Consider the following 72089-nt stretch of genomic DNA (forward strand, 5'->3'; position numbering starts at 1 on the left):
CAATTTCTACAAGAGATTGTTTGATATGTACTTCGCGAGGACAAGAAAGCAGAGATGCTCGTACTTAATACATTTGAAGAGGGTAAACACCTTTTCAACCCTTTTCTTTTTTATTTTGTAACTATTATCAAGATCGAGTTACTGTTACTCCTATCCTATTGCATTAATCACAACGCTATATAGTCCACAAACTGGTCACGGTCGTCAGAAATAAATACACGCTCCTTGTTTTTTATTATCATTTATATTATTTTTGAATTTGGCATCTTTATCAAAGGTTTCTTTTGATCAAATACACTGTTTTGCATATTACGTATTAAAAGTGTGGTAAAAAGAAAATAATTAGTTAAACATTTATTCGTGCTTGTGATATTGGATGGTGTACGATTACAGATAAACAAAGTCCGTTGGCATTGCAGCTTGTTAGGAATTGATCATTGTATGGCGAATAAAATCGTTATACAGCAACACCAACAGGTGGGATGAACACGGTAAGAAAAGAAGATGCGAGCCAAAACCTTTAGTCAGATTAGTCCTACAATGTTAGCTATTGATATGGACTAAAAGTAAGACTAAAAGTAAGACTAAAATTAAAACTAAAACCTTACGTCAGATTAGTTCTACAATATTAGCTATTGAAATGGAGTAACGCTAAGACTAAAACGTTACGTCAGATTAGTCCTACAATGTTAGCTTTAGTGAAATGGACTAAAACTAAGACTAAAACTAATACCATTTTTCACCCTGATGTGGCAGTGAGGTCAACGTGTTGGTGAGCAGCCGCTCACCAACGCGCATCTATGCGGCGTCTTTAAGCGCGTGCGTGTGTACACCAGCGCTTTGAACGAACGCTAGCGATTTGCAGATGCGCCCAATGAAATGCGCACTGACGTCACTGCCACATCAGGGTGAAAAATGATATAGTAGTCTAGTCGAATAAAAAGTAGTAGAAGTAGCAGTAGTTGCAGAAATATAGTTGTAGCATAAAAATACAAAAGTACAAGATATTATGTGTGTGTATAAGCTTATAAACCAAATTATCTTCAGAAAGTGCTCAACTTTAATAAGTAAAGGAGCAATGTACATTCAAAATACAAATGGATTACAAAAAGTTCATTTTCACTAAATTTGTATTCCAAAAAATGTGATTCGAGGAGTGTGTGTATATATTACATATATCGAAAAAATAGCACGTTTTATTTGGCTTTATGATTGGCGAAACTGCATTTTTGTGAAGAAAGAAAGACAAAGAAAGATGAAAAAAAAAATGAAAAAGTGCTCCTAACAACATGACAGGTTTGACAAGATTGATGATCCTTATCTTTTGGAGTATGTAGTTAACTTTCCTAATCCAAATTATAATATTATTTTTGCTTTGTTAAAAAGTAGTGAAGTGACCGCCTTCGTGGTTTTGCAGCCATAGATCTTAGGTAAAGATAAATACTTACCTTTTAAGTTGTTTGATTTCTTCTCATCACGATATTTAAGTGTTTTGGTAACGTCAATGTTTACTTACTTAATGCATGTTATATTTTATAAATATATTGTATATATTATTTATTCTTGTATATTCAAAGTAATCGTGTTAAACTAAAACAAAAAAAAGTCGATTTTCTTTATCTGAATCAATATATTATTGAAAAATACCACTTTGGTGTTTTGCAAAAGTTCATTCTACAAATCATATACTTTGAAAACTTGCTTAATTTATTGTTGTTAATGAGTTATGTACGTTTTACAAAAGGTGTTGTTGTTTCAGCCCTCTTTACAACATAATTCAAGAACCACAGGACCTGCAAAAGTATATCTGTGATATTTGAATTCTTCTACCCGCTCGCTATGAATTGAGCAATGCAATTTTTGCTAAAGCTCACTACCATTCGCAAGATGCTGTGAACTACTTTTTTTCCTGTTGCTTCGACCAACAATACATCGTATAACCTTAATAACCTAATCTTAATTTAATACTTGAATATTTGGCATTATAAGCAAATCTTGATTTATTATGTCGTAGGATGAAAAGGAAAAAAGGAGAGATCAATCAATCAATCAATCAGATTTATTTTATTTCCATCAAAAATTACAACAAAATACAATAATTATAAAAAGTACAACACGATGGAGGAGGTACAACGATAAGCGAAGCCTGTAAATGCTGCATCCCCTGTATAATTAAATTACACTAATTAAAACAGAACAAAAACAAAACGAGGATCTGTAGCCAAAAATTTTTAAACACAAATATAATGAATCAATCAATTTAAATATAATATTGTACTATAATCATGAGTATTTAACATTAACATATGAAGAGCTTTGTTGCAAAACCCCTTACATCCACTTTTGACTTTTTGAGAAAAACAGCTTTTTTTAATTGTGCAAGTATTACTTGTTCGATTTGATCCAATTTGGGTTTGGATAAAGTGTTGATGAATAGAAACTAAAAGAATAGGTTTGGTACAATTTTCAAGCCTTCCCATTTATTTTATTATTTATTTTATATTGCACCTTTTGTGGATGTAAGGGGTTTTGCAACAAAATAAAATTACCCCTTTTCTAGAAACCACCTTTGCAATCAAATTTGAGCCCATTTGTTTGCACTACTTTATGTAACTTGACTAATGCTTTCAAAATCAAAAGAAAAAAATTGAAATATCTCATTTACTTTTTAATTGTGAATTTTAACTAAATTCGGGAAAATAGCATTTTTGGGGTATTTCCGAAGCTACACCTTTTGTTAATTAAAATGATTTTTTCAAACATAGTGACCCCCAAAACAGTTCCTTTTGGTTTTAATAGGTAAAGAACATTCCAGGCTACTATTATACCTCAAAAAATTAAAACAAAACAATTCTATATTCATTTTAAGTTCAGATTTCCGGAAATTCCCTAAGATTTCCCAAACGGGAAATATACGATATTTCCGGAAGGGAAGGTGGCATGAAGGTCAAACAACCACCAAAATGTGTATTTTTACCCACACTATAATGTCATGTCAATAACTCATTTCGGCCAAAAGTGGATGTAAGGGGTTTTGAAACAAAGCTCTTCATATAGTAAATTACAAACACTGATATAAAGCATAAAAGCAATGATAAACAACTTTGAGATGACATATTAAGTGGAGGCAATGATTTAATAGAATGATTAACAGAGACCATTCAAAAACATGAGTATTAGGGGTATTTTTTCTGCAATAACAATTGTTTACACTCATTATAAAAAAATAACAGCTAACATGTAGTTTCCTGTCATTGCGTCTACAGTACAACAACTCTACTTCCAAAAGGTTATTGTGCACTCACCATACATCAGGAAACTTTACCAATTGAACCAAGTAACATTCTTAACTCGTAAAAAGTGGTATTTTTGAGTTAGAACACGTACTTAGTTTTTTGCTTCTCTCTTTCAATCATGTAATTTAAGATGATCACGTTCAAAAAAACCTTGGTTAACTCAAATGTCCAAGAGCTTGAAGTATCAAAATCCTTGTTCTCATGTGATCTGTTACACTCTATCTAAAGATACCTGTCTCGTTACCGCATACAAATTTGGTCATCGATAGATAAGTGTTATAAAAAATGACAAACCAATGTATTAAGGGATCTAAAATGAGCGTTTATTGCGTTTCGACAGTATTTTTGTGGGACATGAGAGCACCTCAGACCTATCGAATTGCATTCTGAATACGAAGCATGTCTTTCTGATATCAAATAATTTTCATTTTTGAAAATCACAATATAATACAAATTTTATGACAAATTATAAAATTTGATATTTTTCAAATTTTTGATATATAACAGTCCTCGAAGTAAATTATATAAATCTAATGATATATTCTTAAAGTGTATGTAGCAGGAAGGAAAAGCCGACGGTCAATTGAAAATTTTGACCTTTCATATTGAAGATATGGATTTTTTCCCAAAAAGACCTAATTTTTTTTTGGTGTTTTGGGAAAAAAATCCATATCTTCAATACGAAAGGTCAAAATTTTCAATTGATCGTCGGCTTTTCATCCCACCTACATACACTTTAATTATAAATCATCAGATTTATAAAGTTTACTTCAAGTACTGTTAAATATCAAAAATATCAATTTTTAATGATTTGCCATAAAATGTGTAGTATTAAATTGCGAATTTCAAAAAATCAAAATTATTTGATATCAGAAGGGCATTCTTCGTATTCAGAATGCAATTCGATATGTCTGATGTGCTCTAATGTCCCACAATAAATACTGTCCAAACGTTCATACCCCAGCCCTTAAGCAACAAGTCTTGTCATTCAGTAGTTCAAATAGTTCTACTTTATACTTATATCAACAACACATTCGAAATTGAAATAGAATAGCGTACTTAATGTGTAGCGATTAATGCATTGGATAAAGAGCAAAGCAAGTCCAGTACGGGTTAACACGCGTGGTAACACACGCAAATCACACTCACGTTGTATACGCTGGCGAAGTGACGTAATAACTCGGATTAACTACCATAGCAATAGGTGAAAACTATATAATTTGAATATACCGCGCTTCACTACAAGCAGATTGCACTCATGTGCATGTCTGCCATCATAGATTGAATACAATAGAGGTTATCCACTTCACTCATGTGTGACTTCGAACAAAAGGCGCTGATTCCCGTAGTATTCCTCATTCACACCAATTCAATGCACGACCTCGGAGTTACCTGCATGACTTTGGCGGGCTATTTTGAAACAGTGATGATTGCACATGCAGGGACTTCTTTTGAAAGTCCTAAACAAGGTATAGCAGTCGTTGATAGGATATGCAGCTTATAGATACTAATCTTACAGGTGCGAGTAATCAGCATCAATGCAGAGGTACCGCGTGAACGAACCAGTGCAGCGGCGATGTATATTCAAAATAATTTTCACCTATTGCCATGATTGCTATGGTAGTTAATCCGATTATTACATCACTTCGACAGCTTATAAAGGTATGTATATCTATGGATCAATAAGAGGATCAAAACATACGTCTAATATAATTTGGGCGTCCTAGATGCAATCTTGACGTGCTAGATGCAAACTTTGATGTCCAAGTATTAGACTCAGACCAGAAATTATAAACAGCCAACCACCTTAAGGGAACGGATAGCAACGTTTGCACAGTACATTTTAGGTCTTTGGGGGAAAAATTCTGTATCTTCAATACGAAAGGTTCAAATTTTTTCAATTGATGAGCGGCTTTTCCTCACAGCTACATACACATATGTTAGGATTACCCGGAGTGTCTTGGAATACAAGTTTGTACCTGTTAAGTTTATATTCAAGATGCTGAGAAGTAACTTTGATGTGTTGGTAGATTCAAACCAACTCAATGGATAATGCTGCCCCCAATTGATTGCGCTTCAGCAAAACAAGTATTTTGACTTCTTTGTCTTATATTGTTTACAGAATTATGACGTGTAATACACTTTCATATAGTGTTCTGCAAATCATCCCGATAATGGACAAACACTTATATACAGCAAATACTGAATAGAAATGTAGATATTATATAGAAAACGATTAACGGACACTTTCAATAAAAATCTTATCAATTATTTTGTCAATAAAATATCTAGTATTATCCTTGCCCTGATGTTTGTGCTAAAACAATAACCCACGCTAAAAAACATCCATTATAGACAAGAATATTGACCAAGATATTATGTTTAATATTGATAAAGATATTGTATTTAATCTTTAAATTTGTTAAGTAGAGTCAAAATAAAACAATAAAATAATCAGTCTTAATGGATAAAAATAATTATAATCATTTTGTCCTGTTAAACACTTAATAATGTGTTTATTGTTTGCTTTGGATCAAGCGAAGCCATTATCTGTGACAGGTGTGCACTAACAATTGCTACATTAACGTAAAATATATGATTACTCATATCATTTCAAGCACCTCTTTTGAAAAAAGCCTACCTTAATAGTCTAAAAACAAACATGTCGCAAAATAATAAGATTTAAACCAGATATATTAATAACGTGACCTACGGAACAATAAGTAAATAAGCCCAATCGGCATTGGAAGTTTGTAATGCATTGTGGGACAGTTTTTGCAGTTTTAGGACACTTTGTCCTTTGACCTTTCAGAAATATTGGGTTTTTCTACGTTCAAAATATACTCTAAAATGTTTTACAATACTTAAAACAAATATAAAAAATATAAATGTTTTAAAATTAATTATTTGGTATTTTTAATGATCAAAATTGTGACAATAATAAGAAAATTAATAATAATTACGTAAATTTTCCCGATATGTCAGAGGTCAAAGTGTCCTAAAACTGCTCTCAAAAACCGGAAGTTAGAATAGCGATTGGGCTTATTGATCAAGCCATAATTTGACAACTTTAACGACTTCAATTCAAATGATGACTTCATTATCTGACGTCGCTAAGGCGTATCTAAAAGCCACGCCAACTCTGTTTTTCATCTTAAAAAAAGTACATTTCGGTTTAGTCCAGAATTATTTAATAAAAGGAAAGAGTGATAGCGAAGACCTCGATAAGAGTTTATATTTATTTCGGAAATCATCTCCACCAAACATGGCGTAAACCCATATCACTAATAACATCGCGGGAAATGAAAGGATACAGCATTCCGTAATATTGTTTACCCCTGGATTATATCAAACTAACTAGGTCTGCAGCATCAAAACTCGGACAGCTTTTTTATTAGTGACAAAAGAAAGCAAAAGTCAGTTGATGTAATAAAGCGTGGGTGAAATAAGCGCTGAGGTGCCTTATTTTTCAAAAGTTTACAGTCATTCTCAAATTTCTCAGAGCATGATGGAATGTTGTTTCTTACTTCGGTGACTATGTACTTGTTGAAATATTTTTCAGAGTTAGTTGTAACCTTTAACTAAGTACTGTAAATATAATTAAGACATTTTAAAAGTTATAGGTAAAAAATTAATTTCAGTATTGATTCACATTTTATTACCATGATGACCAAAATTAATCCGGATCTGTTAACATGGGGTAAACCAAACCTGCCTGGTTATCAAATTAATCAGTGAATGTTATCTCTGAATTTGACAGTGGCTAATTGATACAATAAAACATCAATTAGCACCTATCAAATTCAGAGATAACCTTGTAACAATAACCAGACCCCCAGAAGAACTGCTCTGGCGGGGCTTCCTCTTTAAGGGCCGGGGTATGAACGTTTGGACAGTATTTATTTTGGGACATTAGAGCACATCAGACATATCGAATTGCATTCTGAATACGAAGAATGTCATTCTGATATCAAATAATTTTGATTTTTTGAAATTCGCAATTTAATACACATTTTATGGCAAATCATTAAAATTGATATTTTTGATATTTAACAGTACTTGAAGTAAACTTTATAAATCTGATGATTTATACTTAAAGTGTATGTGGATGAAAAGCCGACGATCAATTGAAAAATTTGACCGTTCGTATAGAAGATATGGATTTTTTCCCCAAAACACCAAAAAAATTAGGTCTTTTTGGGAAAAAAATTCATAACTTCAATATGAAAGGTAAAAATTTTCAATTGACCGTCGGCTTTTCCTCCCTGCTACATACATTTTAAGAATATATCATTAGATTTATATAATTTACTTCGAGGACTGTTATATATCAATTTGTCATAAAATTTGTATTATATTATGATTTTCAAAAAATGAAAATTATTTGATATCAGAAAGACATGCTTCGTATTCAGAATGCAATTCGATAGGTCTGAGGTGCTCTCATGTCCCACAAAAAATACTGTCGAAAAGCAATAAACGCTCATTTTAGATCCCTTAAGTAGAGTTCATATAAACTATACGCAGTCAAAATTAAACCATAATGAAGTTACACAACATCGTTTCATAATAAAACACAAACATATCCAATACGCTACACCTAACCACTCGTCATTCCTCTCATCGCCCTCTTTATACATTCACCTTCCTCCTTTCTTCTTTTTATATCCCTACCTCTTTTTCCCACCCATTCACATTGAAATTCGATGGTACAATTGAAGAGTGATTAGTCACAGGAGCAACCAGTACACTGGGGTATACGCTTGGTGTTAACTTTGACTGAAACTAGAGAAAGCACAATGTTATTGGATAGTTAGTGCCAGCAAATTGAGAGAAACATGCGTTCTACTCCTCTAAATCGTTGTTTACTATCTACGGTAGACGGGCTTTTTTTAACACACATGTCATACACTATGACATGCCACTTTAACACTTGGTTTACTCGGGTACTTGAACACAAAATGTTACCACAATTGTAGTGGTGACTTCAAATTCACTGTCAAAGGAAACCACTTTAATGTTATGCCATAATTGCTGGTTCTATGTTGCTTATTTTGGTAGAAAAAAGTAGTATCATTATTAGAAATAGCGCAAAGTTGAAATTAAACTTCTGCGTTTAACTTCAATTGGTATGAAGAACTCGATTTCGCTATCGCATGATAAGTACTGAAGTAAGTAATATAATGTTTTGAAACAAGGTGACAAAAAGTAGGCTACAACACAACTCTTTATGATAGTTGTATTGTCAAAATAAAGAATGACCACAGGTAAACCAACAAAAGGTGTTTCTATCCGCCAATTACTCTTTCTTCTTCTCTACCTATTGACTTGGGAATGGTAGCAGAGTGTGTGCGTGATGTAAGTGTTAAGCTACCGTGAAATTGGTGTCAAATCGTAACGAAATTCGATAGCTTAAGAAAAACCTTGCAGTAAATTTCTTGAAATGAATACTCGATCAAGCAATTCATACACACACAACTAAAATTCAACCTTGTTTGATAAACGCAGTTGCAATTTTGATTTTGCCTATACCATTCTGCAGACGGCATCTCCTTAAGATATTATAACATTATTCTTCAACATACTTAATGAAATGAAACACAAACAATAAATTAGTGACTTAAATTAACTATCGACCACATTATTTACGAGAGATCGGAGATTAATTTGTAACTCTAACTCTAACTCTAAAATGCAACTCTAACTCTAAAATGTAACTCTAACTCTAAATCGAACTCTAAAATGCAACTCTAACTCGAACTCGAACTCATAAAAAGTAAACACTCTATTTACGATTGATTTCATTGTTATTTTGTTAATCTTCATCACCATATTCACCCCAGCTATTGCCAACCACCACCACACCACCTCTCTATCCTCCTCTTCCACCACCACCACCCCACCATTTCCACATCATCATTACAATCACCAACGACATCATCATCATCTCATTATCAATATTAATTCAATTTTCTTTTGTCTTTCGGATAAGTAGTTCACGTGGAAGCCTGTTGTATCTTACATTGTGTATGTAAATGTAAGCTTGCTTACCTGGTAACGGAACAAAATGTTTCTTGAAAAACAAATTCCATTTACACGTGGAAGAAAATATATCGTACATAAAGTCGATTATACTGAATCAGGGTTACATAATTTTAAATCAAACACCATTTTTGATTTTTAATGCCTAGAATATGATGAATTATGTGTTCAAATTTGTGCAGACTTTCCTATGTAGTGATAAACAATTGACAAGAGCCTGTCTCTTCTTGTAAGGGATTATTTTCTCAGCGCGCGAAGGCTGCTGAAATTTGAGAAGTTCGATGGCGGAACAAAATATCCTGGCAGCGCTTTTGCGACTGTCTATTTGAAGACAACGTATAGTGGTACATCGGATTTTGCATGTTGATTTATGTTTTCATTTCATAAAGAGGAGTGATCTAGTTTTCTTCAAATTGTGACAGCGGAGTTTACATTTTAAATAATTTCTGTTTTTCCTCTGCAGACAATTTCAACACCATTTATTTCTCTTGCCAAAAGTGCGCATGGTTAAAAACCATCGCATTTAAGTAATGAAAAATGTAGGTGCAGTCTCAAGCGAACATTTCCCCATGTAGTTCATGAACATGATAAAATTTCTTTTTGATATTTACGTGAAATCTTAATAAGGAATGATGCTGTATCGAGAAAACAAATAGATACATTATGCATATACTGTTGTATCAATTTCTATAGAAATATGAATTTACATAATTCCAATTATTCCTTACTCTATCGAATATCATTAAAGATGATATATATTTTAAAAGTGTAAAAATTCAAAACCACTTGTTTCAGGCTGGGGAAAAGACATTTCGCACAAAGGTAAAATAGGTACGATGACCTCTTATCTGTAAATGAAGTTATAATTAAACTGATTTATGAGATTGCATTGATATGATAAATATCAAATAGAATTTGAAAACACAATTATTGTAAGCTATTAATGGCCTTGCCATTCTGCGCGACTATTAAGACTCATGAAATTTGAGATGAAATATCGAGGAACAAAAATAAGCTGGTATAGGCGAGCTGCGCTTAGCGCTTTACAAACGGAAGTATCTCTTCTTCGTGTGTAGTTGAATACACAGCAATTCTCAACCCATAAATACATAACGTTTTGCATAATAATTCGAATCATGATAAGGCATATTAGTGCTTATATATTAGAATATTATCATTAATTTTGATACTTTGGTAATTGGGTTGTGGCAGTTTGTTTTGGTAAATAAGTCAACAAAGTTAACTTTTTGCGCGCGTAAATTGTTAAATGGCGGGAAAACATTTGATGACGAACGAACGAACGCAAACTGATTCACGCGAAAGTAGTTGGCTTGTATGCTCGCTGTTGTCGCTTAGGACATGTTAATATGTTTAAGCTTCTATTTTGCATTTAGGCAATATAAAGATTAAATGCAATTTAATTCGTTTATTTTGTCATTATGATTATTTCCCGACGTCAATATATGCGCAGATGAGAGGTCAGTAAGACGATATGTTTAATCATCAATGCCCATGATTTAGTTAATGGATTGATTTGGAACAATAAGTTGCACACGATAATCATATGATATACAGGGAAAATATATCTATGTTTGTATAGCCCACATATGTCATTTTGTATTTATTTACTTCAAATAATAAACAATTGGGAGATTTAAGTATCACTATGGACTACAATGGCCTCATCCCAATGACATAGTTCAATAACTTCAATTTAACACTCATAGTGCAAACTTTGACCTCAAGTTGCAGAGTATGAGGTTTTGTACCCAAAATGTCTATGGTCATTCAATGAATGTACACATGTATTGGGGTTAAAGAACTGTGCCCTGATAGATGAACATGTTGTGGATCCTAGTGTATGAATTTAATCATTATCATAAAACAATATGAAACAACATAACTCATCATTACAGCTGGACAGGCAATTTTTCTTTTCTCTTATCAAATCCTTAGTTTAAACCATCTTGTAGGAAAGCCCATTTGTCCAGCAGCAGCACGGGACACAAAACTAGCATACAGGCCGTAAGGAAATAAAACAAAGAAATGTATAGGGATTGGCAATATACCATCGAAGCGATGAATTCACGTGGACTATATGAGTTACCGACACCATACTTGGAACATGCGTCTGGAGGACATCAGGAAATAAGCCTAGCCAGGAAAATGGGTTCACAACATGACCACGTAGGGGATGATGGGAAGAGAAAGCCCACAAGTGAGGAGGAGGTGGAAACTGGTGAAGAGCTCTCCGCTCCATGAGGGAAGAGGAACAAGCGGTAGAGGAAGGTAGAATCAGCCGATGACTCACATATTTCATTGAACTTTTGTTCTTACTACAAAACCGTGTCAAGGGAATTATGGGAACTTTTTAGTATTTTTGCTGGTTGAAACTTAAATTGTGACTTTTTTCATTATTTACTTCATAATAAACTCGATAAAATCGATTCAAGATAATGAGTTCTTATACAAAATTATGTTTTTAGTTTTCCACGGGTTCCTTCGAAACATTCTATATTACAATCTTGTGGCTGGTTTCATTTCTATTGAGACTAAAAAAAATTACGACAAAAGTGTATTGTTTGAAATATTTTGTACCAATTCGAGGGCAAATATCTGTTAACCAATCTGCAAATCACAAGCCTAATGTATATTTTATGTATTTCATCCAGAATGAATTAACATACATTTCAAACCGCTCTTACAATACGTATATTGAGTTGATATTAATTTACACACACCGAAGCATAGTGACATGCTTTCAAATTGAATGATAACGAAATCCATTGTTGTGTTAATGTTCTTAACCTCATGCCATTGTACAAGTTAGGTATGTGGTATTTGTAAAATAACCTTCCATTCAATTGTCATCATATTATTGTCCCGGATTATTGTATACACACCCATCTATAAAATAAAATTGGGGTGGCATGCAAATATTGAATTGCACCAGGTTGTGAATCGATGATTCTATGCCATTAATAACATTATCATGGCAATGAGCAATGACTGTATGTTTTAAGGCAGGTGAAATATGAGATGGAATATCGCAGAACAAAAATAACCCAATAGGCAACGCGAGGTGTTTTGCTCCAGTCGTCACAACTCTATGTAACACGAGTACCGCATAGCAATATTTTTTGAACGGAGATGATTGTGTGAGCGAGTTGAAGAAAGACAGTTTCTCAACCAAATTAGATGCTGTGTATTTTTATTGGTGTCGTACATGTGAACTGGCATTTCCAATCATGAATCATAATGTTTTGACATATACAGCATTATTTGTACAATTTTTGTTAATTCTACTAGAAAAAAAGACGAATTAAAGAAATGACAATCCTGATTTTGTTTGGTGATTATTTTGTTTGTTCTTAAAAGAGGCTTTGCCATAGATTTTATACGGTGGTTTGTCTCTTTTTGTGCGCTTTAATATTTGAAATAAAGAAAAACACAATAACAATAATGATATAATAAACTATACAATTCAATAATTAAAACATTTATTCTTTGTATTTATGTTTAAAGATTTTGTAATTTTGCAATGATCCAATGTTCCACCATGTAAAATTGAATGTACGACAAATTGTATACAAGAGTACAATTGCCACTGCAATTATCGTATAAGTAGCCCCTCTAAGGTGGGCCATCCTTAAAACTCTATGTTTGAGTTTCTTCGGCCTCACCACCTACATATTTTCCCATCTCACTATCATTTCCCCTAAAGTACTTAAGGGCTGGGGTATGAACGTTTGGACAGTATTTATTTTGGGACATCAGAGCACATCAGACATATCGAATTGCATTCTGAATACGAAGAATGTCATTCTGATATCAAATAATTTTGATTTTTGAAATTCGCAATTTAATACACATTTTATGGCAAATCATTAAAATTGATATTTTTGATATTTAACAGTACTTGAAGTAAACTTTATAAATCTGATGATTTATACTTAAAGTGTATGTAGGTGGGATGAAAAGCCGACGATCAATTGAAAATTTTGACCTTTCGTATTGAAGATATGGATTTTTTTCCCAAAACACCAAAAAAATTAGGTCTTTTTGGGAAAAAATCCATATCTTCAATATGAAAGGTCAAAATTTTCAATTGACCGTCAACTTTTCCTCCTGCTGCATACACTTTAAGAATATATCATTACATTTATATAATTTACTTCGAGGACTGTTATATATCAAAAATTTGAAAAATATCAAATTTTTAAAATTTGTCATAAAATTTGTATTATATTGTGATTTTCAAAAATGAAAATTATTTGATATCAGAAAGACATGCTTCGTATTCAGAATGCAATTCGATAGGTCCGAGGTGCTCTCATGTCCCACAAAAATACTGTCGAAACACAATAAACGCTCATTTTAGATCCCTTAATTACTTAAACTATTTTCATGCCGTACATGTTCATTACTTCTTTCCTACTGATAAAAAAACTTGGAAGTTTGAACGAAAAAAAAACCCACATCAGCGATCGAACAACGCAGGGTTAGTAAGTCGACTTAAACTATAAATTAGCCCCGATATTTAAAACAATTAAAAGTTAAATAGCTACCTCTAAGTATGAAATGGGTGACGGGCTGTCTTACGGAATTGGCATTTTTTATCTTAGTGTAAAACCGATGGCGCTGTCACTTAAAATGATTCATATGATCATTTTAATAGGGAGACTACATGTAGGATTATCTGCAATAGCAAACATTTTTGGCCAAATGCCAACAATCGAAACAGGTGTTGTTCAAAATATTATTTCTTTCATTCAGTCTTGGTACAGTGGGTTGGATGATATTTGTAAGGAAAAAATGAATGTGAGAAATAAAGTTCAACATTAGTTGACCTAAAGATGAGATGAAATCAATAAACACCCCTCTTCAGTTTTAAACAAATGCAATAATTTACCTTTTTCAAATACCTTTCAATGTACTTTGATTATTTGAAAAAAACGTCTCTTCCAGCTTGTATTTTGGTTACATCCATGTAACAATTCGGTCGATTCACAATACGATGCGCCTCCAGCGGTAGCTGGGGAAAAGCCAAAATTCGCAGTGCATCATGGGAAAAAGTCGACATCCAAAGCCCGCGTAATACGAATTCAACACAGTAACATGTCATTGTGTGTGTAAATGTCAATATAATTATCTTACACGCGAATGTACACTAAAAAGAAGTGTACAATAAGTGTAGTAAATCCATTTTCGATCTATTGATCACACGGAATCCTTTGTGGAGTGTTTTTCAGCATTATTATTATCACACTCGCGTTAAAACCCAGAGGTGGCTAGGAAGGCGATGTCGACCCTGGAGGTCAAAGTTTGGACTAGCAAGAGCAACCGTTGGCGGCGCATTGTATTGTGAATCGCGAGAATTATGCTACTGTACCGAAATTGAAGAAGGTTATTGTCAACAATATCTGTTTTGATTATTTGTATTTTGCCAAGAATGCTAGCTAATGATTTGACATATAGGCTGTATCAAAATGATTAGTACCCATAAATTTTGGTGTTTATTGAAAAGCCTGTCTCTTCCAACATTGGATACTCTTGAAATGTCCAGAATGTATAGGTTATGACTTGTTATGCAATAATACATCTACAGATTATTTGATGGGTACCAATAATTTTGATACAGCATGTATCAATTATCTTTATTATTGTAGTATTATTTAAATCATAATTTCTTTGTAAGAAAATTCTTGAAAGTACCTCCATTATGAACTTCATATCCGTTTGTATTAATGTTTTAAACATATTTATAATATTTTGTATTTGTATGATGTTCCGTGGAATTGTATGGATTTTAAAGAATCGCGCGGTTTACTCATAAATAAGATATTTGATTCCTTTTCATGTAAAATAATTTCCGTACATATTTTAACCAATACGATTACAGAATTCATATTCCCTAAATGATAAATGACAACATTACCATTTATATACCTCATATATAGATTCCTGTCATCTGATTGGTTGAAAGTGCAGTCATTGAATTAACTATGCCCGCAAAATGAACTATGGACCGGTCCATGGAAATGAACTATGGACCGGTCACGTGCGTCACGATCAAACTGCGCGTTTTCCCAGCGTAAAATGATATTACGCACGCGTTAATGTTTTCACGTGCTATAATAACGCAGAAATCGCAGATTGCAATCTGTGTGCCGTTCGCATTGAAACTATTAATTTCTCTTCCCTAAATCGATGCTTTTAACCAAACAGATGACAAGAATCTTAAGATTTGGTATATAAAACAAATATTGACTGCTATGAGGGGCATGGTTAAAATTATAGGCCCAAGGTGATCTCAAAACCATGACTATGCCCCGAGGCTGGCCATGCCCCTCATAGCAGTCAATATTTGTATACTATGTGTATTGTGTATTTGTATTATTTGAATATTGTTTACTCATTGTTATTAGGGTACAAATCTTTTGTCTCACCGTTTATAGTATTGCAGTTTTGTATTTTGTGTTATCTAAACTCCTCAACAAAATTTGGAAAGTTGTTTCAAGCATCTGTATCTCAAATTACTTGTGACATATTCATATCGTGTTGCATATCAATGGATAGCTACAATACTCCCCTTTACATTGACACCCCATTTGAAACAATAACATTTTTCAGTACACGCCTTGTGATGTAGTGGGGTCTCAAACAGAATTTGCCAAATTGACCATTATTCTGTGCTCAAACAACGCTAGCCACTAACCTCAATAACGGGTGGAAAAACCACAGGCAGCCACAATGGTCAGGCACCTTCTCCTCATGCTGCTCACCGACCTGGTTACACGTTACTGTGGCATGGCATTCCATTCTTCAACAAGGATTCGTCGCAGGCTTCTCTGGCACGTACAGCACGATCAAGCTGGTCCCACAAGTATTCAATCGGGTTGAGGTCTGGCCCCCATTTTGGCTCTACTCCCATATTCTGTAGGTAGTCGTTGACTACCGTGGCTCTGTGGGGCGAGCGGTGTCATCTTGGAGGATTTCATTAGGTCCCAGATTGTGAAGATATGGGATTGCAGCTTGCTGCACACAATAATGCCGTGAACTCAGCCGTGAAAATGTTATTGTTTCAAATGGGGGTGTCATTGTAAAGGGGAGTATTGTAGCTATCCATTGATATGCAACACGATATGAATATGTCGCAAATAATTTGAGATACAGATGTTTGAAAAACTTTCCAAACTTTTGTTGAGGAGTTTATATGGAGGCCAAAAAAGTAAGTTGGTATCTGATGGCGTTGCGTAATATCTCTTACATTACATTTGAGTGCGCCTAAGGGTAGACGAAGTATATTGTTGGGCAAAGCAGCCAAAAAAAATCGATTTACATTATCTATAACACTTTGATGTTTTGCAAAAGTTAATTCTACAAATCATATACTTTGAAAACTTGCTTTATTTATTGTTGGTCATGAGTTATGTACGTTTTACAAAAGTGTTGTTGTTTCAGCCCTCTTTGCAACATAACACAAGAATCATAGGACCTACAAAAGTATATCTGTGATATTTGAATTCTTCTACACACTCGCTATGAAAATGATCGATGCAATCTTTGCTATGAACTACCAAATCGCAACAGTTTAAAATAGTTGCCAATCTTAAAGAGGTTCTTTGTGGTAAAGGAGGTAAATCAAGAATAAAATGTCAAAAACCATAATTAACCATGGTAAACTATTAAGGTTGATATCTCGGGCAATGTTTGTGTTACTATTAAGCTGATCATTGCTACCATTATAATATATAGTTATCCACGACTTCATTACAACATTTATAACCTACCTAAAGGATTGGATATGCACACCACATTCAAATAAATGAGTAGATCCATTTTAAATAACCTAACCCGTCATATTTATTGCTTAATGTAATGGACATCTTGAAATTCTGGCACATTCACTGGATCCAATGTTGCTAGCACAGCCTTACAATAAACATTCTGTTCTTTTTCAGATTGCATTGCAAAAATGCCGAATGCAAAGAAACTAATCTGATAAGACTGCAGATTGCATATGTGTACCTTACTCAATCTGCATGATGAAGATTAAAAAGGTTATATTGTAAGCATATTTTGCAATTTAGGAATTTTTAAATCACTGTAATTGTGAACGTCAAGAGCAGCCAATCTATAATATGTAGTGGAAACATTCAAATGAAATTTTGAACACCATCCCATGTTTAGAAGCATGTAACAATATACGGAATAAATTGCACTATGTTGTACTCCAGCAGACAGAACCATCTATACCCAATGTTTATTACCAGAAATTTTAACTGATTTCCATGTGATACCTATTTAGGGAGACCAGAAACAAGTTTTTAAAAACAAATTAAAACATTGGAGAGCGGCCAGTTTTTTTTTCAACTTAATAAATTATGTAAGTCATAACTAGTTAATTGGTCTGGTTTGCACAAGTTTACCATAAATTTAGGAGCAGAGTGATCAGTATTACCAATTAATGGAGACACTAACCTTGACTTAAGAAATCGAAGTGTTTGGTTCATTACCAACAACAATTAACACTTCTCAAAAATTACAGGTTTCTTATTCCATTTGTAAACAGTATTAATTGAATGTGGACGTTTATATTAGTATGCATCTGAAACTGACCGTATTGCCTGAAGATAATAAACTCCTCTCGTTCATTGTATCAAATATCACTCCATATCTGACAATATTTTTATTACTCTCTGCTACTCACTATTTCTTTCTTCATCTTATAACAGAATGTATTTCGAATATCTTTTTGTTTTCAATACGCCCAAAATGTCCTCCCCAAAATAGGATAGGTCGGGTTACGCCAATATTACTATAAGTTGTTGTTGACCTTATTTGTGTTATCTATAGAGGCCAGAAAATAAAGCCAGTGTAAATGAAAACGTCAGCTGTTACCTGGCGTAGTGTAATATCTCTTACATTCTTTCATATTTTTTGGGAAACGTAAGAGATTTTTTTGGGGCGAGGGTGTTGAAATCTCATTCAAGAGTCAATGTCAAAATATAACCGTGATTAAATATTGTATCATTATAAAATTGTAAGTGCCCAGTTTCTTAGTCAATTTTTACGTTCTATAATATGGACCATCAAAAGCATACCCATTTTAAATGACCTTAATTGTTTTATTTGTTGTTTAATGTAATGACAAAATTTGTAAAACTACATATCCTGGTAATTATGCATCCGATGTTGCACACGCAGCTTTTCGCCATAATACACCAAACAGTGATATATATCATGTATAGAGCAAACAGTTTGCTTCAGATTGTTTGTATCTTACGCACTATGCATAAATAAAAAGGTAATATTTGAGAATATTTTTGTAACTTTACTTTTTTACAATCTCAATATAGTGGAAACATTCAAATGGAATTTTGAACACCATCCCATGCTAAGAATAAACGGAATAAAGAATATCAGAACAATTAATATCCAATGTTTAATGCCAGGGATTGTGACTTATTACCATGTGAAACCTTAGCCCCTTCAGTTTATTGACTAGTACAAATTGAGTTTGACTGACCTTGTTCCAAATGTTATAAGCAAATATATAAAATAAAGCAAATAAATCAATCAAATTTATTGGGTGTCCAGAAACACAATTTCAAAAAAGAAAAGAAGAAAAAAAGAGTAGTTGAAGAATGATCAGTTTTCTTCAACTAAGTCCTTAATCATGTTAATTGATCTGACGTGCACACTTCTTATTCTTAACATATAGGATCGAGCAGAGCAATCAGTATACCAAGTAATCGAGACACTAACCTTGACTTAAGAAATTGAAGTGTTTGGTTCATTACCAACAACAATTAACACTTCTCAAAAATTACAGGTTTCTTATTCCATTTGTAAACAGTATTAATTGAATGTGGACGTTTATAATAGTATGCATCTGAAACTGACCGTATTGCCTGAAGATAATAAACTCCTCTCGTTCGTTGTATCAAATATCACTCCATATCTGACAATATTTTTATTACTCTCTGCTACTCACTATTTACCTATTTATCTTATAATAGAATCACCCCTGGGAAAACAAAACCATAGTGTTTCTTCTAATACTCATGGATGGACACCTGTAAAGGGGGATTTCGATCGCACTCGGGCAATAGAGAAACACTCCCTGAATACAAAAATACAGCCATTGGTCAATTTCTTGACCACTGGTCAGACAATCTATCGTCCAGCAAACCATGTACTTGTTGGGACGATTTTTGATGAATAATTCAATTTATTCGGAAACATCTTCAAATTTACACATAATTTGAGAACACAAAGGTTTGTATCACTTGCGGTATAGCGAATGGCGCTTAAAATGAAAATGCTGCGAGCTACACCAAAGGCGGTGTATACAAAATCCTTTGCAAACCTTGTATCCTGTGCCTGTAGTGGACATTTAGAGGCAAAAGCCTAGTTGAATTATTGGGCTACTATTATCGTCCATGCAACTATCGGTAAGAGAGGATACTTTGGTAAGCTGTGCAAACTCCAGTAGGTGATAATTGAAATGACTCGCCCCATTCCGTAATGCTGGAGGCTGTTAACGAAGCGATTTTTGCGTTGGGTAAACGAAGAGTAGAGGACTAAAATAAATATATTGCGAAAAGGAAAATTGATTTGGGAATAGGTATATAATTGTTAAAGGTAATTTGATCTTGTTTTTTCAAAATTATGCATAAAATTGAAAGCGTTCTGATGTTGGTTCCATTTCAATTAAGTAATATTGCTTCTTGTAGAATAATAATACATTATTCTATTAACAAAATGGGACGGTGCGGTTGCTATGATAGTTTGCATTGACTTAGATACAAGTAATTAAAAGATCGTGATTTGACTTGTATTGATAACAAAAAGGGAGCAAAGTATTTCTATGCTTGTTTGCTGATTTCTGTTTTAAATTAATCATATGAATGAAGATTTGATGTAACTAAATACTTCTTGAGACAATATAGATTTCAAAGGGAAAAAGACATTAAGGTTTTAACGAGAAAACATATTATTCTTGAAGAAATACAAATGTACAAATTAACATAAATACATCATGTACAAGTAGTATTCCTCTGGATCGTTTCACATGAATCTAATTTAAATTAATGATACTTTAATAGTTGCCAAATATGCAGAGAAATAACATTAAGGAATCGGATAGCAACGTTTGCACAGTATTTTTGTGGGACCTGAGAGCACATCAGACATATCGAATTGCGTTCTGCAAGTGTTCTGAATATGAGCAAATAATTTGTAGGTTTTTTTAATTTTTTTTTAATTCGAGATATAATACAAATTTTAGGGCAAATTATTAACATTTGATATTTTTTTATATTGATATGCAACAGTCTTCGAAGTAAATTTATCAATCTAATGATATGTACTTTTAAGTACATATCATTAGATTGATAAATTTACTTTAAAAAGTGTAGGTAGCTGGGATGAAAAGCCGACCATCAATTGAAAATTTTGACATTTCATAATTGAAGATATACATATCCCCCCAAAAGACCTACAAAAACATCCAAAAAATGTAGGTCTTTTTTTTTTTAGGATATATATCTTCTATACGAAAGGTCAACATTTTCATGATTAACGGCTTTTCATCCCAGCTAATAACACTTTAAGTACATAATCATTAGATTTATACCATTTACTTCGAGGACTGTTAAATTTCAAAACTATAAATTTTTAATCATTTGCCATAAAATGTGTATTTATCGCGAATTTCGTAAATTCACAATTATTTGATATCAGAACGACATTCCTCGTATTCAAAATGCAATTCGATATGTCTGATGTGCTCTCAGGTCCCACAAAAGATACGTGAAAACGTCGCTATCCGAGCCCTTAGGGTAGCTGAAAATACTGTTAGATTAAATTGTATTCGAGTTGACCAAAGTTAATTACCTGAATGATACCAACGTCTGGTATAAATTGGCACGATTGTCTTAAAGAGGAAGGCCCACCAGAGCAGTTCTTCTGGGGTGAACCAAACCTGCCTGGTAATTAAATTAATCAGCGAAAAGTTTATCTCTGAATTTGACAGGTGCTAATTGATGTTTTTGCATCAATTAGCACCTGTCAAATTCAGAATCATCCTTGTCACTGATTAATTTGATAACCAGGCAGGTTTGGTTCACCCCAGAAGAACTGCTCTGATGGGGCTTCCTCTTTAAAATGAAATATACCTACCTATTCACGTGTATTACATTATGCTAAATAATAATCACCTATTGGTGATATTGCAAAAGAGCACCCTATTTAACAACAAAGAAAACGATAAGGTTAACTGCTTCAATTAGGTTTAGCAAAGCATATGGGCACATAAATTTTGTTTTATTTTGGGCAGATAAAATATCGCTTTTATTTTGTATCGCTTTCCTTTGGTTGTTTACAGACGTGAAAACAAAGCTGGAATAAAGTAGTGTAGCAGTGTCTCAAACTGTTTTTGTATCGTGTCATTCATAGAGCAGGAGCTCCGATTTCCCGTCTTGCTGTCTTATCAATGTGCGTTTGTGGAAATCGAGACCTATCAAACAAACCTTCAACATACGAAAACAAAAAGATGTGAATATAAGAAGAAACTGTACCCAGCACTTTTTACTTTCACGTTAAGAAAAGAGGAGAAAAGTTTTGTTAATGTCTTTTCCGTTCACACAACGACTTGAAAGTACTACCAATATTTGCTTAAAACACCCTGACAATAGAAGTAAATTGAATCCTCTCGAATTTGGGAAAAATCAGAGCTAGACGAAAATGGCTATATATATTTGGCATCCACGTTCTCTTCATTGAAGGTGCGTGTTGATGCGTTATACTTTCAAGTAGTAGTTGAGTCAACATAACTGTTTGCTCTTTGAAAAAAAAAAAAAGAGAAGTATGGGCTACACTTTTGGTTAAAGAACCCCGACGGCAAATCATATATGGCAAGTATAGGCCAAGTTTGATGGACATATAGAGTAACCTTTTCATCGACAAAGGCGACATGTGCGTACCCCCAAAGACTATAAACCAGGTGCCCGTACAATACATTGGGTCAAATACGCACTCAAGAAAGGTCTTTATCTTAGTGTCCAATTCACAAGAGAACACAACCTGTGTTTGCTAACCGATATCAAAAATAGAAGAACGATTTGAAGTTGAGAGGGTTTTCTTTTACATTCTAAATAAACCCCAGTTCTGTTTATAGGTCTGTGTCACGTGCATTATAAATAGTAAGTTTCAATCTATGAACCTTATAAAAAAAAACCCGATTGATTTTCCAAGCAGTTGCAATTTTATATGAAAACTGTAGTTAATAGAGGTTAGACGCAAGGGAACCAATTTGTACAAAATAACGAGATACTGTGTCAGGAACCAGGCAATGGATTTTAATATCAAATTGTCATCTTAAAAGGTGAGCTTAATTAGGAGGTTGGGTCACAATATTTCATTGACTTTCAATCGTTTTAACTTTTCAATGCACTCTCGTAGTAACTCTAATGGGAGCAATTAAATCCACACTGTTTGCCTATGTTCTTTGCTCATATACAAATATATCAGTGTGTTTTTGTGGTTTAAGTGATTGACAAGTCCGATTATTCGATATAATAATATTTAGTTAGGTCACTCCTACACCACAAAATATATTAAAAATTAATATTGAAATTAATCTCAAGTATTTAGCAGTGAGTGAGCAATATGTTAGACTAGAAACAAAAATACCGAAATGTTACAGTCAACTTCAAAACTGACTATAGACAATATACATTACTATTCATTACTTGAAGTTGTTAATTGAACCGTCAGTTAATAGTCAAATAGTTATGAGTAATACATCGGCACAATAAAAATGATTGACGAGGACTATATATTTTCTCTATTCCCCTCGAATACCATCAATTTAACTAAATAGCTATAGTATTTCTCTAACCCTTGTTCTGTGGGTTTGCTGTGGGCATACCTTTGTCAGGTTTTTCTACACTAGGATTAACCCTTGACATGTATGTATTGTATCTGTTGTATTCCAAACACATTATGATACCCCAAACTAGTAAACAATGCTGTAAGCTACAGGATGATAGAGAGTGGTTTGTATGACGGTTAAATCACTGCCAAATGTCTGGGTCAAACTTGATTTGATACATGACATGAGATCGGAGGACAGAGATAGACACACAGAGAGAGAAATACTTATATCCATTCAAGATGCATAAAACGATATACTTGTGACGATTCTCAAACGTTAACTCCTTCGTCTAAAAGGGTAATGCTTGTAGCAATTCGAAATTCACTCTTCTTTCCTCGGTGTCGTGTAACTATATACCATGAATAAAAAAATGCCATTCCAAAAAAGATTCTAGTGTAGTACCAATGGATCAAACATAAACAATTCATTTTTTTTTTTTTTTGTGTTTTCTGATTTTGGTTGGTAAATAAAAATATGCTGACGACAGGGTTGGGACCTCCCGACATCTACTGTAGATAGCACCTTATTATTAATTTTGTTGTAACCAGACACGTCGGTCCATTCCATATTAAATTTGTACACAGAGGACCGGAGCACAGTACAAAATGGCGTTCCCATCTATTACTCAGTCAGGTAATAAATATATATGCAAATGGCCTCCTCGTAGTGAAACCCTATCCCACGCAACAAAGTAGGAGCTACGACGGCCTGCTCCCTATCTTTCTACCTTTATTTTCGGTCAGAATCAGTCGAACCAAAGTCGGCATGGCTAAATATTTGAACATACCCTTAAGGAAACTATCCTATTTTACTACAAACATTGAAATTTCCTTTCCTGCGCAGAATTGATTTGCTTGTTGTTGTTGATGTTATGATTTTTTTGTTCAACTCACAAGTTTATTTTCACCCGATCGACTACATATGCCAGATAACTGTGAAATGTAAACAGAAAATATTGGGGTAGAAATATGACATTTCAGTGCCGGCGTATGTCACGCAGCGATAGTTGGGCTGTTATCACATCCACGGGGCAAACGTCTTGTTATGGTATGACGATATATGCCATCAAAAGTATAGGAGTTCATATAAAATATATAGAGATATTGCTTTACTATATTACAACACAGAATAAGGCAAGCCCTTTTGTGATAACATCGCAGGTCATAAAAAGTGTACCGTCCTATTTTCCTTACATGAATGTATGAGGTAAGATTTCAAACTTGAATGTGGAATCTTAATATTAGAAACTTGCGTCGTCTGCTTCGTAAAAACACTGCATTTTTATTATGTCACATACACCCTTTTAAAACACGTAGTCTGCTCAAAAAGTCATGAGTGCATTACTACTCTGCAATACTCAATTTTTCAATAGTAAAATACACCAAATGTCATTTTACAGCACATTTTGTTTTTACTTCTAGCTTTATGTAAGTGCATACAATCCATTTTGCATGAGGTTTCTGGTCATGCGATGGTCGCTGCCACCAAAAACCTTTACGCGCAGTGCGAGTGACATCCGTGATTAGGGTATTTACTTTGCATGCACAAAATATCAAGTTCGCGGAAACAGACGACGTTCGATTTTAACCAAAATAACTAAACTAGAATACTTAATGCAATGATGGAGAAGGGTTGCATTGATATTATCACTGGGTGGCTATATACACACACAGTGGAATAATGATGGGACTTTAACTCCTGTCAAGAGGAAACAATTTTTTTTATTTGGAAAAACAAGTTGAGTATCATTATTGTGACACCAGATTAATGTATATTAAGCATGGGAATGACACATGTGTTATAGAGCAGAGGTGTGGTATTGTTGACGTAAAAATCATCTTTAGTCTGAGTCTGAGTTTTAATAGTCTAGGAGGCCAAATGGAGGCCAAGACCCTGTCCTAGATTCCAGAGTACTCAAGTTCTGACATAGTTCACGACCCTTAAGCGATCACTGCGCTCCTCCGCCATGCCAGTCCGCTTAGCATTGGTCAAGAATATTATAGGACATTTCCTCACGAACATCTGACGCGCTTTCCGTCTCCAAGGGACGTGCGTGGCTGTAATTTTCTTTTTGATGTCTTGGCCTCTAGTGACTCGCGGCCATTTTTACCAAGAGGGGACATAGCAGACGTGGGATGGTTTCACTTGCGTATATAGTACTTCAGTTCTGGCCGAAATTTATTCTCGGTCACTCATTCTTTCTCAGATGAATGCTGGAGGCGGCATCAACATCTGCATCATTGGTAACCTTGGTGCAAGAACTTTGTTTAAGGAGGACAGATTGAAGCAATGTGCCGTAAGGAGCCAGGGAGCGTATGCAATCTTTTGGTGTTCTGTACATTCCAACGGGCCATTAAGTTTGGTTTTTATAGGAGGCACTGCATCCAAATGTCGAATCGGTTCAGTCACGATGTAGGTCACTTCGTCTAAAGGTAAGATGTGCGGTAACTAATGAGCATAGCACTTTTAATGTCAGTTTTCTGCTGACGCCCGTTCGCTTGGCTTCTGCAGAGCTGCATGGAGCTATGGAGCAGAACCCAAGCAACGAGCACAGCACATTTAAGTTAAAAACCCGTACCCAAGTTTAGCGATGATAAAATGTTGTTTGCTACTCATGAAAATCCTTCGAGGAGTATATGCATTGATAAGATGGTATAAAACGTGAAATGTATCATAAACAAATCTTATAGGTGAGTTAATCTCTCCTTTTTGGAATAATACTAGTCTTTTGAGACTCTCTATAAAACATGACGAATGATAAAAGTGAATACTGTGGCCTAGATTCATGTATTATTGACCTCCTTACACTCCGGGGACCACGTGCGTGCAAAAAGTTCACCAATAAAAAAAAATAACTACACATAAGAACATAAACAAGTAAATACTACATTATAATTTGTGGAGGTGATTGTGATATATGATGCCTTTCATGTCCTGCACTGGCATGGTATGTATCTTTGCATTTCCCAGCTTTAAATATCTTCGGTCATTTGAGGGTGACTGGTCGACCCCGGCCTGCATTTTTCACAGACACAAGAGTGACTGCATGGAGTCTATTAAACTCAAATCCCAAATCACATTTGTGTGACATTTGAGGGATTTCCTCTATATTATTATGATATCAAAACGTGTCGTGCTTATTGATGAACAACAGATGTGCCGGAGAGATTCCAAAATAAACATTTGCTTTAATTCAATGACGATAAAAAGACAATGAATATGTGTGCCAATTTAAACGAGTCATTAACAAATAGCGCTGATTTTATCTGTCAAAGTGTTTCTAGAAAATGTATCTGCGCTGACGCCCATTACTATTAGAAATGTATCTCTACTGACGCCCATTTATACTATTAATACTTCAGCTTTATATTGATATTTTATACAGTCCATTCCATGGGCGTATTATGTTCACTTTTCTAACAGCAGAAAATAACGTGGTAAACGCTAACGGTGGTTAAAGATAAATATTATAAAACATATAAATACGCACATTAGCAATAGCAATCACCCCAGCAAAAACAAACATGTCAAACGTATAAACAAATTTTAGTCAAAGCGTGTTTATCGGGTTATATAAAGGTCATGACACGTTTTATATATAATAGGCTACAACAACATTTTGAAAATATTGTCGAAATTGGAAAAATATCATGTTATTGTAAAATAACAAACATTTTATGATTTTGGCAACATTTTTGACACAGACCTTTAATAGAACTGGGGTTTATTTAGAATGTAAAAGAAAACCCTTTCAACTTTAAATCTTTCTTCTATTTTTGATATCGGTTAGCAAACACAGGTTGTGTTCTCTTGTGAAGACCTTTTGATGAAGACCTTTTCAAAAAAACTTCAATTTGCAGGACGTTTTCAAAAAATGTTTTTGAATGTTATTAATTCATTTATGCCCTTTAAATGTTTTGTGTTTGTTGGGACACTCGCATACTTCATTCATATGTCAGAATGGAGAACTTTGTAATGTTCTCGACAATGTTGAATTTAGACTGCTAGAACATAATTGTAGAATGAGCCAATCGTGATATTTCAGTTTAAAATAATTTCAAAAGTTGCCAAAACTTGTCAAAAATAAAACACTTAAATGTTAGTCGTGAAAACGTTTAAAAGCGATTTGTATCACGACACTTACAAAATGTTCATGTAAAATTATGTAGGACACTGTTTGGTAAACATCAGTTGCAACGTTTGAAAGTGTTCCTGAAACGTTTTATATAATTCAACATTAAACATGTTCTGGCAAATTAACTGTATGCGTCCATTTGAAAATGATGAGTCCCTTTCTTATTTTGAATTGATTTATCTATAATGATAATGAAATATATTTTTAAAAGCATTATTGTGCCACCATTGTTACCTGATTTACTTGATATGCAAAAAAATACATAACCCTCTACACGAGAGCCTGTGTAAAATTATAAACATAAAATCGTTAATCGTAATCATGGTTATTAGCAACTTGTATAAACCCCGTGAATATCTTTCGGTTATAGGATCATAGTACATCGTTTCATCATTAAGAATGTGAAAACTTAACGGTTTGCTTAAAATTTGAACATGGATCTAAAACAATTTGCTAAGCCTTTGAAACTATCCCAATTTTCGGTAATAGATAGTTGATCATTGGAAAAACACTATGATCTCCTGTAATTAAGGATATCATTAACAATATACAATCATGGACGTCCATAGCATATTTGAAAATAGATGTCTCCGTGTACTAAACATATCCCACTCCTTTGTGCCAGTTGCAAACGTTTGTGGCAATATAATAACAAATGTTCCTAAAACGTTTTATATGATCCAACATTTAATTAAAGGTTTTCTGGCGAACTATATGTGCCCATTTAAAAATGTTTGGGGTTTGCTGGATCGATTTATTCTATGCGATTCAATTGACAAGTTCATAACAAAGTCTTTGATGGTCCTTTTCTTTTCATGAATTGATTTGTTTAAAATGGAATATGTTTTAGATTGTTTTAAGCATTATTGTTCGATTTGTTCCACCGTTGTTATACTTTTATACCCAAGAATTATATTACCTTCTTCATGAGAGCATGTGTAATAATAATAAACATAAAATCGTTAATCGTCATTGGCAAATTGTCCAAACCCCGTGTTATTTAGGATGTGCCTTTTTCACTTTAAGAATATGAAATCAAACAATATTTTGAAAAACAATTTGCTAGACCTTTGAAACTATCACTATTATTTTGGATAATAAAAAACACTATGATCTCCTTTCATTAAATGATAACATTAACCATATGCAATCATAACGTCCATAGGATATTTGAAAATAGATGTCTCCGTGTACATAATTATCCCACCTGAAAGGTATCTAATGATTCCCTTTCTTTGTTTATAATGGAATATATTTTAGATGTTTAAAAGCATTATTGTGCCACTTTTTTTTCTTTTTATTACCTTTAAACGAGAGCTTATGTAAGATAATTAACATAAAATCGTTAATCGTCATTGACAAATTGTGCAAACCCTCTGGTATATTTTGGGTAAGAGTTACCGTTTACTTTCCACTTTCAAATGTGAAATCAAACAAACTTGCTAAACATTTGAACATGCATCTAAAACAATTTGCTAAGCCTTTGAAACTATCACTATTTTCGGTAATAGATAGTTGATCACTGGAAAAACACTATGATCTCCTGTCATTAATGATATCATTAACAATATACAATCATGGACGTCCTTAGGATGTTTGAAAATAGATGTCACCGTGTACTTATATATATCCCCACCCGAAAGGCTTTATATAAGCGTTTCTTGTGGTCGAGGACCGTTGAATTGGCCGACGAGGAATGTAAATATTATCTTAACCAGTAGGAGTCCTTACAAGGAAAAAAAATGAGCAAGTTGTATTTTTCTAAGCCACAAGTTCTGCTCAAAATATAGAAGGAAGATAAGCATACTTCTAGCAAATTTGCCTAAGCAAAATGAGGAAAACAAACTACTGAGATGCTTTTCATAACACAAGCTCCGACCGTGGCCCTGAAGATTCTATACAAACGGGAAATAAGATCAACACGAGGATGTATTCGGCTCATATTAACCTGAATTTAACGGTTTAACATGTCCTAATCACCCTATAGCGATTTATATCAAACACATTATAGCTACTCCTAATATTATTCGCATAATGTGTCAGTAATATCATACATTTTACCTTTACAGTATAAAAATTCATTCCTGATGACATCATGCTATGAAACACGACTTCCTATTGGCTAGCTTGAGATGATATCATACATGTTGTCATGGTTATGTGTGTTTTCTTCTTTTTTTGTAATTTTTGGCCCCTATTCGTTAAGCTTCCTACTGGGTTCAATGTCGTCTGCATAACAATCTGAAATGGAATTTTGCTATCTGTTTTCTAACCAAATGCGTTATTTGTTTTAGATGTCAAGCGTAATGATTGGCTAATACATGTATTAATATAAATCAGATACTGTAATTCTCAAATAGTGCAAATTGCTTTGTGAAATTTTAATCAAGGTGTCATTAGCTCAATCAATATTAACACCTTTTGCAGTTAATACTACTGATTTATTTATACGATACTTCGAGATATTGTAAATCCAAATATAGGACAGTTTAACCCGTCTTAACATAGAGATAACAGTAGTGTTGCCTAAACCGCGCCGCGAGTTATATTCAACTGATGTGTCTTCAAAACGTTAGATACGCGTTATATCGCCTTAAAATAGTGACATATTTCAAGTTGTTTGCACTCGCCGACTCTTGTGAAATCACCTTGTCAGAATCGACCGTTTAACTAATTTGCGACAGTACATTTATCATATCCTTATGTATTTTGTCTATGACCTAAAGGAAGTGTTTTCGGATGTATTTGTAGCCTATATTATGCTTATATAATTGTGGGTGAAATCCAAATTGGTTCCTGTCATTTTTGGCGCGCAAGTTAGTACTTGTTTGGTACAGCTGTATGTTGAACACGTGTTGTAAGTGAACCCATAAAGCTTATTTCAATAGGAATTTCAAATGTGTTTTTCATAGTTCTTTAACGCTGGATGTGAATGTCTGCGTTTCGCAGCGAAATAGTGCGGTTGTGGTGGTTTGCACAATCAAATATGGAATACTTTGCCACCACTTGCATGATTTATGGTAAAAGCAGAATGATTTGTTAGAACATTTTTAAATCCATGAATACAATTGGAGAACCCGTGTACGCGTGAAGCATTACTAGAGGCATGAAAACTTGCTAAAGGTTTGTTTCGAAACGAGAGAAGTGTTTTATTCGTGACTCATCTAAGGCTATGTTATGCTCACACCGTACAGCCACCGGGAGTAACACACGTCAAATCGATGCGCTTTGCCCGGGCCTCCTTCACTCGTTGATTACCGCGACACTGTCCGTCCAAAAGCCACGTGCCTCAACGCGGTGTTTTCACCAGTTTTCACACTAACGATCTCTAAGCTTTCTACACCTGCGGAGATAAGGCAGTTTTCTCGGCCGAAAATCTTTATTGTATTGAAACATTTAACAAACTCTATTTCTTAAGACTCATCTTAGAGAGAAGAAAAATAGAGGGGCGAAGATCGACCAAAAGCTCTCTCACGTCTGCTGCCGACACTTGCTACTGTCTGGGTTGCTGAACCATACTATCGCAGCACCTCAACAATCGTTTTTTTCTCCCTAGTCAAAAACATTGTTTTGCTCGTTCGATGGTTATCACCTGCAAGCAAAATGGCCTCAGCAAATATCCTATTTTGTGCCATGAAAATGAACACACGTGCATGGTAGCCCCTTTATACATTTGTATTCTATAGAAGAATCCTAACGAAAACAGCATCTTTTCAAAAGGAGATGACATCAAGTAGAAGCTTTACATCACTTTGATGAGGTCCGAACGTTTCACACAGTATATAGACATAACACCTGCATTCGAAAAGAAAGAGTTGCAATAAGTGGAATCAACATCACGGCAGACAAAAACTTCTCCTCATCACCCAAACTCCGTATATCTCAATAGTAGAAAGCTGGTAAAAAAAGCAAACGATAGGAGGAATATGGAAAGTAGTATCTTCGTTACAGGCAATTGACTTAGTAATGAACATTTTAGATGGATAGTGGTGACTGTCATTATAAAATTAAGTCAAATGTTATGCTATTATTCATGATTTACCTCCATAAGCGCTTGTAGCTACTTAATGCTCTCCATAGGGCTGCAAATAAGAGATTTTCTTTCATATCCGGGCCATGCAATCTTCAGCTGACCCGAAATTGATCCGAGGTTATCCCATTCCCAGTATCGGACTTGACACCGCCATTAGAAACCTTGAGTAAATAAACGAGGATATCCCTCGCTCGGTGATGAAATGAATAGACACTACTTTCATTATTTCTTTAAAAAAAATAGGTTCAGTAATAATTAAAATGAACATTTATTTACTATGTTTACATTATTTTTGTTCTTTATGGTTTATGAGCTATAGTTAAAGCATTTAAATTAACATTCAAAATAAATGTCTTTTAATGCCATTTTAAGTTTAGGTTTCATGCCGATGTTTTAAATAACCAATTCATTTCAACATATTTTTAATTTCTAATGCACTTCAAATTTACATTGCATATAATTCATGCATGAAGTCCATATGAAAGCCCATTTCCTAGGTTTTATGTTTCTTGGAAAAATCAGTAAAAGAGGCACATGGTTCAATCTGATATACATGTATTCAAAATTGTTATTTACAATAATGAGCTTTTCAAGTAGATTCAGTAGTAAATCATTTCTAAAATATATTACCCTTTTAAATAATATTCAAAATAATTTCGCTAAATATCTGAAACTCGTTCAAAATTACGCGTTTCCGCAACCCGACTTGTTTCAGCACAAAAGATTGACAGTGTGTGATCATGATGACTGCAGTTTGAATTGATTTTGTGGAATGTTGAAAGACGCCCTCAAATTCCCATAGCTTCCATATTTTGAGCACCGATTGTTCTAATCATGTTAATTCTATAATTTAATTCCACAAATTCCATAACATCATTACTAACATCGTCTTCAAATTTGTATCAAATTACAATTCTTACGGCTTTGATACTTTGTTTACATTCATTGAAACTGCAGGTTGCTAATCAAGGAGTTGACATGACTTTCGCCTTTATTTTGGTAAGGAAACGGAGATCTGTGATTAGCTGATCGAAAACCTTGATTTGATCCGTCTTAAATACATAACATTGGACACATGATCTGACTTGATGTTTTGATATGAAGTCTGATACCACCTAAACTAGCATCTTCATCCTGATAGCATCTCAACAAAGATCACACTGACCAATGACAAACCAATGACCACCCTTACTGTAATCTGGCCAATAATCGCCACATACAGTGATATATCGATAAAAAACAAAGTGACGAACAAACAAGTCAAGACATAGAAGGACGAACGAAAGAATGGGGTCCGGATAGGGTGTCCATACAACCTGGCAATCAAAACAATGGTCGAAATCAACACCTGATGATTTTGACATTTGAAGGATTTTGGTAATGCTAAATGATTTTCATTTAAAATTAGTTAATAAGAATGATTTAGTAGTGCCCTGGATTATTATGGTCAATGAAGGCATCTCTTGAAGTTTAAGCACGTTTCTACCTTGCAAGTAAATGTACGAGGTTATCTGACGGGCTAGATGGTGTATTTTTATGTTAATTTGAACTTTAATAAAGGTTTAATTTTTTTAACTTCAAAGAAAGCATTAATGTAATTATATAAATGAACGACGTTTTCAACCATCTACTTTGTAAAGTTCATGTTATAAAGCGTTTTACCCTGTGAATCTTGAAAGTCACTTTCGCATGTTGTGTTTTGCACCAGCCTTCTTGAAGGAGGCAATTTATTGCTTGCCAAGATTTATTTCTGAAGGTGTGAACTTCATTGTCTGCGGCATAAGATTTTTTTTTTCGTATATTACACGAAAAAAAATCTTTCTAGTGCTTATTGACAATTTGTTGAAACAATTTAATATGTTTGATGTAAGTAACATTTTTCATAATCTTCCGGATTACTCAACTGTTCATATTCGAACGTTATAGCAGTTTGTTTGGGATTTAAAACTATAACTTATTTTCGGTGGTAGATAGTTTATCATTGGGAAAAACACAATGATCTCCTGTCATTAATGATATCATGAACAATATGCAATCATGGACGTCCTAAGGATGTTTGAACATAGATGTCAACGTGTACTTATATATATCCCCACCCGAAAGGCTTTATATAAGCGTTTCTTGTGATCGAGAACCGTTGAATCGGCTAACAAGGGGTGTAAACATTTCTTAACCACTTAGATTTCTTTCAAGGGAAAAAAAATGAGCAAGTTATATGTTTATAAAGCCACAAGTTCAGGCTCAACATATAAGCGACAATTAATATTGCTGCGGCCTGAGACTTATTTCGTATCTTATTCTTATACGAAACAATACTATATTACAATTAGTGTTATATTGTTGTTGACATAAATCTACATATATATTTGATTTATATGCAACCAGTTTTTGGAATTTTAACACCTCTTTCTGTATCTAATGTTTCTCAAACACTTTTAAAGTCTTTGAGAAACATTATTGATATTAGTTATTATCAATCCATTAACAATTTTAAGTCTTCCAAATGTTTTTACCTTCATGGATAAACAACATCCACTGACTTTAACAGTATAATTATCATCTGATTTCCAAAAAACTGAACAGAGACTGGTCCTTCTTCACCTCAGCGAACGATGACACATGATAAATGCAAATGACTGTCGCTCGGTCATCACCATGGTGAAGTGAGAATTTTCCCATTTATGTAACCCTCTAATCTGATAATTTGAGTGAAACCAAATGAAATCTGCCGTGCCGTGAAGTATAGGGTTACACACACTTTCTATAGTGAAATGTTTAAATACCACACTCACCTTCTGCAGGAATAAGTTGAAACTGTTCATCACTTTGTCTACAATGGAATCTAGCACTAGCAGTATATAGTATTTGCAAAATGTAAAGATTCAATATACTAGTACTATACTGCATTAAGTAATTTTAAGACCGCATACAGTATGTATAGCACTGCCTATAAAGTTATAGTCGTTCTCAAAAATACTTTTAATTAATTTCCGTTATTTATGTATTCATTACCATATTATTCCTCTTCTTAATCTGTATTCATAAAATTTTGTCCAGTTTTTTATTTCACCTAGGCCCTATATCTTTGTGTACTACGTAGAAAATATATGCTACATTATATATTATTATTTTATAATATATACAATATCATATCATATTTTTATGTAATATATAAACATATATATAAATGCACACAATTATGGCAATCAAGCTAGTTTAAATTAACAAAGTCGCCATTCAAAACTTCATTAAAATATCTTTTTTTTTACAAATGTCAAGTATTTTCTGTACCGTTATGACACAATGCGGATTATTATTTTTATCTACAATTATTGATTAAGCCAGCTTGTTGAAACCCCGTATGCAAGCGCAAGTCTCTGACTATACTAGAGTTCAGAGGGCTGGACGACCCGTCATGAGAATATTCCTATATTTAACAATTTGTATGCACAGGCTCAAAATTTATTTCCCGCCCTTTTTACATGGTTCTTATATTGAAAATTCGTTTGACATACTACAATGGCGTAAACTAACGCATTGTTTGTGTTTTCTCTAGCTGGCACTTTAGTATATTAATTTTACTAATCATCTTTGTACTTACATTGACTGATTTCAATATTTTTATATCCATAATGATTTCCTACCAAATTTAACGTTCCGTTGAGGACTTTCTCAATTGTTTTCCGCGTGTGATGTGTTAACATGGAATATTGCAAAATTATGTATGCAGAAAGATCGCGCGTACGTCCGGTAGTTTGGTAGGATTGTATTACCTGGACAGTTTGACAAAAGAAATTTCACTTTTCTCTCCTTTATGTTATGTTTGAAAATTTCACGTCCATTACATGTTTCATTGTATGTTGACTCTGAAGTGCCATAAAATTGAAAGTGCCACGTAGCTTTTAAACCAATACAGCTATATGATACTACATGTAACGATGTAACTTTTTATTTTAGAAAAAATTTGATGATCTGCAATATCTTTTCAATGTGTGTAGTTTTAATTGCGACATTGCAGATAGTGTTGTCAAAAAAACAAAAAAACTGCAACCACCACAATGCGATACCACTTTGAATAATACAATATCCCAATAATTAAACATAATGATGATGATGATATTAATGGTAATTAATTATTAAGCATGAAATATAAATGTGCAACTTTCAAGACACTTGTTTAATCTTTTTAAACCCGCAAAACCCGTTTGTACAATCTTTGACCTTGAGCGTAAGGCGATATAAACATTGGAATCGGATGCTAAAGTAACTTACCTACTCTATATCCAACTACATTTAGTTTATCTAAAATCCAATGGGGTAAATTTTAACAGTTTTATGTTATTCCATACTATAGCACGAATAGAGTATTATAGATATAGGAAAAGAATAGAAGAAAAGAAGTTTTTTTGAATGTGTTTTTGTTCTGGTTGGACGTGTGTAAGTAGGGGTGCTACCATTGTGCTTTTATGGAGACTGGAGAGATATGCGAATTGGTCCTTTAAAGGTGCGGTTAAAACTGGCTTCCAATCTTCCATAAAATATGGAGGATTTTTAGGTATTTTTGTTCGTAGTTTTTAAGGCCCAAATGTACCAAGCTCCACAACATTCAAGAAAATTTGTTTGTTTAAAGTTTCTTTTCTTTTTTATTGTCATTTTATTGACGACGTACCTTATAGTATGATGATAGGATATTTCTGGATCTAGTGTACGCCTAAGGTAATGATAATCAAATTATCACCATTGTATTCATGAGCCTAATAGCACGTAATGATGAGGGTTCAAACAGGGGTCTGTATCAACTGTTCTTCAACACCCTACCCTCTTGACCGTTCTTCAACACCCTACCCTCGACCGACCTACTTATAGCAGGTTCCTTCCGTACAAACATGTCGTTAGTCAATGACAAACCAACAAGAACCAATAGATGATAATTGTTTCCGCCTACAATCCATCAATCATGGACTCATCACCTATCTGAAGGTGTCGATAAATGCTATCAACCTTGACTTGACATGTCTGAAACTCTTTAATTGCTTTGACTTGTGACTCGTGAACTTGAAAGCATTCTACTAATGTCCTATGTAACAACATGGAACATCAATGACAAGTGGAAGTTTTGAATTTGAATGTGCTTAACACCGACCTAACAGTGAACTATTATGCAGGCCCGTACGCAGGGGGGGGGGGGGGGGCGGGGGTGCGACCCCCCCTCCCCAAATTTGCAAGAGTATACAAAAAGCCCCAAAATTTAAGAATTTGCGAGCGTAGCGAGCAAAAAAAATCATTTTTTACGGTTTTTGGTCAAAAAGGTCCAAATTTTTGGGGAAAAGTCCACTTTTACAAAATCGCCCCCCCTTTGGAAAAAAAGTCCACTTTTTCAAAATAAACAAAAAAAAAAAAATCCTGCGTACGGGCCTGCTATTATGTAACCCATCATTAGTGCAGAAGTGTCTAATAACAGTTATTGTCTCGTAACATAATAACATCCATATTACCAGGCACACAATTTTCACGTGCTTGAATATTTTTGTCCGCCTACGTTGTGTTTTACATTCGTAATGTATATAGGCACAATATACGTATATAATGTATCACAATGTACCATAATGTACCATAAATGTACCATAAATGTACCACAATGTACCACAATGTACCATAATGTACCACAATGTACCATAATGTACCATAATGTACCACAAAGTACCATAATGTACCACAATGTACCACAATGTACCACAATGTACCATAATGTACCACAATGTACCATAATGTATCCATGTATTATAATGTGCCACAGTGTATCGTTATGTACCACAATGCACCATATACCATGATATATTAATAAACCCCCGTGTTATCAATCACCCGACCCTTAACTCGGGCCCTTAACGGTTCGAACCCTGTTACACTAAAACGCTAAAGAAAGTGACCAAATGCTTCTATGTAATTGTAGGACCATCCTATGGGCTCATTAAACAATAAATGATTGACAACCCTACTGACTACCCAAGGGTAGGATATGCTATTAAAGCCAACAGGTTGGGGTGGGTGTCTACTCTTGTATCAATCCTTTGCTGTCCCGAATTACGGGACAAATCGTTTTTGACCGCATAGTCGGGTGATTTTTTTTTCAATCTGCTAGCAATTAAAGTTTTCAATTAAATTTTCAGTAGAAAAGATTGATTTTCAATCTTTTGCCGTCCAGAATTAGGGATAAATCCTTTCCAGTTGAAAAAAAGATTGAAAATAATCACTCTAAAAAACCGTTTGAAATCTCATTCAAAACATATGCAACACATACCACTTGGCATTACATAAGGAGTAACGCATGATTGGATAGTACATTCAGTCTACAAAGAGTTAGAGTCAAAGCGAAAAACATTTCAATCTATTTTTTAATCTATTTAGATTGTTAGATTAATTCCTATCATCAATCGTTAAAAGATTAAAATAAATTTGATTTCAATCGGCCAATTTATGAGAGTACTTTTGAAAATCTAAGGGGAAGTTGGGGGGTTTGGTAAGACGAGGGTTAATATGTTCCTATAATGTTTTATAATGAGTGGTACTAAATTTAGTAAGTGTTAAAAATGTGAAATAAACTTCATGACATACTTCAGCTCGGTTAGATCATAGGTCTACTAAAGTGGTTAGAGTATTCTTTTTAAGTAAGCTAAAATGATCCTGCAATCCCGTAAAAATATTGCACCCCTGTTTACACAATATGAAAAGTGTTTGAAGTTCCCAAGTATGTGGTGGGAATGGTTCGTTGGAAACGGGAAATCGCGAGATGTTACATGTACTTCCATTATATATCGCCTAGTAATCCTGTGACGTCACTGAACGAGCTGGAAAGTGTTAAAACAGATGTTGCTGCTTTGTCTACTAACGTCACAAGACACTATATAAATGAAATGCATCAAATTTCAATATTATGAAGATGATCCTCTAGCCACCGTACTGAGTTTCAGTGTACGTTCCTACGTAGTAGATAAAGGGTGAGAAACAGACCATTACCATAGATAATCGGTGTCTTGTTGACGGTATGGTGAGCATGTTAGTCGCTCGGAAGGCGAGACCCCGAAGGGGTCGAGCCTTCCGAGCGACTAACATGCGAACCATACCTCAACAAGACACCGATTATCTATGGTAATGGTCTGTTTTGAACCGTTTATCTTACATATACGGTGAGCCAAAATAAACGAATTTGTTGTTATGGTTTATTCATTTTCCAAGAGACAAATTGGAAAAGCTGATATGATTATCTTGTGTAAGTTTAGGGTTTTCCTAAAATAAAAACACACCGAGACAGTGTAATATTCTTTCCATGTGTCCTGCGTTCGAGTCTATTAATCAAATCAATACAGCATTGATTTCAATCTATTTAACGGAAGATTCTATTCAATTCATTTGTGGTCCTATCCCACTCGATAGCCTTATTAATTCTTTATACATATTCGTAATATTGATAATGAATATGTAAATAGTTCAAAGGTCAAATTGCCAAAGTGGGTGTGTTTTACATAGACATGACGGTTACTCATTTAACACCATAGAATATATATTTATCTTGAATATACTTATAGAACAAATGTCTTGAACCTAATCAATGCATTTTCCTGGGTACCCTCCTCGACCTATTTTGGTTGGGGTTAGGCCGCGGATTGTTGTAGTTTTTCTACATCTAGTCTTGTGGCCTGTAATGTACTGCATTTTAGGTGCAAAATATCCTTGGTTGAACTTAATTTGTAAGACCTCATGGCTCTTGTTTTGTTACCTACTTTGTCGGAATCTACGTTAGTTGGGAGAGGGGGGGGGACAAAGGTAGATTGACACCCTCGTCCTAATTATACAGGCTTTAAGAGACATAATACAAACTAATTTGCATTATTAGAGCCCTCTCTAGTTTGATCACTTCATAATTAACTTTGATGCATTTTAAGTTTGTTGATATGTCCAGAAAGTCAAATAATGTGGCCAGTGTTTCTAAATATGAACATGTACTTCTCTTGTTCAATTTATTGACCTGACCAAGATTATCTTGACCTGACCAAGATTATCTTGACCTGACCAAGATTATCTTGACCTGACCAAGATTATCTTGACCTGACCAGATTATCTTGACCTGTCCAGATTATCTTGATCTGTCCACATTACTTCATATAATCGACAGTTGACCAGACTTTGAACAAAAGAAATACAATAGATAATGGAACAAAAGAAGAGGGCTAGACGTATATAGAGAGATAACTGCTTAAAGGCTTCACATGTACTGTAAAGAATACAGATTGCGCTGTATAACATGGCTTATGCTCATTATCCTGATCATCAATCCTCTAAAAACCATACATGGACAGCGTATGTCTGTGTACGAATGAAGTGAAATAATAAATTAAAATCAAATTGAACAACATATTGAGTTAAATATATTGTTTATTTGTAGTGAAATTATTTTATTATGCGTCAGTTGGTAACTTCATTTTGCAATAAAAGCATTATTTTACATGTTTTATGTGCACACCTGCCACCTGCACTTCAAATTTAAACAGGAGTTAATGAGGTAACCAAAATATCTTCAAAAAGTTCTTCAGGCAGTAGCAGAATGTTGTTATTTTAAAATTAAATCTAATAATGGAACTAAAATTTTGCAACTCACTTTGCTACGTTGCGTCCGAAACCACTGGACTTCATCAGATATCTGATTGATGAAGTCCAATGGTTTCGGACGCAACGTAGCAAAGCGAGTTGGAAAATTTTAGTTTTAGATTTTACAATATAATGTTGAATTTTAAACTACTGGATGAATAATCATAATGTTGATGAAAGAACTTTGGTAGATTATTACGCCCAAGCAAATTGTTCTATTCGGCAATTTACTTTAGGGTTATCAATGTTAAATATTATTGATTAATGTATTTATTGGTCCAGTTATGTCTAGTTATCGCAATAAGGATAAATACCTATAAGCAGCCATTTCTCAAGTGAAGAGCCACATAATTGTGTTAACCATATTTGTCCAATTGACTTCAAACAAGTCGTTAAACTATGTAAATAAGAACATGTTTTTGACACATTTATACATTGCTGCACTTGAATTATTACTAACAACTTGAGCTGTGTTTGAAATATGTTGTTTGACAAAAGATATAAACACAATAAATAAGAAATGTACTTAACGAATCATAAATAACATGATCTTCTTTAAATTACAAAAGGATTGATGTAATTGTCTAGAACAATGTACACTACGATGATCAGGAAGCATATAAATTTCTGGTTGTCGTAATGTCTCTTTTAATATATGTGACCGTACACCACGAATGAGCCGTAAATTCCGCACCGGTCAATTGTGTTTTATTTCGTATTTAGAAAATATATATCATAAGCTTTAATGGTATATCATTTGACGGGGTTATGATTCGTTGAACTTTGCTCCTTCAACAAAGTGGTATATTTTTTTCGGTTCTACATGTGTCTCTTTTCCCACAGTGCTGGTAAATATCAAACAGTCATAATTGGCGGTCATTTCAAATTATCCCCAAGTCAACGAGGTTCAGGAATGTGCTCTCATTGTTAATTGTTGGTTATACATACCTAGACAAAATACAATGCTTTGTAACCCACCACTTGAACAGGATTTAGCCAAAGCAAACAAAGACTAGAGATATTTAAGAATAAGGTAGAGGCTTATTATCCTCTTCAACAATAGGATTATTGATTGGTGTTTGACTAGCGCTATCAAAATGAGATACATGTAGCACTAACTTGAGGTACATATGCATACGACCTTCATGCACATTTTACACTGTAACTCAGAATACAATTTAGGACATTCGTGGTGTACGGTCACATATTATCTCTATAAGATAATTATGGATAATGTTATGTGTGCAACTACCAACTGCACTTCAATTTTTTTTAAAGAGTTTATGGGGTAACCAAAATAACTTCTTCAGGAATGATAATGTCGATGAAGAAATTGTGGTAAATTGTTACGTCTAAGCAAATTGTCCCATTCGGCAATATTCACTTCTGTGTTATCAAGGTTAAATTAACATTTCTGATTAATGCCTTTTTTGGTACTGGTCCAGCAATTAATTGCCATTCAACACAAAAATAATTGAGACTAATCTCAATATTTCGACGTGAAGACCTGTTTTGGGGCCAATTATCTCATTAATCGTACTATAAAAGATAACTGATCGCTTATAATAAAGTAACTGACAACTTTCTCATGACGAACATTAAAATGACTATTATATTTTCGGTGTCGCTAATATCTTTTTAAAAATATTATCTCTTTAAGAGCATTATGTTATGTGCGCAACTACCAACTTCACATTTTTATAAAGAGTTACACGAGGTGCTCCAAATAATTGTGGTAAATTGTTACGTTCAGGGAAATCGTTCCATTTTGGCAATATTTATCTCTGTGTTATCATAAAATTAACTTTATTGATTAATACCTTTATTGGTCCAGCAATTAATTGACATTCAATACAAAAATAATTGAGACTAACCTGGATATTTTGACGTGAAGACCTGCATTGTTTCAGTTATCTCTATTCATCGCAATAAGGATAACTTATATATAAGGATCGCTTATAATAAAGTAACTAGCCACTTTCACATGGCGAACATTGAAACGAGCCACATAATGTTATTAACCATATTGTCCAATTGACTTCAAACAAGTCGTTAAACTATGTAAATAAGTACATATTTTTGACATATTTATACATTGCTTCACTTGAATTATTACTAACAACTTGAGTTGTGTTTAAAATATGTTGTTTGACAAAAGATATAAACATAATAAATAAGAAATGTACTTAAACGAATCGTAAATAACACGATCTTCTTTACATTACAGACGGACAATGCAGACTATGACCAGCAAGCACATAAATTTCTGGTTGTCTCTAATATCTCTTTAATATATTATCTGTAAGTACGAAGGTTAGGGTACATTATTTATAACATAAGATATATATATATATATATCTGTATATATATCGCATCAATTTTGCTTAAGTTGATCACATATTTAATTCTTTATTTTCATTGGTACGCAAACCATAGACTCTGCCGCAAACTCGCTACTCATTTACAAGTCAATTAGAGCAAAGGAAATACGAACTTGTAGATAGCTATAAACATAATGAGCTTACCGTTAATTTTAAGTATACGTAAATAAAAAAAGTTATCCATTGCCTACACGTGTTTGAAGAAGGTCAGATGTAGGGTGTGTGTGTAGTTGTAAGAAGGTGTGTGGTTCGAATCTTCAATTTGCTCAAAGTAACATTCACAAATTAAGCTTACTACTATCCTAGTTTTGATATTAAGTGACCTAGATAATAAAGATGTTGGAAACGTCTATGAAAAATGTGTCCAACTAAGTATACGGTTATGTTCTAGGCGTTCTGACAGTTGTTATTATTATAGTATATCTTGTTTAAATATGACCACGATATTACATGTCATCATGACATTCGATAGTAGTACAAATATCGCAAATCAATTTACAAAGAGTATCTTGCTTAAACTGTCATGAAGCTTAAACAAACAAAACTTCATTTATTTACATAGCAAACCCAAGTTCACATTAATACTTGACATTTTTGTCATAAATCGTTTGTTAAAATGTGACTTGACTTCCTTTTAAACATTTACCCTCTCACGCAAACCATGAGTTACAAGCCCGGATGTCATAAACATGAACTTTTATTTTGTACACCCATTTTATACTATCGTTTTTGTTTGGTTTTACTTTGAAAGACAATACCAATAAAATATGAGAGTGTATTCTAGACTAATTTGAAACATCCCCGTGTTTGGATTGGATGATCTGTCTGGAAAGATTCACATCCGATTTGGCTAAAGTCAAAAGTCATCTCTTTGTTGAAAAAAAGATTTATATTTTATTGTTGGTTTATGCATTTGGTCAGATCTCGAGTTTTCTGTTGTTGGAAACTAGAAACCGCTATCAATTGAGCTTTCAATGATGGGCGTAAACACAAAAACGTATCATATATCAACTAACAAGGCCAAAATAAGAAAAACATCTCAACAAACGATCACGAGATCACCCCCCCCCCCACCCCACCCCAATAATAATAAAAAAGGGTGTCATTATTGGCATTTGTAGAGGCTTTTATTTTATTTTTATTAAGACAATTCATAAGCAATAATAACTGAATATCTTCAATTATAAATTTGTGACGTATCTTGGGATTTTTAATATGATTTTGATCTACTTTACATCTTTACTATTTTTACGTGTTTGGGTTCAACTCTAGAAGCCGGGTATAATGTAAGTTACCTTCCATCGCTTAAAAATATTTACATAAAAGTTATCTACTCAGTGATAATAGCTATTGAATTCATACCAGAAGTTATCCATGTAGTCCATACTACTACATGCATGTTATTTTACATACAGCTAACATCACAATTTCGGCCATCATGTTCATTTTAGTAGTTCACTATTGCGACTGATACGTTGTTATAGCTTCTAGCTAAATCCTGTAACATGTTGACCAATGCCTTGTAGTTTATTTGCTCAAAAAATATATATTTTTGTATAAAAGTGTTTACGAGGTGTCCGTCGAATCCAGGGTAGGCGACAGGTTATTCCCTGTGTCCGTATCAGATGACCTTTACAATGACCACTTGGGAATCCATTCAAATTCAACTCGTAAACCGAATCGTGAAACAAAATATCGTATTCGTTACCAAAATCCTCCACTGATGAGACAGTTACAGAGGATGCACTTTACCCATACCGTCATGCATTGCGTGGATCAAAACTATACGCTGGCGAAGTGACGTAGTTAATCGGATTAACTACCATAGCAATAGATGAATACAATACTTTATCCGATGCATTGAACAATAGATGTCAAAGAAATGCTAATCAGTTGCACCTGTAAGATTAGTCTCTTTGAAAAGAACGGTATTGTATTCAATCTATTATATGATTGAAGACAGGTGATGAGTAGTTAATCCGATTATGACGTCACTTCGCCAGCGTATTCTTGAGCTGATAAATTCGATGTAGCGGTAGTGATGTAACAGCATTAGTTACCATAACAATAGGTGAATACAATTTTTGAATTTGTTCGCCGCAGAAGTGACGTAATAAGAGGATTAACTACCATAACAATAGATGAATACAATTTTTGAATATATCGCTCTGCACTACAATGTTCACCGTAGGCTATGCATTGAACCATAAATGTCAAGGATAAAGACCTGGATCGTAATTCTATAGAATATTCATATCATGCTAATCATTCGCACCTGTAAGATTAGTATCTTTGAAAAGATCGGTATTGTATTCAATCTATGATTGCAGACATACACATGTGGTGAGTGCAACCTACTTTTAGTGCATGGCGATGCATGTATATTCAAACATTATATTCATCTATTGCTATGGTAGATAATCCTCTTATTACGTCATTTCTGCAAACGAATTGCCCAGGACTAGAAGTACCGTCGTTGTAACTCAGCATCGCATCATTGATTATCAAAGAATAGGCATAAAGACCGTGGGATCGTAATTTCAAATTATGCTGACATCACTCACACCTGTACAATTAATGTCTTTGTATTGTATTTAATCTATGATTGCACACAATTCACAGACATGACAGGCGATGACTGCAGCCTACTTGTAGTGCAGGGAAAAACATTCAAAACTTGTATTCATCTATTGTTACGGCAAATCATCCTGTTACATCACTACTTCTACGGCGAATAGAGGCTCTGCATGCTTTTATCGATTGGAAACTTGATGCAAAACATTCTAAACAGAATTTCAGTGTTGACATAATATTTCGCAAAATATTGTATAATAACGTTTTTAAAAACGTTTTCATTCCTTTATATAACCCAACATTTAGATGTTATTAAAAAGTTTTGAATAAACGTTTTAAGAACATTTGTACGTTTGCTGGGTATGCGGAACAAATCACGTGAGTAGAATGTTGCGGTTTTTGCATTGTGGGATCGGATAATCGCCTCTGTTGAAGCGGAATGATGGATGGACGGAGTAGAAACAACTTGCTAAAACATAATTGATGAATTGCTATTTTATTATTGGGGAGTTTTCTACATTGACACCTTAGTGTTTTAACACTAATCTTGTGAATCATATGAACATGTTATGATGTTACTGTTTACGCAATAAGAAGTATTTCATTTTCCTTTCGTTCAAAAAATATGTATTGTTTGCCATTCTCGGTATAATGTAAATGCACATGAAAATAGTCGTCAAAAAACCAAAACTATTTCTCCTAACAGGTGGGGCAATGATTATGTGTACACCCCGGGTGAAATATAAGGGGTGCAAGCTTTTTATGGAAGACCAACTAGGTTAAAAAGGGGCCATGGCAACTATTATTGAGAATTCACCCGTAACACATATAGTCCAGAATATACGGATGTTTAATGTGAATCCCCCAGGACTCTACCAAACCACTTTTTAGCTTCCTTTTGTGGTCCAATTACAACATTCAAGATGTTACCAAAAATAAGTCTTGGTACTCTGGCCATATTCAAGATCAAAGGTCAACACAGAGGTTAAATTTTAACCTAGCTGCGACATACCGTTCTTGAGTTATTTTAAAAAAGGTCAAAGCTGCAGGATGGTCAGCTTGTTTTTGGCCACACAGCAATCAAAAATTTAAATGTTCCGATTCAATTCAACGCAAATGGTCTCAAATTGCTCGTCATGTAAAAACAGTCAAATAAGGAATTGAATATATGAATACAAAAGCCACCTAAGTCCACACTTTGGCCAAATTGAGTTAAGCATGGGAAATTGTTGCTATACATAGGCCTGTCATATGTATGAAAGAACAACTCAAATTCATCCTCCGTGTCTATTGGGCATGTGAAAAATAGCATGTACATGTATGAAAGAATCACCCAATTCCATGATTTGAGTCTTGTAACACATTGATTGAAATCCAGTATGTACAAAAGTCCACTTGTAACACATTCATTGCTAGAAAGTGACTTTTGAAAAAAAATGGGTTTAATAAAGGAAAGTGTGTGGTTTATATTACATGGCAGAATGCTTATCAACATTATACATACTTGTGTGCTTTATTTTGTATTATCTTACTAGTGGTAATCTCATTCTAACATTGTTGTCTTTGTATATGATTCAAAAAAGTCCAAAATTTAAAATGAACCCCACGAAGTCCCTGAAATGCTAATCGTCATACTTAATACAGGTTAATCCACTCATTTGCACATAAAACTTACCATATTGACCAGGTAAATCTAACTGAAGGAAATAAAATGATACACAGGATTTTCTCTCAAAATCACTTCCCATGGACTTAGGTGGCTTTTGTATTCATGTATTCAATTGTTAGCACTGTCTAATATGCTTCGTTATTGACAAATAATAAGGTCATAAATAGTAAGGTCAACCCCCATTACAGCCTATTGACCACAACCTATTTTGTGATATTTCCTTGGTAAGGGACGCACCATTTGATACTCAGGGGGGGGGGGTAGGAAGTTGGGGTCGGGGGAAGAAAATTTTTTTTCACCGCCTTCGGCGGCGAAGTTTTTTTTTTTTCACCGCCGAAGGCGGAAGTTTTTTTTTAAATTTCATGCATTATACACAGTTAGGTGGGGAAGGTTTTTTTTTTTTTTTTTTTAGTGTTGGTGGGGAAAGTTGTTTTTTTTGCTCAAGTAGTGGGTGAAGTTTGTTTTTTTTGAAAAACTTCCTACCCCCACCCTGAGAATCTAATGGTGCGTCCCTAACAAAACAACTTTTCCTTATTTGACATGTTTTACGCGGCGAAATCGGAGCGTTTGACCCCGGGGTTTAACCTTTTTGCTTATAACTCAAGAACGGTATGTCGCAGGTAGGTCAAACTATACTTCTAATCAAATTTGAGCAACTTTGAAATTTGACCTCTGTTCATCTCGAATATGGCCGGAGTGCCTTTATTTATTTTTGGTAACATCTTGAATGTGTTATAGCACCCGCAATGAAGCTAAACAGGTTCTTTTGGTAGAGTCCTGAGGGATACACATTAAACCCGATATACTGGGCTATATATAAGTATATACAGTCCCTAAATAACCAAGTTTACGAAAGACAGTCAAAATCAAGTCGGCATTATACAAAGGGACTATAATGACACAATAAATGTGAAACCAAATGTCCTTTGAAATTTTGAGGAGATAACACATACGTACCCTGACCTAATTTTGAGTCTTTTCATAATTCTTCTTAGACAAAGCATCTTTTCTTGTATAATACGATAAAGAAGTTTGGGGGTAATTTTTTTGTATAAACTGGTCCACAATGTATGTCATTTACGTCCCTGATCAAGATTATTATATTTAAAGCAAGATCTGTCACCAAAGGCATCTTCCTTATGTATCTTTATATAGCGGCAATTTTACATCTGTATGTGGCGATGAACTGCGATTGAAATCTCACCAATGAATTGGATCATTATTTGTTACTTTGAAAAGACAAATCAGGTTATTGGACAAAATATTAAGTCATCGTCGCCAGCGACTGGCGTATAAATACCCCTTAAGTTCGACTTCTGACTTATTCTCAATGAATGTTTGGCTTAAGAAACAGACACTGGATGGTAACGAGACCAATCAAGGAAGTGTGAATTAGTTTATCAATAATGTTTTGGAGCTGTTCTATATTTCAAATACTGATCTGCTTGAGTCAAACAAAAGACTACATTGTTCAGTAGTTTCTGAAACTGTGTCAGACGGTAGGCTGGCTACTTATACTTTAATAGAGAACTCACCCTTCACTTGATTCGGCCCGGATTCATACACTTGAAACCAACTTAATTTTACAACTTTGACCGGCCTACTTTAAGCTAAAAAATGTTGCAATAATGTGTGTCGAAGGTCCCCGCCAAGAGGTCTCATATACTTTACATTGTTTTTGTTTTATGAGCTGTATATCTCTGACACTTACTCCTTATAACATATCAGGACTGGTGTTCTTAACATTAAACATACGGAAGTGAATTTAATATCCAAGCGTTTTAAATTCATATTTGTTGCTTTATGAAATTATAACGTTTTCCTGTCTTTGCATTTGAGTAAACGACAGACATTATGAAGACATTTCTGACAGATTTGAGAATTTTTTAAAAGGAGGGGTTTTTTTGGCAAATAATATTAATGATTACTTTCAATCTGCTTCTATACACTAGGATTCACAGCATGCTCATCTACCAGGGGCACAATTCTTTAACCCCAATACATTTGTACATTCATTGAATGGCCGTTGCAAATTTGAGTACAAAAACTCATACTCTGCAACTTGAGGTCAAATTTTGCACTATGATTGTTTAATTGAGGTTATTGAACTGTGGCATTGGGACGAGGCCATTGTGGTCCACAGTGATACCGAAAAGACAAATTGATGCTAGAGCAGCGTGAAATTGTTTAAGCAACTTCAAGTATGTTACTTATTCAAATCTTTTGGGGCAGATAATATTGCAAAAGTCATCCGCTGTCAAATTTGATATTTATTATCAAAATCATCATGATCGTGAAAAACATAAATATGTCTTCCATCATTATGTATATACAATTTTGGTATGTTGTGTTTGCCAATGTTTCGAAACGCTTTTGGGCAGGCAACTCCCGAAATAAAATTTCAATAATTAAATAAAAACAATATTGGTGCAAAAATCTACAATAATATTTTCCAAATCCAAGAATCTAGAATCTTGTTGTTTCATTCATTTATACCCACATGATAGGACTAGACTGGCCGTTTGATGTCATTATACATTCATCAAATGCCGCTTGATCTTCGATCTCAGTTTCAGGCTGCGATTATCAGTGATTAGGATCATTATGTTAATATTGAAAATCACGTTGGTTTGATCCTAAATTGAAATATCATTAATGATTTTGCAGACTCGACGAGGGCATTCGTGTACTCGACTCATCCTTTTAATATGCTTATTAATATTATGCTCTATGCTAATTCTGGCAGACATACAGGAATTCACGTCAGACAACTTTGAGACAGTCATATAGATCCGAGGAAAACCACTGACATCTTGTTGGAATCTTAACATAGTTGAAGTAGAATAGATTTTTAATTAAGGCACAGCATCTTTTTTGGTCCTATAGCGCTATCGGTGCTCCGCTTTAGGTACCGATGGCACTTTCTATCGTACCCTGAACATTTTATACAGTGCATTCGTTTTTTATTTAAATGAAAAACAATAACACTATGCAACTGATAATTATTATGCTTGATACAATAATTTAATGACGATATCATTCAGATTTCACCATAATTCCTATCATTATGATACTTTTAGTTATAAATGATATGTTATTGTAGCACACTGTGATTGCAGGGTTGGTCTCTCCACACTCCATACCGGAATCAACTTGATCAGACACACGTTCTTCCTTAACATTATTTTATTTTGAAGTCTATGGTTTGCGTGTAAATATGATAAGATAAAACATTCACAAGGTCACGGTTTATTTACGTAAGGCATAGTTTCAGAACCCCATCATATTCTTTAAAAAATATAATTCATCCAACGACTACTAATAAAATTTAAAAGTGACTAACGTTAAAAATGATTGAATGAACATAATGACAATTGAAAAATATGATCAATGTTGAAACTGGCAGACACTAATGAATGTCCACCAGATATTTATTCAGACATTCAAAGCCTCATGGACCACAATGGCCTCATCCCAATGGCATAGTCCAATAACCTCAATTACCTAATCATAGTGCAACATTTGACCTCAAGTTGCAGAGTATGAGTTTTTGTACCCAAATTTTCAAAGGTCATTCAATGAATGTACAAATGCATTGGGGTTTAAGAACTGTTCCCCTTATAGATGAGCATGCTGTGGATCCTAGTGAAGCCTGGCGAAGTCAACCACTCGCGTCTTCGCGGAATCCTAACATACTTTATGTGCGTGTTGAATAGTTTTTATAGCCAATATCATCATAATCTGGATAATATCCTTATCCATCATGCTGATGTTCCTAGTGACAAATTTATATCAGATGCAGGACAGGGCTATGGGCCAGAATAAACCACGGGCCCCTTTGACACCTTAGAAATTAGTGACTAATATGAGTTGAATTTGGTTGGAGTTGTATGATATTCATGACCTTGGGAAGACAGCTACAATTCTAACTGAAGATTATTGTTATTATCATGGACATCATAATCTAACATGTCTCGTTATAAAAGGCCCATTCAGTTGTTTGCTCATCAGGAGGATCATGATAAAAATTCAGGTTTTGGCTCATTTGTTACAGATGTGCTAATATTACCTGCTAGTGGTTAAGCTGAAAGCCGCGTATCAAAACAATAGACATTTTACACGAATTTGTAATTCACTTACTAAGTAGAGAAATATGCTACATGTATTTGAATGGGGCTTAAACTTTGTCAATACTGCTGTCTTCTTCGTTTGTTGCCAAATGTTTCATTTCCAAAATACTGAATGGCAAGTTGAATGACTTCTCCTTCACTTTTAGACAATTTGTACACAATTTTAATTTTGTTACACCTACGCTGGTATCACTAAATGGGCCTTTCAACCATTTATTTAAACTTTTTGTAGTAAAGGTTGATATATGCACAGATCCTGGAGTTATTTATGAAAATGAATAAAAATTTATTAACTTTAATATACATGTATATATTAAAAATACTTAACAGGCTCTTATTTGTGTTGTTTTCTTTAAATAGGAACGCCTTTTGAAAGATGAGCACATTCATCAGACCTTGATATGATATCCTCACATGTGCAATGGGAGAAGAATTACTATAATGGAAACGGTAAGTTCTCTCACATATCCCAAACGCTACAATCAAAGTATTCTAGCCTCATTTGAGTCGACTGCACACAACAAGTGAAACCACATTTGTGTCGTTCTCTTGACAGATGTGTAAGTTTCTCAGGGGTGTCGGAGTCTTTGCAGAGTGATGGGTCGATCCACGGACCGCCCAGGTTGGCTACAGGTCAAAACATTGGTGGAGTGCTGATGGTTAGCTGCTGGATGACTCTAACCAAAGCATTCAGCTCCAGCATTTGTGCGTTATTTTGAGGAAAGAATAACATTATAAAATGATACTTCAGGCATCACATATTTCGAAAGACTGGGTTTTTTTTTATCATTGAATGTATTTTATTTCTTTCCCTTTTCAAAGTGACCTGGTTTACTATCCCTAATGTTAATTCACTTATTCTGTCGGTTGCTGAACAAAACAAACATAATATTGCGGTAAAATCAAGAACTTGTGCATCTAAATAGCCTCGGTAAAAATCTGTCAATAAATTCGACGAATGGTCTCTTGTTGGTCTTCTAGGACGGACACACCCCGTGTCCTTGTCAATAGCGGGTGGACGTCGCGTGGATAGGATCGCCACTCTAGGACATACCTTCTGGCGCTTGTAGTCCATCTTTTGATGTCTTTCATTGACATGTCATGCATACAACTAGGCATCTCATGACTTTTTCTCTCTCTCTTTTTTTCACTTTCTTGTTTTGTTGTCTTTATGTAGGTTGGGTTTGCCTCTAAAGGTATCTAAATCCGTAACCAGGCGTGATGCAGGATCTGTGCTCGATGTGACGTAGGCTAATACCATCAGTGTATGGTTCCTTGTGGACAATAACAACAATGAAAACACAATGGAGGTGGATGTTCTCCGGTAGCCTTCCCTGGTGTTTCAACACGTATCATCTATCTGCGATGGCCTCGCTTAACAAAGCTTCTTCAATCAACCCAATATGAAATTAGGGCATGCTTATCAATAGACTATTGTTAACGTACACTTGATACCTAAACAAATTCACCTCAAGTTTTCTTTGAAATAATAATTGGTAGTGTAAAAAATCCCCGATAACACTTAAGTTAAGGTAGTGCTTCATTTGACGCGTGCATTAACCAAGACGAAGTGTATACTGCCGTTCTTCCAATTATTTAAATCTTAATTCAGTATAGTCAGGAGATTAAACTTTTCTGTGACGCTATTAAACCAAAGGCTACTATCACTAGGACCCACAACATGCTCATCTATCAGGGGCACAGTTCTTTAACCCCAATACATTTGTACATTCATTGAATGACCTTTGAAATTTTGAGTACAAAAACTCATACTCTGCAACTTGAGGTCAAATTTTGTGCTATGATTGTTTAATTGAGGTTATTGAATTATGCCATTGGGATGAGGGCATTGTGTCCATAGTGTATAACCCCAGTTATCTGCCTGCTGCAGAATTGACTATTTCATTGAGCAAATGGCAATCCAATTTGTTGTGATGAAGTTTGTTTCAATTGTAAACGCCAATGGCGTAACATGAATAAACCTTGTAGTAGTTGGACATAAGTTAATAGAGAAGACCTCCACATGACCGACTGGGATTAGATAGATAACTGCTCAAACCAGCTTGGTCATCGTACCAGGGTTTTCTTATTATGAAGAGAATCCAACGTTTGTACCTCAAAGCAAGAAATCTCATCAAGACATGACTTGATGTATTTGAGGAAAGCGCTCTATAAATCTTTATTGCTTAAAAACATCCCCTTTCGGCATCTAAAGCTTGACTAGTTGAGCATCACACAATTAATCACAGTAACCGAAATTCTAGTGCTTGGAGAATGCATGGAGGAAATAAGACCAACAAAGTAAGGTTCGACGTAAAGTATTTTATAAAGTGTGATAAAAATTGGTGATGGTGATGAGGAATCAGATGCAAAATGCAATATTAGCACAAATATAACAACGGTAAACAACAAAATGTTCCAATCAGTCGTATTTTGAGCTATTTTGAACAGTTCACTTTTGGACTTAACACAAGACATAGGGCATACTATTGCATACAGTTCACGATGCGGTTAATTGGAATGCTGTAAAAATAGTTGGAAAATTAGTTGCCTAACCTGGTTTAAGGTGTCAATAAGAAACATAATCCGAGTTCTAATGACAGTAATTCAAGTAATTGGCACAATAGTCCAGTTTATCTAACACCATCAAATAGACACGTGTTAGTAATAAATGGACAAACAGTAGTGTAACACTTCGGGACATGGTAAGAGGTTTTACAGATTGTCACTAGGATCCACAACATGCCCATCTATCAGCGCACAATACATCTTTACCACCAATACATTTGTACATTCATTGAATGACCTTTGAAAATTTGGGTACAAAACTCATACTCTGAAACTTGAGGTCAAATTATGCACTATGCTTGTTTTGTTTAATTGAAGTTATTGGACTATGCCATTGGGATGAGGCCATTGTGGTACATTATGTGTGGTACTCATTTCTAGCTCAGCAAAAACATTCGCCCTCATCATGTGTATAGCATGTTATAATTACCGCACACATTTGCCTAAGAGGGCGCTACATGTTCGGTAATTAAGGGTAAACATGGTCGAAGTAAAATCTGGGAGTAAAAGTTACGTGGTATATTATTATCCCTATAAGACACGGGCACATAATATTGTGAAAATGTAAGATTATGTACAGGAATATGGACATAAAATAATCCGGAATAAGAGAGTGTGAGCTTACAAGCTGCGGCTATGGTCACGTCGAATTTATTGGCGGCACTGAACAAGGACGACCCTTCAGAAAAATCAACATTTTGCCTCCGGATTTTTTTCTCGAGTTTATTTCTAAAACAATCCACAAGTATATCCACAAGTAATAACAACGTTGTTCTTGAGCCTCGAGTATATAAAGGTTGATACAAAGGCTAGATGATTCGTTAATCAGGCTTTTGTTGTTACAACATCAAATCTTAATTTGATTAATTAAAATAATTAGAAAGGCATATTTTAGTTATTTTTTATTTTGTTTAAATTTAAGCATGGGACATCAGTGTGGCTTTGTAAATGAATGAAATAACGAACAAATAACTATTTTTTTTGTAAATAATATAGCAATAATTGTATCATTTTTATTACTAAACTACTTAGTAAATATTTAATTATGCAAACATTTACCAAACCTGTCACACCCAGTTAATCAGTGCCAAATCAGCGTAATTAATTTTCTGATAGCCTCAAAAAAATTTACCTAGTTTCAAATTTATTAAAATTGTATCCTTAACGCAGTCCTTGCCTCCAGTCAATTCAGATATAAGTTGCTGGTAGCATATGGACATGACAGGCATTCTCACTCCTAATTTCCCCCTATGAAACCTGGGGCGATATTTGGTAGAAGGTGGCTTGTAGCCTTTACCTATATACACAGCACTACTCAATCGGAAAATCCGTAACGTGTAAAACATGCTCTTGGCTACATCATTTAATGTTACATTGGTCAAGAGTTGTGGAAGGAGGCCGATCAATTTTACATTATTTTGAGGATAGCTGAAAAAAGCTTAAGGTGATGTATTGACTAAATACCTGGTCGAAAACCATCACAGAGGTCTACTTATACAGGAATAAATAAAGGAGAGTTATGTGTTAGGTCTTTCTTGAATGGTTTGTACATTACACTTAGGGTTATTAGTCCATTAACGCTCATCTTTTAGCCTATTTATAGCAACTTTAAAGATATTTACTAACTGCAACTAAGCGCCAGTTTGTTCTCTGAATTGGTATAAATAGAATTGCCTTGAAGGACCACTTCCAAGTGGACAATGGTATAAGACCAACAATAATAGTATACAGCTCCTTTACTATTAATGAGCACCGATATCTTAAGAGAATATAATGCTAATGATGGTAGTCATTTTGTGGACGATTGACACACTATATGACTTGAAAGAATAGTATATCTTAATATTATGTGGTTATGCAGTAGTATACATGTGCATATTTATATAATTATAATAAATTATGTAATATAAATATATATGTCTATATTAAAATTATAATTATGTAATACACATACATAGACTATTTATGATATATGAGTAAAGATTAATCTTAATGGCTAAAGATTAACGCTTGAAGATGTAAAAATATCTTATATTTTATTGACGTCAAGTATCATTGTATTAAAATGAATTGGGATATATTAAATTGCACAACATTTTACTGTGTGACATGAAAAGTGAATAACTTTAATTTCTACATTTATTGTGTGACCATGTAAATTTGATCATTTTTACAATAGGGTAGGCAGAATCACTTTAAATAGGACATCTTAGACATTGTTTTGTATTGCATCTTTGATTTTCCATGCCAATTTGTTTTCGTCCATCATAACAAATTACCAAATTGATGAAAATTGCATATTTATGTTCTAAAGACACAAAACTAGAAGGTATAAGATTGGATTATCTAGTTGGATTCTTGATCAATTCCTTTCTAAAAATGTATACTTTTATTTACTTATCATCATAACTTTTAAAGATACAATACAAAGCAATGTTTAAAATTTCCCACTTTTAGTGATCCTGTGTGCCCCCTTAAAGGAAACTCATTCTATCAATATCACGGATGCAAATCCGATATCTGATATAATTGCTTCACAGATTTCTGAATTCTGTATGGTTCAAACTCAATGTTATTTTTATGTGTTCATAAACGCATTCGAATATATGCTATAGCAGATATTCAAGACAGGCGACCACTTTTATATAGTATTATTTTGCCATTTTTGCTCGTAAATACTACCTTCTAAATAACAAGATGTGAACTATTTCGAAGTAATGTTAATAGAAATGACGGAAGGAGAAGGCAATTTTATCGTCATCAAGTTGATGTCATTGCTTTAAGAAAATCACGGTAGGATTATCTAATCGGGTCTTCAAACTACTTTCCCCACACTTCAGGTCTCCCCTTAGGTGCATTACCTGTCTTCTTTGGGCATAGATTAGCCAGAAAGATTATAGGGATTAGAGTGATGAGTTAAGAAGATTGCCTTAAGAAACCTAGCGTGTTCTCGTGTACTGCCTCTTAGCCTCGGCCCCAGGGGTCATTCGTGAACTGGGGGATTTTTTTTTATAAACAAGGGCCAAACGGCGGAGTGTACACTATGCACTTCAATGAAGAGTTTTTGATAAGAAATTTACAGGAAGTGGAGCTGTTGTTTTATCATGACCAGACACGATTACCAGTCTAGAAACTCTCTTTATATATATTGTGATGAAGGAAGTTTGAGAGTGAACTACTGGTAACCTGAGTACTGCATTACCAAGTGACCAAGCAGCAGAATTATGCACCACCGGAACACAGAGCTTAGATGCAACAACTAATTATTTCGTGGAACAAAGAGACAACTTCTGTTAGTAATTCAGGTTATTGGCCTTTGCTTATCATTCTTTTGTTTACATGGTGTTTATTGGAGCCTTATCTTACGAACACTATCACATACTGAAGGCACAGAAGGTCATTTCTCTCTAGATTAGCGTACGCTCATGATGCTATGACACGGTGACATGGTGAAACTCATGTGATCAGCTTTAATCAAAAATCTACAGTGTGAATTATTTAAATCAGACACGAACTTTATATAAAACCAATACTTATTTACAATGTTTACCAGCAAAAAGAAGAAAAAACCCACCATATATCACATCTTTGTTTCATTTTCATTACGTCTTTTTTTTAATCCAAGAAATCAAATTAAAAAGGCAAGAACCAAAAACAAAAATGGTAGTTTGATCGTTGCTCACCAAAGACGACCTAGTTTTAAAGCATTAATCAATCAACCAATTCTTGCAAATACCAGAATACAATGGTGTAATAACTTACTTACACAATGATGTTTTACCACTTTCTGCAGCACCGTCGTGTAACACTCCACTTGATTTATGGTCTTGTTGCACAAATGTAATATTCCCCCTCTTAGTAAATGTATTCACTCACACTCCCCGTTAGTCATTCTCTACTACCCCCTCGCTAACTCACTCCCCACTCACTCACTCACTAACTCACTCACTCACTCACTCACTCGCTCAAATGTTACGGGAAAGTGGTGCAACTTCTATCATCATTACTACAGTAATCTTCATCGCGGTAGGCGATTAGTATAATTAATGAATAACTTACACAATGTCGTTTTACCACTTTCTGCAACACCGTTTGATATATGGTCTTGTTGCACAACTGTAATAGTATTTCCCCTCTTAGTAGATGTTTTCACTCACTCTCCCCGGTTGGTCACTCACTACTTACCCCCTCGCTATCTCACTCCCCCACTTACTGACTGACTGACTGACTCAACCACCCACCCACACACACTCACTTACTCACTCATTCAAATGTTACGGAAAAGCGGTGTAACTTCTATAATCATCACTGCAGTAATCTTCATCGCGGTAGGCGATTAGTATAAATGAATAACTTGCACAATGTTTTACCACTTTCTGCAACACCGTTTGATTTATGGTCTTGTTGCACAACTGTAATAGTATTTCCCCTCTTAGTAGCTCTTAGTAGATGTTTTCACTCACTCTCCCCGGTTGGTCACTCACTACTTACCCCCTCGCTATCTCACTCCCCCACTTACTGACTGACTGACTGACTCAACCACCCACCCATCCACCCACACACACTCACTTACTCACTCATTCAAATGTTACGGAAAAGCGGTGCAACTTCTATCATCATCACTGCAGTAATCTTCATCGCGGTAGGCGATTAGTATAAATGAATAACTTGCACAATGTTTTACCACTTTCTGCAACACCGTTTGATTTATGGTTTTGTTGCACAACTGTAATAGTATTTCCCCTCTTAGTAAATGCATTCACTCACTCTCCCGGGTTGGTCACTCACTACTTACCCCCTCATTATCTCACTCCCCCACTGACTGACTCACCCACCCACGCACCCACAAACCCATCCACCCACCCACCAACTTACTCACTCACTCACCCACCCACCCACCCCCCACCCACTCACTCACTCACTCACTCACTCACTCTTTCACTAACTCATTCAAATGTTACGGAAAAGTGGTGAACTTCTATCATTACTGCAGTAATCTTCATCGTGGTAGGCGATTAGTATAAATGAAGTATCCACTAGGGAGGGAATGCCCTACAGCTTGACTGAGAAGATTGGTTTTTATGTCGTAATCATGGGTCCCAATTAACATTATAGACATACATGATGATGGATGTAAGAAATTGACAACGAGATGATTTGAAACATCGTGATTTAACCATCATAGCTGGAAGGAAATGATGAAAAATCTATCTGATGCGGCAGAAAAGATCAACGATGTTTGCGTGGACTATCTGCGCAGATTAATTGTTGGTGGAATTAGGCAATAGAAGTACATAAATGCATTTTTTAACCTTCTATAGAATCCAATAGTAAAATGCACATACACATACGTGATATCGTCGCTGTAATGACAAGACCTCGTATTTAAAAAAAAAATTTAAAGTGAAATGTTCAGGAGGGCAAAAAAACCCCAAAACATAAATTTGCTGCCTTGAAATTTTAACATCAATGACTGGGACCAATGACTGCCTTCCTTTGTCAAGAAACGATGTTTTGTCATGACTACAATAACTCCAAACGTAAATAATAAACAAAAATGGAGTTTCAAATTTTGATGTTTGGAGGTTTTTGCACACCGCATAACATTCCTTTCGATATTGGTTGAAATGTGTAATGACAAAACCTGGTAACTATGTACTATCTTATCTTTTATATAAGATACGAGATTTTGTCATTTCAATTTTGAAAATCGGGTTATTTGTTGCAGGGTTTATTGTTGCAGATAGACAAACAAGATTTTGCCAGTATAGCTACAAAATCAGTACAAAATCTCAATTTCACCGAAAAGCGAGATACGAGGTCTTGTCATTGCAGCGACGATATATATAGTGAAACCAGCACCATTTCCTTCATTAATATAAACAGAAAACGATGAGACAAAGAGCTATAAATCTGAAACTATAAATACAAAATTATGTATCATATGCGTAGATTATGTACATTTAGTTGTGCCTTATTCAAACATGAACCCACCAAACACAAAACGTTTTCGACATCATTCGCAAAAGGTTATAAAAGGTTGTCAGAAAACGTTTAAATGTCGGGTTATATAAAAGGTGTATTAAGGGTATAAAACGTTTTCATAACATTAAAAATCATTTTTTGATAATCTACTGCTCAGGAAACAAAATATGTTTTAGAGAAAACGTTTAAATGTAGGGTTATATAAAGGGTATAAAACGTTTTAATAACATTCCAAAAACATTTTTGAAAACTTGATACAAAACATTTTGGGGTTGAAAATATATTTGGCGAAAAATGTTTGCCCAAAATATTTGCAATAACGTTTTTAAATGACCTTTATATAACCCGACATTTAAATGTTATTAAAACGTTTTGAAAAAACATTTTAAGAACATTTCTGTGTTTGCTGAGTGCAAATATTTTAACATAATGTTATTTAAGTGTTGACAAAATATTTGGCAAAAAAATGTTTGCAAAAATAGTTTACAATAACATTTTTGAAAACATTTAAAAAATATTGTTGTAGTGTGTTTTCATACAAAACGTTTTAAAACGTTTTCATGACCTTTATATAACCCGACATTTTAATGTTATTAAAACGTTTTTATGTAAACCAAAAGCCAAAATATAACTTATTAAAAACGTAATTTTTAAAAACGTTTTTGTGTTTGCTGGGAATACAAAAATATCATGGGATTCATGAGACAGTAATAATTGGCCAGGAACGGAATGTTTTCCATACATGTTACTGAGCATCATGTCAGTAGTGGTGGTGTATTGCGTCTTCCAAACCAGTCATGCAGTGAGAAAACTGGTCTTTAAAATTCCAAAGACATAGAGGACGCTATATACTTTCCGAATTGCAGTTGCGTGTACACGAAGATGCAATATTCTCAAAAGATTTTCTAAACACTTGCCTCTAACTAAATAGCTGTTCTTCGAACATGAATACTGGAACATGCCACCTCAAAAAGAGTAAAAGGAAAACCGCTTCGAATATATGTTTTCTTTTAAATCTAAATCAATCATGTTAATACCGTACTGAAGTAAAAAATTTAAATTGAAACTGTCACAGGTATTATCATTTTGAGACAATCTGTATATTTTTCCGATGGTTTGAGAAACAAAAATGTAGACTTGGATTGATGCTTACTGACGCTGTTGCAATTAATGGACATATTAGTAATTCCTATCATATTCAGAACCCTTACAGCTTCAAAACCACCAATCAAAGATATTATAGACATCTGTGTTCCCAAATTATAAAAGTAACCTACAAAGACCTAGACTATGCCATAGTCGAATTTTGATTTAAAAATATGTTATTATTATTTAATCATGATGAACGCATTCCGTTGAACTCAAAATCATACTGGTGTTTATTAAACATGTTAAAATAAAAGTGTTCACTAGTAAAATGGTCATAAAGAGTTTATATAATTAGATAATTAGTGACAATAAAAGTGATTGAATGCAACATATCTTGCATATTATAATGGCTCACTTCAACAATTCTGATTTTGGAATCTACCAGTTTATTGATCGCGAAAGCCCGAGTAAAAAATCCGACTATGTACATTGGATTTTAAACAGAACTTTACCCCGGGACTTTGGTCTCTAAAACACACTGTCAACCATACTTGTTTATCAATCAAATTTAACCACAAGTACTAAGCATGGTAGTACAAGACGCGCTAAATGTACGTCCATGCACCACTGAGAGTTTAACTTTCGCGCCACCCCAAACGTGCCGCAAATTCCATAGATTGTTGTGTACGATATAGTTAATGTTAATGGCACGTGCCCGGGAGATTTAAACAATAGCGAGATCTGGGCGACCAATCACAAGCCAGATCCATTTAAAGATGCATTACATCATGGCAAATTGGCCTAACTCTCAGTAGAGCCCCGTGTTAAGAATCTTAACCGCAACCCAAAGTAAGTAGTCCACTTGGGAAGCTAACAGAGGGAGTATGGTGTCTGAAATATCAGATGTGAAAATCTATCAATTGCACACAAATTAATACAAATCAGGGTTTTATGCTTAAATGTAATAACCAGAGTATGCAAAATGGGCAAGTGGACTACGGAGAAGTCTAACAAAGTCGGACCTGAAAGTTTTCTTGTTTTACCACAAAAACCTCAAATTATGGCCCGAAAAATAGCAGCTATCACACTAATAAACTATCAGAGATTATACACATTATATTTTGTAGCAATTTTCAACATGGATTTTCGTTTCTATATCAAATTATTCATCTTTTTCTGCTTTTTTGTGGTAATTTTTATTCGATAACCTGCACATTTGTGTGCAAATTGAGGGCGCTATTTACATATATTTTAAATTTAAATTCGCCAAATTATATGATCCGTATACTTTACATTTCATGATAAAATGTTTTTTGAAAATTCCTTTGTTTCATTTGTTAGTCTTTTTGCTGATGTTCTAATACCATTATGCAAATGTATATCCTTTGTACCAAGGACACTTTACTCTTTGCGCCGTCCCCATTTTATCAATGAACATTTTCGGGGGGGGGGTGCCTCCCCGGCTCCCTCTGGCTACTTCCCTCGCAAGACAAATTATATTTCACTTGGTAAATACCAAACTGAGTATGTGAATCTAACATCGAAGAATCATATTGTCAATGTTACCAAACCATATCATGAGGCATTGGATTCTTTATCAGCTTTATTTGTATTCTTGATTGGGGCAACGCGACCAAAAATATATTGATTCACAAATTGTAAAGAAAAGCCCTCAAAATAATCTCGAACAATGATTATAGATTGAAGATAGACTGAAAATCAAAGATGCTTATGAGACATATCAAGAAAGCACAACCGAACACAACAGGTTCAGTTTATAGTCAGGCAAAGTCTGAATTAGCAGGAGCCTATAACCAGGTAATATATAGAAGATGATCTCAACATCAAGCTTACATGAAGAAAACCGTCAAATTGGGGGAGGGGGCAGCTGAAAGGAGATATGGAAAGGGTTAACAACTGGTATCATCATTTCAAAGACCTACTAGGAAGTTCCCCAGATATAAAGGGAGAATTAGATGATTATAATACAGCTCATCGCAGGTGATCTCACGATTGAGGTTGGTCCTTTTAGTCATGAAGAATATACAAAAGCAAAGACAGCACTAGCAGAAGGGTAGAGTAGTGGAGAGAACGGTATCCCACCAGAAGTCTTAAAGAGATGTGACCTGGATGACCTGGTGCTAGGGTTTTGCAACGATGCATTGCTGAAAGAAAGAATGCCTGATAGTCTATTCTAAATATCATCCCAATGCCAAAGTCAGGAGACATAAGTCACGGAGGTAACTACCGTGGCATCAGTCTATCCTCAAGAGTGGCCGAAACCTTCAATAGGATAATTACCAACAAGATAAGACCCGAGTTGATAGACTTCTGAGAAACAACCAGAATGACTTCAGAGTGGGAATAACTACTATCAGTCACATACTGGCTCTATATGGATAATAGAAGGAGCGAAGGCCAAAATCTACCAGCTATAATAACATTGACTTCAGAAAGGCCTTCGACACTATTCACCGAGGCAAATGCTACAGATTTTCATAGCCTATGGGATACCAAAACAAATTGATGATGCTATTGGAAGGACATACAAGGAAACCAGAGCCAAAGTGATCTCCCCTGAGAAACTGTGTTGTTAAACAACCTAGCCAGTGTTCTACAAAGTGTGCTCTTGCCCATATCTATTTGTGATAGTGCTTGACTATGCCTTGCGAATGGCTATATATGGCACTTGAAGAAGAAATAGAAGAAGAAATAAAACAAGCTCAGGAACCGCTACAAAGGGTCGAAACATCAGTCGGAAGAGTCAGCTAAAAATTGAATGCCACCAAGACGAAGTTCATATATTTTAACCAAGATCAGCAGGTTAACATTAGCACAAATAATGGCACACAAGCTAGATGAGGTGAAAGACTTCAAATATCTCGGAGCGTGGATGGCTAGCACAGAGCATAATGTCAAAGCACGTAAGGCAGCAGCTTGCAGAGCATGTAACAGCCCAAGCAAGATCTGGAGGTTTGCTCTACCAAAGAAATTTAAACTGCGGGTTTTCAGTGCAACAGTGGAGTATGTGTTAACATATGGATGCGAAGCCTGGACCATAACTCCTAAACTACCTAAAAAGCTGGACGCCTGTTCCACTCGAATGCTTAGGGCTGTGTACAACATGCATTGGAAGCAGCACATAATCAACAAAGAGCTGTATGGTGACCTTCCAAGACTCTCAGAGAAGATCAGAGAAATCGCTTGATACTGCTTCAGGAGTAAATTATGCGAACCTGTCGCCAATCTGATAATCTGGACACCCAAACATGGAAACCATGGTAGACCACCCCTTACATTCAAGCAGGACACTGGACTGGAAGCATCTGATCTGAGAACGGCGATGCAGGACAGGAGGATATGGAAAGCTGTCGTGGTTAGAGAAATCCACCCGAAATAACCAAGCATTCAGCTCGCTTTATTAAACAATGCGACATTATAAAAGTACATGACAAATTACTTACGAGAAACAACAATCATCTGTGCAAATCAACATATTCATATACCCAGCCATGGACTGGTTATTTCAAGCAAATCCAATGTTGCATTTGGAAGCTATTTAAGGTGAAAGTCCCGTATGGGATCTTTATCGACCTGGTGGCGTGTAGAAGTCATACCTGCTACAAGGGTCTTCTCTGGCATCCTGCGTATGTGTCCAACATATAGCTGTCGCAACCTCACAGTTGATATAAGAGGCTCGGTGTTAGTGGTGGCATAAACCTTGGCATTACTGACATGGTCAATGTACTTGATGTTTAGTAGTTGTTCTGTAGATCGGCGTAGCGAAAGCGTCGATCTTGCTCTCAATTTCACTTGACATCGCCCATGATGTACATCCATACGATAGTACCGCAACATGTTTGACATCTACATAGGCGTTCAAATTTCCAAAATGCACGTCACGCAACCGCAAGTGACTTTCTTCTGGTTAGGTTGTTAATACTGGAAACATCATAGAAGCAAGGTATTTGAAGTTGGGAACATGAATGATGTTCTCCCCATGGCTGTGGGTTGCAGTTGATGGTCATGTACTTTTATATTCTACATTGATGATAAGGTCTAAACTTTCTGCTGGCAGCTCCTTTTAGTCAACAATTCCTGTGCCCGCTAAAATAGAAGATTCGAGTAAGGCAATATCATTAGCAAATCCAAATCAGAACCTTCTCGGCATGTCTTCTGCACTGACGATTATATTAACAACTGCTTAGTCAGTCCCACAGTAGCATTCTACATCAGGTAAATCATTGTGTATAAAATATACAAATGGACCTAAAACATTTCCCTGTAATACCTCAGTACAGTAGACACTTGGACTGTATCAGAGATGTTACCATACACCATGTACACCATCACAGCACTTTTATAGTTGACGTACAATACAAAGTGCCGTAGAATTGAGAACATGTCCTTCCCCTTGATCAAGGCAAAAGCCTTCTTGAAATCAAATTAATGTCATGGTAGTGGAAGTTAATAAATCATGTTTCCTGTGACTGGCGAAGACATACAAGGAGGTACCTCTTCTTTGCCGTGTATCTTTCCGTTTTAAAGAGTCTATCAAACAGCTGGGAATTCAATATTGCGTTTACCACCCACCCACAGTGTAGTGTCATTGCAGTTCTGGGTGCCTATGTAAATCAGGGCGAGTCTCCTACGTTTCCGTCTCCCGTACATCATCAATTCATCATCATCATCAGTCCGACTACAAGCTTTCTCCAACTGTTGCGATCTTGGGCTAGCGAAACAATTTTGTTTGGCTACAGCATCCCTTTCAGAATCTTCCAGGAGGTGCTGGACATACTGCAGGTACAATGTGTGCGGCCGTCCCGGTTTCCTCTTCCCATGTGGTGGTATATGAAGGGCATATTCTTTCATAAGCTCGTCGTCGCAAGACGCAGTATATGGCCGAGAAATTTGAGTTGATAAATCTTGACTCTGGCAACCAGTGGTCTTATTGTAGATTGTTTCATTTGAAATCCGATCCCCACGCCTGATTTTAACATGACTATGTAACAAGATGCATTACCCATGACTCGCACCAGTTCAGAAAGACAGTAACACAGGTTGTCTCAAACAGCTTGAGTTTTGTTTTGATTGGCAGGGATGGGCTTCTCAAAGGTGTTCCAGTGTCTAGAGTGCTAGTGCGTTTCTTCCTTCTTTTTAAGTCTCCAACACTAGAGCCCATCTTGGAACCCAAGTACTTGAAGTCTGTGACATGGCATGTTACTACTATAAACTGCTGGCTAAGCATTACAGTTTGCAGTCATTATATTCTGTACTTGGAGGCCCATTAAACCAATTTGAATATAGGTTCTTCATTTCAGGAACAGTGGCTAGCAAGCCGGGTTCTTGTTTCCCTGATCTTATGATTTATCCTTGGAAGATCTCCACATAAGTCTTTATTTGTCATTTGCGACTATAAATGTCCCAATAAGAATCATAGTGACTGTGATGCATTGCTCTGAGCGACCATGATAGTAGACATAGACAATCTTGTTTTTAATGTCAAAAGATATTAGCATTAACAGCTGAAATCATGGAGATAACGCTGAACAAACTTCATGCAACCAGGCCAAGTGACTTGATGAAGGGGATAGTGTTTCTGTACATGTTTTTATAGGACAGACAAGCGTAGCCGACATTCGGGCGTTACCCTGATCGGAACCGACTGTAACGAGGTCTTTATCATGGATCATCTGTCCCGCCTTTAACAGATGAGCGTATTTATGTGTTGTGTAAACCAAAACTATAAAACAGAAGCAGAAAATGTACTTATTACATAATAGTCATCAGAAACACCTACCCATTCTGAAACTGGAGGGCAACAGGTGGGCTCATACGTCTATCAATTTGAATAACTTGAAACATCAAAGATGTTAGTAAAACACTGAAGGCCTTGCAAGCTCAGCGGCCTGCTATTGGGCTATTCCAGTTGAAATCCATACGCCCCCTATAGAAGACATGACCTTAATCTCCCACACAGGTAGTGTGAATTTCAAACGGTGCTATGAATGACTCCATTTGAAATCTACACCCCCTGGTTGAGAGATTAAGGTCATGTCTTCTATATGGGTGTATAGATTTCAACTGGAATAACCCATTACTGCATAATATACATTCTTTCAAAAAACAACATGCACGTGGAATGGATAAATATTTCAAAATAACCCGCCAAAATAACCCGCCAAGTTCATAAATAACTTTGAGGTAACGAGCCCAAATTCAGCGTGTTTACACTGGGGAAAGTTTGCCAGATAATGGTCACGCAAGAGTGAAGTGGATAAAGTGTATGGACATCATTTTCTGTCATGATATTTATGATTTGAAAAAAGAAGAAAAATACTTTCAGGATAGCATTAGCGTCAAAACCAATATAAAGTTGGTCTATTAACATAAATAATCACTTCCATGCATCAATGCCTCATGGATTATGTTGAGTAATTTGAAGAAACAGTACACATAGTCATCAGATAATTTTACGGGTTTTTTTGTCGTCCAAATAAAACGTTAACCTTGAAACTAATCTCTTTTTCTGTTCCTGATAATGATTTTAAGTAGTTTAAATATTTCAAATTGCTTTATTCATTTACTATAATCATTATAATAATAATATATGTATTATTGGAAAAAAAACAATTTCAAGAAAAAAATGCTTTATCGGTATAAAACAAGAAAACACAAAGCATTTCCAAATACTAAAACTGCTGCTGACGACAGCATAATAAAGTATTTACAGGGGCAATTGTTTTAAAATATTGAATCATATCGCTTCCGCCACGACTGATCGTTCCTCAAACACTATCTTATGTCCGCGATGGCAACGATGATTACTCCAATATCAGTGATACACGATTCATGTGGCATGTTTACTCGTCTATCTGGCTAAAAAACAATAAATCTAAAAAAAGAAGATAAGCAGACGACAGTTAAGAAAAAAGCGCGCCAAAATGGACTGCGTGCGATCGAGATAGGAGAGAGAGTTGGGTGATTTGATGAGCTCAGTCTTCGGCATGGTAATGATGATGATTTTAAAATGTCATATCAGCTTACTTTAGCTGCGTCTCCATTCCAGATCCGTGATTTATTGTTCCCACATCTGCGCCATAAGAAGCTCGTGTTTCAAACTGGGCACTTCAATATCATAGTTATGGCTTCTGAGTGGATTTGACACTCTCTCGGGAATTTCTTTGCAAGTATTCTTTTTATTATAATTATGGCGGGAATATAAGACAGGCATACACGGAATCTCACATGAAATATAATTTCGGCTGGTTTTTTTTTATTCTTGAAGGTCTAGAACACAAATTACATAAAGGTATTGTTTACGCGTGAATTACAGTGCTGTAAGAAATCAATCCTGCTTAAGACGAGACACAAATAATAAATAAATTAGTTTTACAAATTATTTTTCATCAATGTTGCAGCTATACAATCCAATAATGAAATTTCTATATTTTTGTAACATTGAAATGTTTGATTTTAACACAGTTACAGTATATCGAATAATAATTTTTGAATTCCAAAACATAAGGTCTGTATATTCCTTATATTAAATTCTGGAATCGGGGGTATTGTTGCCCTCTCACAACTTTCATCATACTTATTCTATTTTATTTTCCCAAAAACGTAATGCTACTATGCTAGTGTAACAAAACTTATTATAATATGCAACAATATAGTTAATAGTCTTATTAAGAAATATTTGTCCATGCTTGCTATTTAAAGTTGGTTAATTATGCTTTTTTGTTTGATGAATTTTGTAGTGTTGGTGCAACAAGTATAAGGCCTTAGCTTTAGTTGCACCTCCTCCGTCTAATGTATATTTTCTTATCGCCTGTTGTTTGTTGGATGGAAATAAACTAGTCTTACCCAACTCTTTGATATTTTAGATTAGCGTTAAATCCATATTACCCAGAATACATCAGAAATATTGTTAAATGGTAATTAATTGGGGACAAAAGCAATCGATTCTTTTACCCCACTAGAATTCCTAATTTTATTATTATTATTTTCAAAGCATTCTTTCAAAGCGCGTTAAAGATAAACAACATTGCACTATATCACACATAATACAATACATGTATAAACAAAAGCAGTCCAAGAACACTAACATTTGGAAAGTAAGACATTTGACCTTGGCTGTATAGCCACATGTTGTGATCTAATGGGAAACTGTAGGCTACACATCAAGAAATCACAATCTTTCAAAGAGGCAATGATCAACTTATAATTTGGTCAAAGAAATCACATTTCTATAATTATATATAAAAAGGCAACGGAAATTATAATTTTGATCGGCAGTTGGTTGGCTCTCCTTTTGGAATTGGAGAATATTGAACATATCCTCAGTTTGAAATTAAATAAGCCAAAAAAATTCTCCCAAAGTAAAGGATATATCGTATGTATTGAACTCTGCGCAAAATTGTGCATACCTTATATGACCTTGTGGGTTTCCTAGTACGGCCAGGCAGCTGACCACATGTAGGAGATAATGAGCAGCTATTGTCCTTGGAGGATATTTTTATGTATGGTCGTGTTCCGCCTTATTTTACATTCTTCTGGACTGGTCTGAAAGTTCTATGTCATTTCAAACAGAAAGGCCTACATTTTAGTTCTAGCTTGAAGTGTTGAGGTGATATAGATTCCTTTGTTGAAATAATGGTTTTCATTGAAATTGTGGAATTTCGATTTTGATAATGTAAATTACCTTACAAGTATATAATTTTAAATAAATGAGGAAATGTAGGCATTAGTTTGTTTTGTAAGCATATTATTACCAGTAATAATTGGTTTTAATTTTGAAGCTAATTAATCATGATACAACATCGCCCTCTATAGTCACTGTAATACAAAGGGACCGGTTTATATTTTTCTAGGATTCATCGGTATGCGGTGATCAGGACGATACCATGTGAATTCTTCACCAAAAGGCTTTTGTGGTTTGGCATATTCTTTCCAGGGTATGAGTATGTTGATTTCATGTTTTTGGAAACTTAATTTCGACCAGGGCAGGCCATCTGGCCTTCTGGGCACCTCCTCATTCAATAATATTGTATGTATAAAGAAGATTTTAACTTTTTATTGCATGCGCTTTTAATTGGGTTTGGTCGTCCGACGTAAACAACCCTAATAAATGTTCTTTATTATTATTGTTATCATTAAGGGTAGACGAGGTATTGTTGGTCTAAGCAACCTAAAAATCGATTTTCATTATCTAGATCAATATATTATTGAAAAATAACACCTTGATGTTTTGCAAAAGTTCATTCTACAAATTGTATACTTTGCAAACTTGATTAATTTATTGTTGTTAATGAATTATGTACGTTTTACAAAAGTGTTGTTGTTTCAGCCCTCTTTACAACGTAACTCAAGATAGAACCACAACACCTATAAAAGTATATCTGTGATATTTTAATTCTTCTATACACTCGCTATGAATTGAGCAATGCAGTTTTTGCCAAAGCTCACTACCATTCGTAAGATGCTGTGAACTACCAAATCACAACAGTTTAAAATAATTAATAACCTTAATGAATGAATGAATGAATGAATGAATGAATGAATGAATGAATGAATGAATGAAAAATCAAAATCATTCAATTTTACTCTTGAATTTTTTTTTTATACATAATGATCGTGAGACTACATGAGCATTTGCAGAATTTTACTTCGCTTTTAATTAACTGCTTGAAGGATATCGTTTCACTCTAACAAAATCTAGCGGGTCAATCTCTAATTTGTCAATCAACTACACAGGAGTATTTTTAATTTTGGATTCCAAAATTTGTGGCGGTAAAAAAGTAGCTTTTAGTACCTATCTACCAGTCAATCAAGTAAATCAGGTAAATTGTTCATTGTCTAGTTGTTGAGGTCAAACGGGTTTTTTTCCGGTAAACTCGGAAGCAATCTATCAACAAATATTCATTTTTTAGCATCACTCTACAGCAGATATAGTGATGACTCTCATCATCCGTAATTTCTGTTAATAAAATATGCTTCATTATTGTGCCCCACTTATGCATTGCTGTTGATTCAGGGAATTTATGGTAGTTTTTCGTGTGCTTTTTACGTGGGGTGAGGGTCGCCCCTACCAATAATGTCTTCATCTTCTTAATGTTTTATGTTTCATCTTTGTACGCGATTTTATTGTAAACTTCAAGCTACTTCAAACAAGATCTGTTTCGTTTTGATTACTTTTATGGCATACATTTCATGTAGAAGTAAACATACCAGTTATTGCACCTGCAAACTAAAAAATGATATTATAGTTTCTAGTTACTCTCTGTCAATGTACAAAAAAGCCTCTTAATTTAGAGATATTTTATCGCCAAAGCTTTTGTAAAATGATATCATTGTATACTGCTGATAAGTGATCCTGTTATCTGACACCCTATCTATGTCCAACATTACCAGGTGTAGGATAGCTAAAAACGTAGTATGTTTTGAACGCGTTGAAAAAGAAGCAAGTTTTTTAATAATTTATCGTCAAGCCCGCGCTTTCATGCAATGGCTATCGGTTACTGTCTGCCGTCGTAGGCTGCTGACGAAGGGTAATACTATGTTGGGTATCAGGCTACTTTTTATACATAATGATCGTGAGACTACATGAGCATTTGCAGAATTCTATAGCTATGTCAGGTGTTTGGAATATATAGACGTTAAAAAGGCATCCCATCTATAAACTAAGATGTGAAGAATCGTTTTTCTTTTTAATGAAGTTAAATTTTAACAAGGATTATGTAAAGCTGCTTTTACCTACCAGCTCTACAATACCAATTCAAGTTTGGGGAAATTTCCTATCAAACATTACATCTCAATTTAATTTAAACAATATAACTTATCCACTTTACTCATAACAAAAGGCCCTGGTTCCCGTAGTATTCCTCTGTCAAACCAATTCAATGCACGACCTCAGAGTTACCTGCATGACTTTGGCGGGCTATTTTGAAACAGTCATGGTTGCACATGCAGGTTCTTCTTTTGAAAGGTATAGCAGTCGCTGACAGGATATGCAGCTTATAGAACACGGATAACCTCTATTGTCAGTTGTGTAGAGTTATGAGTATTGAGTAGATGAACTTTTCTCATAAAGCCTGACCCTAACCCTAAAAGCTTACCCAAATCTAATTCAACCCCAAACCGCAAGATAATTGAGTCGAATCCTAAACCAATGAAACCAAAATGACCAATTGTCGGGAACCAATGAAAGAAACGTATCATCTTGAGACACCCACCAAGAGTAATAATTGCATAATCATCTTCATTGGTACATTTGCGTCAGTTTCCTTTAAATCATGTTATATTGAAGAGTGTCTGTCAAAAAGTTCTGCCTGCTTCTTATAGACGAATCCAATTTCACGCATTCCTACACCTCAATGGTAGCCATGGAATTTTAAGCGGGTTTAATCCACCCAATTGGGCACTCACAACACCAGTTTGGTGCATGCGGGGACCCAATAATGGCCGACCAAATCCTGACCATGACTTGGCTCGTTGGATTCGTCTACACCTGTCACCTACATTGTATGTTTATATGTGTGAAAGCATGTATTGCTACCTCCTCCGTACCTCTTCCATCAGAACCACCTTAATATTC

General features: G+C 34.8%; 1 long non-coding RNA gene across 1 annotated transcript; it reads left to right on the top strand.

Moving 5' to 3' along the window:
* Nucleotides 1–24935: 24935 nt before the first annotated feature.
* On the top strand, nt 24936–55533 carry LOC140153664 (uncharacterized). The gene is made up of 3 exons (XR_011859132.1): nt 24936–25715; nt 51212–51301; nt 52029–55533. It is a non-coding gene; the product is annotated as an uncharacterized lncRNA (long non-coding RNA).
* The last annotated feature ends 16556 nt before the right edge of the window (nt 55534–72089 follow it).

This window comes from Amphiura filiformis, chromosome 5 (genome assembly GCF_039555335.1).
Source record: "Amphiura filiformis chromosome 5, Afil_fr2py, whole genome shotgun sequence".
Classification (NCBI taxonomy): domain Eukaryota; kingdom Metazoa; phylum Echinodermata; class Ophiuroidea; order Amphilepidida; family Amphiuridae; genus Amphiura; species Amphiura filiformis.